This window comes from Falco cherrug, unplaced genomic scaffold (assembly GCF_023634085.1).
Source record: "Falco cherrug isolate bFalChe1 unplaced genomic scaffold, bFalChe1.pri scaffold_28, whole genome shotgun sequence".
NCBI lineage: Eukaryota > Metazoa > Chordata > Aves > Falconiformes > Falconidae > Falco > Falco cherrug.
Genome location: NW_026599443.1, coordinates 139,705 through 211,793, shown reverse-complemented (window position 1 = coordinate 211,793; position 72,089 = coordinate 139,705). Strand labels below are relative to the sequence as shown.

At 68.0% G+C, this 72,089-nt stretch overlaps 1 protein-coding gene across 1 annotated transcript; it reads right to left on the bottom strand.

Moving 5' to 3' along the window:
* Positions 1-34,905: 34,905 nt before the first annotated feature.
* Positions 34,906-58,207, bottom strand: LOC129735079 (vigilin-like). The gene is made up of 4 exons (XM_055700446.1): positions 58,076-58,207; positions 57,666-57,770; positions 57,371-57,404; positions 34,906-34,922 (listed from the first exon to the last, which is right to left on the bottom strand). Exons 1-4 carry the CDS (start codon positions 58,205-58,207, stop codon positions 34,906-34,908), a joined length of 288 nt encoding a protein of 95 aa, XP_055556421.1.
* Between the last annotated feature and the right edge of the window lie 13,882 nt (positions 58,208-72,089).

Genomic DNA, 72,089 nt, shown 5'->3' with positions numbered 1-72,089 from the left:
TCCCCGCCCACCACAACCCGTCACCGCCCACCACAGCCCATCCAAGTCGTCCCAGCCCGTCCCAGCCCATCTCAGCCCGTCCCAGCCCACCAGAACTCGTCCCAGCCCACCACAGCTCATCCCAGCCTGTTCCAGCCCACCACAGCCCGTCCCAGCCTGTCCCAGCCCACCACAGCCTGTCCCAGCCCACCACAGCCCGTCCCAGCCCGTCTCATCCCACCACAGCCCACCACAGCCCGTCCCAGCCCACCACAGCCCGTCCCAGCCCACCACAGCCCGTCCCAGCTCGTCCCAGACCACCACAGCCTCTCACAGCACACCACAGCCCGTCCCAGCACACCACAGCCCGTCGCAGCCCGTCCCAACCCACCACAGCCCGTCCCAGCCCACCACAGCCTGCCCCAGCCCACCACGGCCCGTCCCAGCCCACCACGGCCCGTCCAAGCCCACCACGGCCCGTCCCAGCCCACCAGATCCCGTCCCAACCCACCACAGCTTGTCCCAGCCCACCACAGCCCGTCCCAGCCCACCACAGCCCGTTCCAGCCCACCACAGCCCACCAAAGCCCGTCTAAGCTCACCAGAAACCACCACAGCTTGTCACAGACCACCACAGCCCGTCCCAGCCCACCACAGATCACCACAGACCGTCCCAGCCCACCAGAGCCCGTCCCAGCCAAGCACAGCCCACCACAGCACACCACGGCCTGTCCCAGCCCTCCACAGCCCACCACAGCCCGTCCCAGCCCACCACAGCACACCACAGCCCACCACAGTACGTCTCAGCCCAACACAGCCCACCACGGCCCACCACGGCCCGTCCCAGCCCACCACAGCCCAGCACAGCCCAGCACAGCCTACCAGGGCCCACCTCAGCCCACCACAGCCCGTCCCAGCACGTCCCAGCCCGTCCCAGCCAACCACAGCCCGTCCCAGCCCACTGCGACCCGTCCCAGCCCACCACAGCCCGTCTTAGCCCGACCCAGCCCCCCACAGCCCGTCCCAACCCACCACAGTTCACCACGGCCCGTCCCAGCCCACAACGGCCCACCACGGCTCACCACAGCCCGTCCCAGCCCACCACAATTCGTCCCAGTGCAACACAGCGCGTCCCAGCCCACCACAGCACACCAAAGCCCGTCCCCGCTCACCACACTCCATCCCCGCCCACCGCAGCCCATCCCCGCCCACCACAGCCCATCCCCGCCCACCACAGCCCGTCCCAGCCCACCACAGCCCGTCTCAGCCCACCACAGCCCACCACAGCCCGTCCCAGCCCACCACAGACCGTCCCAGCACAACACAGCCCACCAAAGCCCGTCTAAGCTCACCAGAACCCACCACAGCCCACCACAGTCCGTCCCGGCCCACTACAACTCGCCCCAGCCCACCACAGCCCACCACAGCCCGTCCCTGAAGCACCACAGCCCGTCCCAACCCACCACAACCCGTCCCAGCCCACCACAGCCCGTCCCAGCCCACCACAGACCACCACAGACCGTCCCAGCCCACCACGGCCCTTCCCAGCCCACCACAGCCCGTCCCAGCCCACCACGGCCCGTCCCAGCCCACCACTGCCCGTCCCAGCCCGTCCCAGCTCGTCCCAGCCCACCACAGGCCTTCCCAGCCCCTCCCAGACCCCCAGAGCCGGCCCAGCCCATTTCAGCCCCTCCCAGACCGTCTCAGCTCACCACACCCCACCACAGCCCATCCCAGCCCACCACGGCCTGTTCCAGCCCAGCAGAGGCCGTTCCAGTCCACCAGAGCCCCTCCCAACCTACCACAGCTTGTCCCGGCCCACCATAGCCCGTCCCAGCCCACCACAGCCCGTCCCAGCCCACTGTGACCCGTCCCAGCCCACCACAGCCCGTCTTAGCCCGACCCAGCCCCCCACAGCCCGTCCCAACCCACCACAGTTCACCACGGCCCGTCCCAGCCCACAACGGCCCACCACGGCTCACCACAGCCGGTCCCAGCCCACCACAATTCGTCCCAGTGCACCACAGCCCGTCCCAGCCCACCACAGCCCGTCCCGGCACACCACAGCCCATCCCGTCCCACCACAGCCCGTCCCGTCCCACCACAGCCCGTCCCGTCCCACCACAGCCAGTCCCAGCCCACCACAGCCCGTCCCGTCCCACCACAGCCCGTCCCGTCCCACCACAGCCCGTCCCGGCCCACCATAGCCCATCCAGTCCCACCACAGCCCGTCCCGGCCCACCAGAGCCCGTCTCAGCACACCACAGCCCGTCCTGGCTCACCACAGCCCGTCCCAGCCCACCACAGCCCGTCCCAGCCCACCACAGGCCACTACAGCACACCACAGGCTACCGTAGACCACCACAGCCCATCCCAGCCCACCACAGCCTGTCCCGTCCCACCACAGCCCACCGCAGCCCGTCCCAGCCCGCCACAGCCCGTCCCAGCCCACCATAGCCCACCATAGCCCAATACAGCCCACCACAGCCCGTCCCAGCCCGTCCCAGGCAACCACAGCCCTTCCCTGCTCACCACAGCCTGTCCCCGCCCACCACAACTTGTCCCCGCCCACTACAGCCCGGCCCGGCCCACCACGGCCCGTCACGGCCAACCAAGGCCGGTCCCGGCCCACCACGGCCCGTCCCAGCCCACCACAGCTTGTCCCAGCCCACCACGTCTGACCACAGCCCACCACGGCCCACCACAACCCACCACGGCTTACCACAGCCAACCACAGTTCACCACGGCACACCACGGCACGTCATAGCCCACCACAGCCTGTCCCAGCCCACCACGGCCCACCACAGCCCACCACGGCCCACCGCATCCCGTCCCAGCCCACCACAGCCCGTCCCAGACCACCACAGCCCATCCCAGCCCACCACAGCCCGTCCCAGCCCTCCACAGCCCTTTTCAGCCCACCACAGCCCACCACAGCTTGTCCCAGCCCACCAGAGCCCGTCCCAGCCCACCACAGCCCGTCTCAGCCCACCACAGCCCACCACAGCCCGTCCCAGCCCACCACAGTCCGTCCCAGCCCAGCACAGCCCATCCCAGCACACCACATCCCGTCCCAGCCCTTCCCAGCCCGTCCCAGCCCACCACAGGCCGTCCCAGCCCACCACAGCCCGTCTCAGCCCACCACAGCCCACCACAGCCCGTCCCAGCCCACCACAGTCCGTCCCAGCCCAGCACAGCCCATCCCAGCACACCACATCCCGTCCCAGCCCTTCCCAGCCCGTCCCAGCCCACCACAGGCCGTCCCAGCCCACCACAGCCCGTCCCAGCCCACGACAGCCCGTCTCAGCCCACCACAGCCCACCACAGCCCGTCCCAGCCCACCACAGTCCGTCCCAGCCCAGCACAGCCCATCCCAGCACACCACATCCCGTCCCAGCCCTTCCCAGCCCACCACAGGCCGTCCCAGCCCACCACAGCCCGTCCCAGCCCACGACAGCCCGTCCCAGCCCACGACAGCCCATCCCAGCACACCACAGCCTACCACAGCACGTCCCGGCCCACCAGAGCCAGTCCCAGCTCACCACAGCCCATCCCAGCCAACCACAGCCCGTCCCAGCCCACCACAGCCCGTCCCAGCCCTTCCCAGCCCACCACAGCACGTCCCAGCCCACCACAGCGCATCGCAGCCCACCACAGCGCATCCCAGCCCACCACAGCCCGTTTCAGCCCACCACAGCCCTCCACAGCTTGTCCCAGCCCACCACAGACCACCACAGCCCGTCCCAGCCTGCCACAGCCCAATACAGCCCACCACAGCCCGTCTCAGCTCACCACAACCCACCACAGCCCGTCCAAGCCCACCACAGCCCATTACAGCTTACCACAGCCCGTCCAGCCCACCAGACCCCGTTCCAGCCCACCAGAGCCCACCACAGCCCGTCCCAGCCCACCAAAGCCCGTCCCCGCCCACCACAGCCCGTCCCCGCTCAGCACAGCCTGTCCCAGCCCACCACGGCCCGTCCCAGCCCACCACAGCCCGTCCCAGCCCACCACAGCCCGTCCCAGCCCGTCCCAGCCCGTCCCAGCCCACCAAAGCCCGTCCCCGCCCACCACAGCCCGTCCCCGCTCACCACAGCCCGTCCCAGCATGTCCCAGGCCACCACAGCCCTTCCCTGCTCACCACAGCCTGTCCCCGCCCACCACAACTTGTCCCCGCCCACTACAGCCCGGCCCGGCCCACCACAGCTCGTCATGGCCAACCAAGGCCGGTCCTGGACCACCACAGCCCGTCCCAGCCAACAACAGACCATTCCAGACCAGCAGAGCCTGTCCCTGCCCACCAGAGCCTGTCCCCGCCCACCACAGCCCTTTCCCGCCCACCACAGCCCATCCCCGCCCACCACGGCCCGTCCCAGCACACCACAGCCCGTCCCAGCCCACCACAGCCCGTCCCAGCCCATCCCTGCCCACCACAGCCCGTCCCAGCCCACCAAAGCCCGTCCCCGCCCACCACAGCCCGTCCCAGCCAACCACAGCGCACCACAGCCCGTCCCAACCCACCAGAGCCCGTCCCAACTCACCACATCCCGTCCCAGCTTACCACAGCCCATCACAGCCCACCGCGGTCCACCACAGCCCACCACAGCCCGTCCCAGCCCACCACGGCCCATAACAACCCACCATGGCCCGTCCCAGCCCACCACGGCCCGTCCCGGCATACTACGGCACGTCCCAGCCCACCACAGCCTGTCCCAGGCCACCAGAGCCCGTCCCAGCCCACCACGGCCCGTCCCAGCCCGTCCCAGCCCACCGCAGCACGTCCTAGCCCACCGCAGCCCGTCCCAGCCCACCGCAGCCCGTCCCAGCCGTCCCAGCAAATCCCAGCCCACCACAGCCCACCGCAGCCGGTCCCAGCCCACCACACCCCACCGCAGCCCATCGCAGCCCACCACAGCCCGTCCCAGCTCACCACAGCCCGTCCCAGCGCACCACAGCCCGTCCCAGCGCACCACAGCCCGTCCCAGTCCATCCCAGCACGTCCCAGCCCACCACGGCCCGTCCCAGCCCACCACGGCCCACTACGGCCCGTCCCAGCCCGTCCGAGCCCACCACAGCCCGTCCCAGACCACCAGAGCTCGTCCCAGCCCGTCCCAGCCAACCACAGCCCGTCTCAAGCTCACCAGAACCCACCACAGCCCACCATAGGCCGTCTCAGACCACCACGGCCCACCATAGCCCACCACGGGCTCTCCCAGCCCACCACAGCGAACCACGGCCCACCACAGCCCACCACGGCCCGTCCCAGCTCACCACGACCTGTCCCAGCCCACCACAGACCACCACAGCCCACCCCTTCCCATCCCGGCCCACCACGGTTCACCACGGCCCGTCCCCGCCCACCACGGCCCACCACAGCCCGTCCCAGCCCACCACAGCCAGTCCCAGCCCACCACAGCCCGTCCCAGCACACCACAGCCCATCACAGCCCACCACAGCCCGTCCCAGCCCGTCCCAGCCCACCACAGCCCGTCCCAGCCCGTCCCAGCCCACCACAACCCATCTCAAGCTCACAAGAACCCACCAAAGCCCACCACAGCCTGTCCCAGACCACCATGGCCCACCACAGCCCACCACGGCCCGTCCCAGCCAACCACGGCCCACCACAGCCTACCACAGTTCACCACGGGCCGTCTCAGCCCACCATGACCTGTCCCAGCCCAACACAGCCCAACACAGACCATCCCTTCCCATACCGGCCCGAAACGGCCCACGACGGCCCACCACGGCCCGTCCCAGCCCACCACGGCCCACCACAGCCCACCACAGCCCACCACAGCCTGTCCCAGCCCACCACAGCCCGTCCCCGCCCACCACAGCCCATCCCAGCCCGTCCCAGCTCGTCCCCGAACACCACAGCCCGTCCCAGCACACCACAGCCCGTCCCAGCACACCACAGCCCACCACGCCCCGTCCCAACCCACCAGAGCCCGTCCCGTCCCAGCCCACCACAACCCGTCCCGTCCCTTCCCAGCACAGCCCGTCCCAGCCTGTCCCGTCCCGTCCCAGCCCGTCCCGTCCCGTCCCAGCCCACCACAGCCCGTCCCAGCCCACCACGGCCCACCACGGCCCATCCCAGCCCTCCACAGCCCGTCCCAGACCACCACAGCACACCACAGCCCATCCTAGCCCACCACAGCCCGTCCCAGCACATCCCAGCCCACAACAGCCCGTCCCCGCCCACCATAGCCCATCCCAGCCCACCACAGCCCGTCCCCGCCCACCACAGCCCGTCCCAGCCCACCACAGCCCTTCCGAGCCGGTCCCAGCCCACCACAGCCCGTCCCTGCCCATCACAGCCCGTCCCAGCCCACCACAGCCCTTCCGAGCCGGTCCCAGCCCACCACAGCCCGTCCCAGCCCACCACAGCTCGTCCCAGGACACCACAGCCCACCACAGCCCGTGCCAGCCCACCACAGCCCGTCCCTGCCCACCACAGCCCGTCCCAGCCCACCACAGCCCGTCCCAGCCCACCACAGCCCACCACAGCTTGTCCCAGACCACCACAGCTCTTCCCAGCCCACCATAACCAACCACAGCCTATCCCAGCCGATCCCAGCCCACCACAGCCCGTCCCATCACACCACAGCCCACCACAGCCCGTCCCAGCCAACCACGGCCCGTCCCAGCCCACCACAGCCCGTCCCAGCCCACCACGGCCCACCACAGCCCACCAAGGCCCATCCAGGCCCAACAAAGCCCACCAAGGCGCACCACAGCTCATCCCAGCCCATTACAGCCTGTCCCAGACCACCACATCCCATCTCAGCCCACCACAGCCCATCCCAGCCCACCACAACCGTCCCAGCCCATTCCAGCCCACCACAGCCCACCACGGCCGACCACAGCCCACCACGGCCGACCACAGCCCACCACGGCCCATCCAAGCCCACCACGGTCCACCACAGCACGTCCCAGCCCACCACAGAGCACCACAGCCCGTCCCAGCCCGTCCCAGCCCACCACAGTATGTCCCAGCCCACCAGAGCCCGTCCCAGCCCACCACAGCCCACCACGCCCCGTGCCAACCCACCAGAGCCCGTCCCAGCTCACCACAGCCCACCACAGCCCGTCCCAGACCACCAGAGGTCATCCCAGCCAACCACTAACCCACCAAAGCCCGTCCCCGCCCACCACAGCCCGTCCCAGCCAACCACAGCGCACCACAGCCCGTCCCAACCCACCAGAGCCCGTCCCAACTCACCACATCCCGTCCCAGCTTACCACAGCCCATCACAGCCCACCGCGGTCCACCACAGCCCACCACAGCCCGTCCCAGCCCACCACGGCCCATAACAACCCACCATGGCCCGTCCCGGCCCACCACGGCCCGTCCCGGCATACTACGGCACGTCCCAGCCCACCACAGCCTGTCCCAGCCCACCAGAGCCCGTCCCAGCCCACCACGGCCCGTCCCAGCCCGTCCCAGCCCACCGCAGCACGTCCTAGCCCACCGCAGCCCGTCCCAGCCCACCACAGCCCACCACAGCCCGTCCCCGCCCACCACAGCCCGTCCCTGCCCACCACAGCCCGTCCCAGCCCGTTCCAGACCACCAGAACCCGTCCCAGCCCGTCCCAGCCCACCACAGCCCGACTCAAGCTCACCAGAACCCACCACATCCCACCACAGCCCAGCACGGCCCGTCCCAGCCCACCACTGCCCACCACAGCCCACCACAGTTCACCACGGCCCATCCCAGCCCACCACGGCCCGTATCAGCCCACCACGGCCCGTCCCAGCCCACCACAGCCCGTACCAGCCCGTCCCAGCCCACCACAGGCCGTCCCTGCCCATTACAGCCCACCACAGCCCGTCCCAGCCCACCACAGCCCGTCCCAGCCCATCCCAGCCCGTCCCAGCCAGTCCCAGCTCACCACAGCCAGTCCCAGCCCAGCACAGCCAGTCCCAGCACAGCACAGCCAGTCCCAGCCCACCACAGCCATTCCCAGCCCACCACAGCCCGTCCCAGCCCGTCCCAGTTTACCACAGCCCGTCCCAGACCACCACGGCCCACCACAGCCCACAACGGCCCGTCCCAGCACACCACGGCCCACCACAGCCCGCCACAGCCCACCACATCCCGTCCCAGCCCACCACAGCCCATCCTAGGCCACCACGGCCCGTCCCAGGCCACCACGGCCCGTCCCAGCCCACCACAGCCCACCACAACCCACCACAGCCCGTCCCAGCCCACCACGGCCCAGCACACCCCACCATGGTTCACCACAGCCCGTCCCAGCTCTCCAAAGCCCATCCCATCACACCACAGCCCACCAGAGCCCGTCCCAGCCCGTCCCAGCCCACCACAGCCCGTCCCAGTCCACCACGGCCCGTCCCAGCCCACCACGGCCCGTCCCAGCCCACCTTGGCCCGTCCCAGTCCATCAGGACTCTTCCCAGCCCACCACGGCCAACCATAGCCCACCACGGCCTGTCCCCGCCCACCACAGCCCGTCCCAGCCCACCACAGCCCGTCCCAGCCCACAGCAGCCCATTGCAGCACATTCACAGCTCGTTCCAGACCATCAGATCACGTCCCAGCCCGTCCCAGCCCACCACAGCCCATCTCAAGCTCACAAGAACCCACCAAAGCCCACCACAGCCTGTCCAAGACGACCACGGCCCACCACAGCCCACCACGGCCCGTCCCAGCCCACCACGCCCCACCACAGCCCATCCCTGCCCACCACAGCCCATCCCAGCACACCACAGACCATCCCAGTCCACCACACACCGTCCCAGCATGTCCCAGCCTGTCCCAACTCACCACAGCCTGTTCCAGACCACCACAGCCCGTCCCAGCACACCACAGCCCGTCCCTAGCCCAACAGAGCCCGTCCCAGCCCGTGCCAGCCCATCCCAGCCCGTCCCAGCCCACCACAGCCCGTCGCCGCCCGTCCCAGCCCACCAAAGACCAGCACAGCCCGTCCCAGCACACCACAGCCTGTCCCAGCCTGTCCCAGCCCGTCCCAGCCCGTCCCAGCACACCACAGACCGTTCCAGACCACCACAGCCCGTCCCCGCCCACCACAGCCCGTCCCAGCACACCACAGCCCGTCCAAGACCACCACAGCCCGTCCCAGCACACCACAGCCCACCAGAGTTCGTCCCAGCCCGTCCCAGCCCACCACGGCCCGTCCCAGCCGACCACGGCCCACCACAGCCCACCACAGTTCACCACGGGCCATCTCAGGCCACCATGACCTGTCCCAGCCCACCACGGCCCACCACAGCCCATCCCTTCCCATACCGGCTCAAAGCGGCCCTCCACGGCCCACCACAGCCCGCCACGGTTCACCACGGCCCGTCCCAGCCCACCACGCCCCACCACAGCCCATCCCTGCCCACCACAGCCCGTCCCAGCACAACACAGACCATCCCAGTCCACCACACACCGTCCCAGCATGTCCCAGCCTGTCCCAACCCACCACAGCCTGTTCCAGACCACCACAGCCCGTGCCAGCCCGTCCCAGCCCATCCCAGCCCACCACAGCCCGTCCCAGCCCACCACAGACCAGCACAGCCCGTCCCAGCACCCACAGCCCACGACAGCCCGTCCCAGTCCGTCCCAGCCCGCCGCAGCCCGTCCCAGCCCACCACAGCCCGTCCCAGCCCACCACAGCCCGTCCCAGCCCACCACAGCACGTCCCAGGCCACCACAGACCGTCCCAGGCCACCACAGACCGTCCCCACCCACCACAGCCCGTCCCAGCCCACCACAGCCCGTCCCACCCCGTCCCAGCCCACCACAACCCGTCTCCGCCCACCAGAGCCCATCTCCGCCCACCACAGTTCATCCCCGCCCACCACAGCCCGTCCCGGCCCACCGCAGCCCGTCCCAGCCCACCACAGAACGTCCCAGCCCACCACAGACCGTCCCAGGCCACCACAGACCGTCCCAGGCCACCACAGACCGTCCCAGGCCACCACAGTCCGTCCCCGCCCACCACAGCCCATCTCTGCCCACCACAGCCCGTCCCGGACCACGACAGCCCATCCCAGCCCACCACAGCTTGTCCCAGCACACCACAGCCCGTCCCAGCCCACCACAGCCCGTGCCAGCACACCACAGCCCGTCCCCGCCCGTCCCAGCCCACCACAGACCAGCACAGCCCGTCCCAGCACACCACAGCCCGTCCCCGCCCACCACAGCCCATCCCAGCCCACCACAGCCCATCCCAGCCCAGCACAGCCCGTTCCAGCCCAGCACAGCCCGTCCCAGCCCAGCACAGCCCGTCCCAGCCCAGCACAGCCCGTCCCAGCCCAGCACAGCCCGTCCCCGCCCGTCCCAGCCCACCACAGCCCTTCCCAGCGCACCACAGCCCGTCCCAGCACACCACGGCCCGTCCCAGCCCACCACAGCCCGTCCCTGCCCACCACAGCTCATCCCAGCCCACCACAGCCCGTCCCAGCCCACCACAGCCCGTCCCAGCCCGTCCCAGCCCACCAGAGCCCGTCTCAAGCTCACCAGAACCCACCACAGCCCACCACAGCCTGTCCCAGACCACCACGGCCCACCACAGCCCACCACGGCCCATCCCAGCCCAGGACGGCCCACCACAGTTCACCAAGGGCCATCTCAGACAACCATGACCTGTCCCAGCCCACCACTGCCCATCCCTTCCCATACCGGCTCAAAACAGCTCACCACGGCCCACCACAGCCCACCACGATTCACCACGGCCCGTCCCAGCCCACCACGCCCCACCACAGCCCATCCCTGCCCACCACAGCCCGTCCCAGCACACCACAGCCCGTCCCTAGCCCACCACAGCCCGTCCCAGCCCGTGCCAGCCCGTCCCCGCCCGTCCCCGCCCACCACAGACCAGCACAGCCCGTCCCACCCCGTCGCAGCCTGCTGCAGCCCGTCCCAGCCCACCACAGACCGTCCCAGCCCACCACAGACCATTCCAGACCACCACAGCCCGTCCCCACCCACCATAGCCCGTGCCAGCCCACCACAGCCCGTCCCAGCCCACCACAGCCCGTCCCAGCTCGTTCCAGACCACCAGAACTCGTCTCAGCCCGTCCCAGCCTACCACAGCCCGTCTCAAGCTCAGCAGAACCCACCACAGCCCACAACAGCCTGTCCCAGCCCGTCCCAGACCACCACAGCCCACCACAGCCCGACCCAGCACACCACAGCCCGTCCCAGCCCATCCCAGCACACCACAGCCCGTCCCAGCCCACCACAGCCCGTCCCAGCCCACCACAGCCCGTCCCAGCCCACCACAGCCCACCAGAGTTCGTCCCAGCCCGTCCCAGCCCACCACAGCCCGTCCCAGCCCACCACGGCCCACCACAGCCCACCACAGTTCACCACGGGCCATCTCAGGCCACCATGACCTGTCCCAGCCCACCACGGCCCACCACAGCCCATCCCCTCCCATACCGGCTCAAAACGGCCCACCACGGCCCACCACAGCCCACCACGGTTCACCACGGCCCGTCCCAGCCCACCACGCCCCACCACAGCCCATCCCTGCCCACCACAGCCCGTCCCAGCACACCACAGACCATCCCAGTCCACCACACACCGTCCCAGCATGTCCCAGCCTGTCCCAACCCACCACAGCCTGTTCCAGACCACCACAGCCCGTGCCAGCCCGTCCCAGCCCATCACAGCCCACCACAGCCCGTCCCAGCCCACCACAGACCAGCACAGCCTGTCCCAGCCCACCACAGCCCTTCCCAGCCCGTCCCAGTCCGTCCCAGCCCGCCGCAGCCCGTCCCAGCCCACCACAGCCCATCCCAGCCCACCACAGACCGTCCCCGGCCACCACAGACCGTCCCCGGCCACAACAGCCCGTCCCCGCCCACCACAGCCTGTCCCAGCCCACCACAGCCCGTCCCAGCCCACCACAGCCCGTCCCAGCCCACCACAGCCCGTCCCAGCCCACCACAGCCCTTCCCAGCTCACCACAGCCCGTCCCAGCCCACCAGAGCCCATCTCCGCCCACCAGAGCCCATCTCCGCCCACCACAGCCCGTCCCGGCCCACCACAGCCCATCCCAGGCCACCACAGCCCGTCCCAGCCCACCACAGAATGTCCCAGGCCACCACAGCCTGTCTCAGCCTATCCCAGCCTGTCCCAGCCCACCACAGCCCGTCCCAGCCCACCACAGCCCGTCCCAGCCTGTCCCAGCACACCACAGCACGTCCCAGCCCGTCCCAGCCCATCGCAGCCCGTCGCAGCACACCACAGACTGTCCCTGTCCACCACAGCCCACCACAGCCCGTCCCATCCCATCCCAGCCCATCCCAGCCCGTCGCAGCCCACCACAGCCCGTCCCAGCACACCACAGACCGTCCCAGCATGTCCCAGCCCGTCCCAGCCCATCACAGCCCGTTCCAGACCACCACAGCCCGTTCCAGCCCACCACAGCCCACCACAGCCCTTCCCAGCCTGTCCCAGCTCACTACAACCGTCACCGCAAACTACAGCCCTTCCCAACCTCTCCCAGCCCACCACAGCCCGTCACCGCTAGCCACAGCCGTCCCCGCACAACACAGCCCGTCCCAGCCCACCACAGCACGCCCCGGCCCACCACAGCCCATCCCGGCCCACCACAGCCCGTCCTGGCCCACCACAGCCAGTCACAGCCCACCACAGAATGTCCCAGCCCACCACAGAATGTCCCAGCCCACCACAGAATGTCCCAGCCCACCACAGCCCGTCCAAGCCCACCACAACCCGTCTCCGCCCACCACAGCCCATCCCCGCCCACCACAGTTCATCCCCGCCCACCACAGCCTGTCCTGGCCCACCACAGCCCGTTCCAGACCACCAGAGCCCGTCCCAGCCCTTCCTAGCCCACCACAGCCCATCTCAAGCTCACCAGAACCCACCAAAGCCCACCACAGCCTGTCCCAGACCTCCACGGCCCACCACAGACCACCACGGCCCACCACAGTTCACCACGGGCCATCTCAGGCCACCATGACCTGTCCCAGCCTACCACGGCCCACCACAGCCCATCCCTTCCCATACCCGCTCAAAGCGGCCCACCACGGCCCACCACAGCCCGCCACGGTTCACCACGGCCCGTCCCAGCCCACCACGCCCCACCACAGACCATCCCAGTCCACCACACACCGTCCCAGCATGTCCCAGCCTGTCCCAACCCACCACAGCCTGTTCCAGACCACCACAGCCCGTCCCCGCCCACCACAGCCCGTCCCCGTCCACCACAGCCCGTCCCCGTCCACCACAGCCCACCACAGCCCAGCACAGCCCGTCCCAGCCCGTCGCAGCCTGCCGCAGCTTGTCCCAGCCCACCACAGCCCGTCCCAGCTCGTTCCAGACAACCAGAACTCGTCTCAGCCCGTCCCAGCCCACCACAGCCCGTCTCAAGCTCAGCAGAACCCACCACAGCCTGTCCCAGCTTGTCCCAGACCACCACAGCCCACCACAGCCCGTCCCAGCACACCACAGCCCGTCCCAGCACACCACAGCCCGTCCCAGCACACCACAGCCCGTCCCAATTCGTTCCAGACAACCAGAACTCGTCTCAGCCCGTCCCAGCCCACCACAGCTCGTCTCAAGCTCAGCAGAACCCACCACAGCCCACCACAGCCTGTCCCAGCTCGTCCCAGGCCCCCACAGCCCACGACAGCCCGTCCCAGCCCACCACAGCCCGTCCCAGCCCACCACGGCCCGTCCCAGCCCACCACGGCCCGTCCCAGCCCACCACGGCCCGTCCCAGCCCACCACAGCCCGTCCCAGCCCACCACAGCCCGTCCCAGCCCACCACAGCCCGTCCCAGCCCTCCACAGCCCGTCCCCGCCCACCACAGCCCGTCCCCGCCCACCACAGCCCGTCCCAGCCTGTCCCAGCCCACCACAGCCCACCACAGCTGGTCACAGTCCACCACAGCCTGTCCCAGCCCATCCCAGCCCGCCACGGCCCGTCACAGCTTGCCACGGCCCGTCACAGCTTGCAACGGCCCGGCCCGGCCCACCACGGCCCGTCCCGGCCCACCACAGACCACCACAGTTCGTCCCAGCCCGCCACAACCTGTCCCGGCCCACCACGGCCCGTCCCGGCCCACCACAGACCACCACAGTTCGTCCCAGCCCGCCACAACCCGTCCCGGCCCACCACGGCCCGTCCCGGCCCAACAAAACCCCTCCCCGCCCACCACAGCCTGTCCCAGCCCACCACAGTGCGTCCCAGCCCGTCCCAGTTCACCACAGCCCGTCCCAGTTCACCGCAGCCCGTCCCAGCCCACCGCAGCCCGTCCCAGCCCACCGCAGCCCGTCCCAGCCCACCGCAGCCCGTCCCAGCCAACCACAGCCCGTCCCAGCCCACCACATCAAGTACCAGTCCGTCCCAGCCCACCACGGCCCGTCCCAGCCCACCATGGCCCGTCTCCGCTCACCACAGCACATACCAGCCTGTCTGAGCCTACCACAGCCCGCCCCCGCCCACCACAGCCCGTCCCTGCCCACCACAGCCCGTCCAAGGGCAGCGCAGCCCGTCCCAGCCCAGCGCAGCGCGTCCCAGCCCAGCGCAGCGCGTCCCAGCCCACCACAGCCCGTCCCAGCCCGCCACAACCCGTCCCAGCCCACCACGGCCCGTCCCGGCCCACCACGGCCCGTCCCGGCCCACCACAGACCACCACAGTTCGTCCCAGCCCACCACGGCCCGGCCCGGCCCACCACGGCCCGGCCCGGCCCACCACGGCCTGTGTCAGCCCACCACAGCCTGTGTCAGCCCGTCCCAGCTCACCATAACCCACCACAGCCCATCCCAGCTCGTCCCAGACCATCCCAGCACTTCCCAGCCCACTACAGCTCGTCCTGGACCACGACAGCCCGTCCCAGACCTACCAGAACCCATCCCTGACCACCACAGCAGGTCCAAGCCTACCACAGCCCTTCCCAGCCCACCACGGCCCGTCCCAGCCCGCCACGGCCCGTCCCAGCCCGCCACAGACCAACAAGTTCGTCCCAGCCCACCACCGCCCGTCCCAGCCCACCACGGCCCGTCCCAGCCCACCACGGCCCGTCCCAGCCCGTCCCCGCTCGTCCCAGCCCACCACAGCCCACCACAGCTGGTCACAGCCCGTCCCTAGCCCACCGCAGCCCGTCCCAACCCAATGCATCCCGTCCCAGCCCGTGCCAGCCAATACGAGCCCACCGCAACCCATCCGAGCCCACCGCAACCCATCCCAGCCCGTCGCAGCCCATCCCAACCCGTCCCAGCCCACCACGGCCCCGTCCCAGCCCACCACGGCCCCGTCCCAGCCCACCACGGCCCACCACAGCTCGTCCCAGCCAAACACGGCGGACCACAGCCCACCACGGCCCATCCCGGCCCACCACAGCTCGTCCCAACCCACCACAGCCCGTCCTAGCCCAACACGGCCCACCACGGCCCACCACCGCTGACCGCAGTCCGTCCCAGCCCACCACGGCCCACCACAGACCGTCCCAGCCAAACATAGTCCATCCCAGCCCGTCCCAGCCCACCACAACTCGTCCCAGCCCGTCCCAGCCCACCACAGCCCAGCCGAGCCTGTCCCGGCCCGTCGCAGCCCGTCCCAGCCCACCACCGCTGACCGCGGCCCGTCCCAGCCCACCGCGGCTCACCACAGACCGTCCCAGCCAAACATAGCCCATCCCAGCCCGTCCCAGCCCACCACACCCACCACAACTCGTCCCAGCCCGTCCCGGCCCACCACAGCCCAGCCCAGCCTGTCCCGGCCCGTCGCAGCCCGGCCCGGCCCGTCGCAGCCCGGCCCGGCCCACCGCGGCCCGGCCCGGCCCACCGCGGCCCACCACGGCCCGCCACGGTCCGGCCCGGCCCACCTGTGTTAGGAACAGTATCTCACCTTCTTGATTTTGGCACCTCCTTTCGCTATGATGTTCTTGTGGAACTGTTTGCAGATGGGGACAGAAATAGAAAAGCTGTTTTCAACCTAAGGGAGAAAGGAAGGGAGAACTGAAGATTACACTGTCGTGGCAAGGGAGGCCCGACTTCAGGAGCTCTGATAAATGAGCTTTTGAAAACAGGCTTAGACCCAAGGAAGTTCTCTATACGAGGGACTTTTGTAAGACTAAACAAAGGCAAGGACGTTCCCCTATAGCCTTCCCATAACAGGTACTATCCCCCTGCCTCCATTCAGCCAAAACAGCGCCGACAGCTCCCTCCTCTTGAGGTGTTTTAGCTCTACCCAAGCCAGTAGAGCTCTGCTTTGCCCCAGGGTTATCCAGGCACGGAGGAGGGAAGAGCAGGCAGAAGACCTCCTTACCAGGTCTGCCACCATCTTTTGCATGTACTCGGTGCACTTCTCCACCTCGTTTTTGGGACCTCGGAGTTGGACGAGGTCACTCTTGTGTGCAGGGTCTGGGAAGCTGATGATAACCTGCAGGAGCGGTCATTTCTAGTTAGCTCAAGCAAAAGCAAGAACCCTTGTGTCAGACACATGCAAAGGTTGGGGGGATCCTACACATGCCCTTTTCCCATTCAGAAAAGGGGAACCGTGTTAGCGGCCTCTGGCTAAAAGAACTATCTTCTCAGACACTTGCGCTACAGAGCCACTAAAGTTATGACTTCTGTGACGACAGGCCTACTACCCATGTAGGAAAGAACCCCTCTGGATTCCTCCTCTCCTACAAAGCCTTACCTCTGGGAATTGCTCCCGGATTTCCCAGACCCGCTCAGCCTTCTGCCCAGTGATGGTCCGGTGGAATTTCTGCTCAACGATTAGGTCCGCAGCGTGTTCATTTTCCTGATGGGAACAGAGGGCACACTGAGTGTTCAGCCGGAGAGCCATCTACTTTGACTTAGCGGTTTGCTGCCCGACGGTTTACTTGCCAGCACTGTCCCTCTTTTCTCCAGACCAAATTCACTCTGCGTTGACAGAGAAGGGCTACCCGAGGGAACAGGGGAAGACATTTGTGAAGAGGAACTTGCACTTGTCATGAGATCCAAGTGCTCCGTGGGCAAGGGGCACACACTCGCACCAGAAGGTTACAAGGGAACACGAGAGCCCAAACCCTGCAGTCTCCCAAACATCACGTCCTACCCACTCACCATACGGGAAGCGAGTTCCAGCAGCTCTTTCTTGGCCTGTGGGACCCCCTGTGGGTCTCCTTCCATTCTGATCGGGTTGCTCTTCTCGTTGTCCGGGGGAATGCGCACAGACACCTTGTACAGATCCTTCATCCTGTTCACTTCGAGGCAAGGACTGTGGTGACGCCGTCTGCTAGGCAAAGACCTGGAAGCAAGGCACCTGGATTATCACTGCTCAGAGGCTGTTGAAGAAGTAAAGCCGCCTCTGGGAAGGGCTCAGTGGGGTAGGGTTGAGACAGGGGAAATTGCCTCTTCCCCCTGGAGTTCACTGAGAGCAGACCTGTGCCACACGAGAGCCTGTCCAAGTAAATACCGTGGCATCTACAGAGCCCATTGTTCTCTTGTCAGAGCGAGGCGTGTTTCTTCCCCAAACAGTATCACATTTAGAGCAGAGGATAATCGTTCCTTTCTACCCCAAACTCTTGGCTGGGGTCACATTGCAGTGCTATCAAACTAGCAGACCGCAACAAGGCTTTACCGTTGACCATATTCTACTGCCGGTGCTGTAGCGCCTTCCTCCAGAGGCCAGACCACACTGCTCCTCCTCCAGCTGACACCCTCTCCCACAAGCCACAGGGCTATTTAACCCCTTAGCGGGAACCAGCTACACCTGCACGTCGTCCACGTCAATCAACCCACTGCCTCTGAGGCAAGGCCACAGCTGCGTGTTATCAATGCTAATCAACCCACCGCCTTCATTCCTCTACAGGGAGAAGCTCACCAAGCACATTTCCACCACCCACAACTGGCTGCTAAAATGTCATTCGCACAGAGAAGTAATTCCACTACTGTTCAGGCTCCCAAGGTACTTTCACACGTTAAAGCCATCGCAAGGCCTCACGGCCCATTTCTCTCCTTGTACCACCACCACTCCAGGAAAGCAGAGGAAACGTGATGGAGACAGCACACTGGGTGAGCTACAGAGCCCCTGATACCATCTACTAAACACGAAGAGTGTGAGCATGGGAAGGACTAGAAAGGCACTCCACTTACCGTTTAGCTGCGTTCTTGCCAATGAGGGGTCGGTGGAATTGGTGGTCAGCCTTGATTATTGCGTAATCCATCCCGTGGATCTAAAAAGAATTATATTTTTATATCTATATCTATATATGTATGTATGTCCAATATTATATATTATATTATATAGGGCCAGGTAGGACAGGCCACCGCTTCTGTCTCGTGCCCTAAGTAACTGCCTACTGCCAGTATTGGCACTGACTCACCAGCGGTCAGCTACAAGCACTTCTGCTCTTAAGCAGAGCACAAGCATTCCTCTGCTTTGAGAAGAGAGCATTGTGCTCATGAAACATTGAAAAGACTCACTTATATGCCTCTCCAGCTATAACAAAGAGAATCCTTCCTTCTCCGCACCAAAAAAATTAATGCTGACTTTTCAAGGATGCTATGGATGACCAAGGGGTGTCATCCACCTGCCACACAATTTGTCTCCTGCAAGTTCGATTAAGCATGCCAAGACATCCTATGGATGTGACAAACACCTCATCACCTCTGCTCTGTTGCCCCTTCTTCCCCCAGTTTCTTACTGGAACTAGTAACTGCAGCTCACCAGTTCCTTGAGCATGGCTTCAATCTGTTCCTGAGCCACATGCACATCTTCTGTAGGTCCTTCCAAAGTGATGTTATCCTCTCCTCCAGTGAATTTGATGTGAACCTTGAGGTGAAGGACAATGAATCTCTTCAGAATTTGCCAAGATCCAAGCCAGGCCAATGCTTTTGGTCAGGCCTACACCATCGATCCCTGCCACTGAGAGATGTGCTCCTTCCCAAAAAGCCCAGACCAAATCCCCACAATTTTACAAGTCAGAAACTTAACAATTTCGGCCATATGGCAGTGCCTAGAGCCCAAGGCTCTGGTGCCGTCCCGGTTTCTGCAAGGGCTTTGGAGAAGTTTACTCATCTAGCCTTTATCTAGATACCGTCTAACTCCCCAGGGAGAAGCCTTGCTGCACTCGCCATTTCCAGGTATCCTACTACATCAGTTCTCAAAACAGCACCACATAAAGCTTCCTTGGAAGGGCTCAACCCATGACAATAACATAGGAGGAGCAGTGTTTGCAGCAGTAAAAGAGAGGGTTCCCTTGAACAGCAAAGATCTGTGTCATTTCCCCCTGGTTTTACCCACGCTAGAATACACCTCTCTCTTTCGTGACGAGTGATCTGGACTAAACCTTTTTCTACGCCGGGGGTGCTAAGCTAACCAGCTCACCCATACCTTTGGCATCTGCTGAGTTATTTTGGCCAGGTACTGTCCTTTCTTTCTAATAATGAAACGATGAAGCCAAGAGGGGGCAGAGACCGAGGAGACGGTAAAACTGTTGGCCTGAGAGACAGAAAAACAGAGAAGCTGTTTGATGGACAAACCACAGCACACCACAGCAAGTCCCAGCCCACCACAGCCCGTCCCAGCACACCACAGCTCACCAGAGCCCGTCCCGGACCACCACAGCCCGTTCCAGCCCACCACAGCCCGTCCCAGCCCACCACAGCCTGTCCAAGCCCACCACAGCCCGTTCGAAGCCCACCACAGCCCGTTCGAAGCCGTCCCAGCCCACCACGGCCCGGCCCAGCCCACCACGGCCCATCCCAGCCTGTCCCAACCCACCACAGCCCGTCCCAGCCCACCACGGCCCGTCCCAGCCCACCACGGCCCGTCCCAGCCCACCACAGCCCGGCCCAGCCAAACACAGCCCGGCCCAGCCCGTCCCAGGCAACCACAGCCCGTCCCGTCCCAGCCCACCACAACCCGTCCCGTCCCTTCCCAGCACAGCCCGTCCCAGCCTGTCCCGTCCCCTCCCAGCCCGTCCCATCCCGGCCCGTCCCAGCCCACCACAGCCCGTTCCAGCCCACCACGGCCCACCACGGCCCATCCCAGCCCTCCACAGCCCGTCCCAGCACACCACAGCCCGCCTCAACCCGCCCCAGGCACCAAAGTTCACCAGAGCCCGTCCCAGCCCACCACAGCACACCACAGCCCGTCCTAGCCCACCACAGCCCGTCCGAGCCCGTCCCAGCCCACAACAGCCCGTCCCCGCCCACCATAGCCCGTCCCCGCCCACCACAGCCCATCCCCGCCCACTACAGCCCGTCCCAGCCCGTTCCAGACCACCAGAACCCGTCCCAGCCCGTCCCTGCCCACCACAGCCCGACTCAAGCTCACCAGAACCCACCACATCCCACCACAGCCCAACACGGCCCGTCCCAGCCAAGCACAGCACACCACAGCCCACCACAGCACACCACAGTACGTCTCAGCCCACCGCAGCCCGTCCCAGCCCATTGCATCCCGTCCCAGCCCAATACAGCCCATCCCAGCCCGTGCCAGCCAATACGAGCCCACCGCAGCCCGTCCCAGCCTGTCCCAACCCACCACAGCCCGCCACGGCCCGTCCCAGCCCACCACAGCCCGTCCCAGCCCACCACAGCCCGTCCCAGCCCACCACAGCCCGTCCCAGCACTCCACAGACCACCAGGGCCTGTCCCGGCCCAACACGGCCCACCACAGCCCGTCTCAGTTCATCACAGTCCGTCCCAGCCCACCACGGCCCGTCCCAGCCCACCACAGCACACCACAGTCCACCACAGCACGTCCCAGCCCGTGCCAGCCAATACGAGCCCACCGCAGCCCTGCCAGCCCGTCCCAACCCACCACATCCTGTCCCAGCCCACCACAGCCCACCACAGCCCGTCCCAGCCCACCACTGCCCGTCCCACCACAGCCCGTCCCGGCCCACCACAGCCCGTCCCTGCCCACCACAGCCCGTTCGAAGCTGTCCCAGCCCACCACGGCCCGGCCCAGCCCACCACGGCCCAGCCCAGCCCACCACGGCCCATCCCCACCCACCACGGCCCATCCCAGCCTGTCCCAACCCACCACGGCCCGTCCCAGCCCACCACGGCCCGTCCCAGCCCACCGCGGCCCGTCCCAGCCCACCACGGCCCGTCCCAGCCCGTGCCAGCAAATACCAGCCCACCGCAGCCCGTGCAAGCCCGTCCCAGCCCACCACAGCCCGTCCCAACCCACCACAACCTATCCCAGCCCACCACAGCCCACCACAGCCTAACCCAGCCTTTCCCATCCCACCACGGCCCGTCCCAGCCCACCACGGCCCGTCCCAGACAATCCCAGCCCACCACAGCCCGTCTCAGCTCACCACAGCGCGTCCCAGTCCACCACACCCACCACAGCCTGTCCCAGCCCGTCCCAGCTCACCACAACCCACCACAGTCCACCATAGCCCGTCCCAACCCACCACACCCCACCGCAGCCCGTCCCAGCCCACCACAGCCCGTCCCACAACACCAGAGCCCGTCCCAGCCTACCACAGCCCGTCCCAGCCCGTCCCAGCCCACCATAGCCCGTCCCAGCCCATCGCAACCCGTCCCAGCCCACCACAGCCCGTCCCAGCCCACCGCAACCCGTCCCAGCCCGTCCCAGCCCACCACAGCCCGTCCCAGCCCACCACAGCCCGTCCCAGCCCACCACAGCCCGTCCCAGCACTCCACAGCCCACCACAGCCCGTCCCAGCACTCCACAGCCCACCAGGGCCTGTTCCGGCCCAACACGGCCCACCACAGCCCGTCCCAGCCCACCACAGTCCGTCCCAGCCCACCACGGCCTGTCCCAGCCCACGACAGCACACCACAGCCCACCGCAGCCCGTGCCAGCCCGTGCCAGCCAATACGAGCCCACCGCAGCCCGTGCCAGCCCGTCCCAGCCCACCGCAGCCCGTCCCAGCCCACTGCAACCCATCCCAGCCCACCACAGGTCACCACAGCCCACCACAGGTCACCACAGCCCACCACAGCCCGTCCCAGCATGTTTCAGCCCACCACGGCTAACCACGGCCCGTCCCGGCCCACCACAGCCCGTCCCAGCCCACCACAGCCTACCACAACCCTTACCAGCCCACCACGGCCCGTCCCAGCACACCACAGCCCGTCCCAGTCAAATCCAGCACACCACAACCCGTCACAGCTCGTCCCAGCCCACCACAGCCCGTCGCAGCCCACCACAGCTTTTCCCAGCTCGTCCCAGAGCACCACAGCCCGTCACAGCCCGTCCCAGCCCACCACAGCCCGTCGCAGCCCACCACAGCCTGTCCCAGCCCGTCCCAACCCACCACAGCCCGTCCCAGCCCACCACAGCCCGTCCCAGCCCACCACAGCCCGTGCCAGCCCACCACAGCCCACCAAAGCCTGTCTAAGCTCACCAGAACGCACCACAGCCCACCACGGCCCGTCCCAGCCCACCACGGCCTTTCCCAGCCCACCACGGCCCGTCCCAGCACACCACAGACCGTCCCAGCACACCACAGCCCACCAAAGCCCGTCTAAGCTCACCAGAACCCACCACAGCCCACCACAGCCCACCACTGTCCGTCCCGGCCCACTACAACTCGCCCCAGCCCACCACAGCCCACCACAGCCCGTCCCTGAAGCACCACAGCCCGTCCCAACCCACCACAACCCGTCCCAGCCCACCACAGCCCGTCCCAGCCCACCACAGACCACCACAGACCGTCCCAGCCCACCACGGCCCTTCCCAGCCCACCACAGTCCGTCCCAGCCCACCACAGCCCGTCCCAGCCCACCACAGCCCGTCCCAGCCCACCACAGCATGTCCCAGCCCACCACAGCATGTCCCAGGGAACCACTGACCACCACAGCCCCGCCCAGTCTGTTCCAGCCCATCCCAGCCCACCACAGCCCGTCCCAGCCTACAACAGCCCGTCCCAGCCCACCACAGCCCGTTCCAGCCCACCACAGCCCACCACAGCCCGTCCCAGCCCAGCACAGCCTGTTCCAGACCACCAGAGCCCGTCTTAGCGCACCACAGACCGTCCCAGCCCACCAAAGCTCGTCACCGCCCAGCACAGACCATCCACGCCCACCATAGCCGGTCCCCGCCCACCACAGCCAGTCCCAGCTCGTCCCAGCCCTACCCAGCTCACCACAGCCCGTCCCAGCCCACCACAGCCCATCACAGACCGTCCCAGCCCACCAGAGCCCGTCCCAGCTTACCACAGCCCGTGCCAGCCCGTCTCAGCTCACCACAGCCCACCACAGCCCGTCCCGGCCCACCACAGCCCGTCCCAGCCAACCACAGCCCACCACAGCCCGTCCCAGCCCACCACAGCCCTTTCGACACCACCAGAGCCCGTCCCAGCCCACCATAGCTCGTCCCAGCCCACCACAGCCCGTCCAAGCCCACCACAGCCCGTTCCAGCCCACCACAGCCCGTCCCAGCCCGTCCCAGTCCGTGCCAGCTCGTTCCAGCCCGTGCCAGCCCGTCGCAGCCCGTGCCAGCCCGTCCCAGCCCACCACAGCCCGTCCCAGCCCACCACAGCATGTCCCAGCCCACCACAGCATGTCCCAGGCAACCACTGACCACCACAGCCCGTCCCAGTCTGTCCCAGCCTATCCCAGCCCACCACAGCCCGTCCCAGCCTACAACAGCCCGTCCCAGCCTACAACAGCCCGTCACAGCCCACCACAGCCCGTCCCAGCCCGCCACAGCCCGTCCCAGCCAAGCACAGCCCACCACAGCCCGTCCCAGCCCACCACGGCCCGTCTCAGCCCACCACAGCCCGTCCCAGCCCACCACAGCCCGTCCCAGCCAAGCACAGCCCACCACAGCCCGTCCCAGCCCACCACAGCCTGTTCCAGACCACCAGAGCCCATCCCAGCACGTCCCGGCCCACCACAGCCCATCCCAGCTTACCACAGCCAACCACAGCCCGTCTCAGTTCACCACAGCCCACCACAGCCCGTCCCGGCCCACTACAACTCGTCCCAGCCCACCACAGGCCACCACAGCCCGTCCCAGCCCACCACAGCCCGTCACCGCCCAGCACAGCCCATCCCCGCACACCATAGCCTGTCCCAGCCCAGCACAGCCCGTCCCAGCTCATCCCAGCGCTTCCCAGCTCACCACAGCCTGTCCAGGCCCACCACAGCCCATCACAGACCGTCCCAGCCCACCAGAGCCCGTCCCAGCTTACCACAGCCCGTGCCAGCCCGTCTCAGCTCACCAAAGCCCACCACAGCCCGTCGCAGCCCACCACAGCCCGTCCCAGCCAACCACAGCCCACCACAGCCCGCCCAAGCCCACCACAGCCCGTTCCAGCCCGTCCCAGTCCGTGCCAGCTCGTCCCAGTCTGTGCCAGCTCGTTCCAGCCCGTGCCATCTCGTCCCAGCCCGTGCCAGCCCGTCCCAGCCCACCACAGCCCGTCCCAGCCCACCACAGCATGTCCCAGCCCACCAAAGCATGTCCCAGGCAACCACTGACCACCACAGCCCGTCCCAGTCTGTCCTAGCCCATCCCAGCCCACCACAGCCCGTCCCAGCCTACAACAGCCCGTTCCAGCCCACCACAGCCCGTGCCAGCCCGTCCCAGTCCGTGCCAGCTCGTTCCAGCCCGTGCCAGCCCGTCCCAGCCCACCACAGCCCGTCCCAGCCCACCACAGCCCACCACAGCCCGTCCCAGCCCACCACAGCATGTCCCAGCCCACCACAGCATGTCCCAGGCAACCACTGACCACCACAGCCCGTCCCAGTCTGTCCCAGCCCATCCCAGCCCACCACAGCCCGTCCCAGCCTACAATAGCCCGTCCCAGCCAAGCACAGCCCACCACAGCCCGTCCCATCCCACCACGGCCCGTCTCAGCCCACCACGGCCCGTCCCAGCCCACCACAGCCCGTCCCAGCCCACCACAGCCCGTCCCAGCCCACCACAGCCCGTCCCAGCCCACCACAGTCCGTCCCAGCCCACCACGGCCTGTCCCAGCCCACGACAGCACACCACAGCCCACCGCAGCCCGTGCCAGCCCATGCCAGCCAATACGAGCCCACCGCAGCCCGTGCCAGCCCGTCCCAGGCCACCGCAGCCCGTCCCAGCCCACCGCAACCCATCCCAGCCCACAACAGGTCACCACAGCCCACCACAGGTCACCACAGCCCACCACAGCCCGTCCCAGCCTGTTTCAGCCCACCACGGCTAACCACGGCCCGTCCCGGCCCACCACAGCCCGTCCCAGCCCACCACAGCCTACCACAACCCTTACCAGTCCACCACGGCCCGTCCCAGCACACCACAGCCCGTCCCAGTCTAATCCAGCACACCACAACCCGTCACAGCTCGTCCCAGCCCACCACAGCCCGTCGCAGCCCACCACAGCTTTTCCCAGCTCGTCCCAGAGCACCACAGCCCGTCACAGCCCGTCCCAGCCCACCACAGCCCGTCGCAGCCCACCACAGCCTGTCCCAGCCCGTCCCAACCCACCACAGCCCGTCCCGGCCCACCACAGCCCGTCCCAGCCCACAACAGCCTGTTCCAGACCACCAGAGCCCGTCCCAGCACGTCCCGGCCCACCACAGCCCATCCCAGCTTACCACAGCCAACCACAGCCCGTCTCAGTTCACCACAGCCCACCACAGCCCGTCCCGGCCCACTACAACTCGTCCCAGCCCACCACAGGCCACCACAGCCCGTCCCAGCCCACCACAGCCCGTCCCAGCCCACCACAGCCCGTCACAGCCCGTCACAGGCCACCAGAGCTTGTCCCGGCCCACCAGAGTCCGTCCCGAGCCACCATGGCCCGTCCCAGCCCACCACGACTGACCACAGCCCGTCCCAGCCCACCACGGCCTGTAGCAGCCCACCACAGCTCGTCCCAGCCCACCACAGCCCGTCACCGCCCAGCACAGCCCATCCCCGAACACCATAGCCTGTCCCAGCCCACCACAGCCCGTCCTAGCTCATCCCAGCGCTTCCCAGCTCACCACAGCCTGTCCAGGCCCACCACAGCCCATCACAGACTGTCCCAGCCCACCAGAGCCCGTCCCAGCTTACCACAGCCCGTGCCAGCCCGTCTCAGCTCACCAAAGCCCACCACAGCCCGTCCCAGCCCACCACAGCCCGTCCGAGCCAACCACAGCCCACCACAGCCCACCACAGCCCGTCCCAGCCCACCACAGCCCTTTCCCAGCCCACCACAGCCCGTCGCAGCCCACCACAGCCCGTCCCAGCTTACCACAGCCCACCACGGCCCATCACAACCCACCAAAACCCACCACGGCCCACCACAGCCTGTCCCAGCCCACCACAGCCCGTCCCAGCCCACCGCAGCCCGTCCCAGCCCACCGCAGCCTATCCCAGCCCACCACAGCCCGTCTCAACCCACCACAGCCCGTCCCAGCCCACCACAGCCAGTCTCAGCTCACCACGGCCCGTCCCAGATTACCATGGCCCGGCCCGGCCAACCACTGCCAGTCCCGGCCTAGCACGACCCGTCCCGGCCCACCACGGCCCGTGCCAGCCCACCACGGCCCGTGCCAGCGCACTACAACCCGTCCCAGCCCACCATGGCCGATCTCAGCGCACCACAGCCTGTCCAAGCCCACCACAGCCCTTCACAGCTCACCACAGCCTGTCCCAACCCACCACAGCCTGTCTCAGCTCACCACAACCCACCACAGAGCACCAGTGCCCGTCCCAGCCAATCTCAGCTCACCAAAACCCATCACAGCCCATCCCAGCCCAGCACAGCCCACCACAGCCCATTACAGCTTACCACAGCCCGTCCCAGCCTACCAGAGCTTGTTCCAGCCCACCACAGCCCACCAAAGCCCGTCCCCGCTCACCACAGACCGTCCCAGCCCGTCCCAGCCCACCAAAGACCTTCCCTGCTCACCACAGCCCGTCCCCGCCCACCACAGCCCGTCCCCGCCTACCACAGCCCGTCCCCGCCCACCACAACTTGTCCCCGCCCACTACGGCCCGTCCCAGCCCACCACAGCCCGCCACAGCCCGTGCCAGCCCACCACAGCCCGTCCTAGCCCACCACAGCTCACCACAGCCAGTACCAGCCCACCACAGCTCACCACAGCCCACCAGAGCACGTCCCAGCCCACTACAGCCCACCACAGCCCACCACGGCCCGTCCCAGTCCACCACAGCCCACCACAGCCCGTCCCAGCCCACCACAGCACAGCCCACCACGGCTCGTCCCAGCCCACCACAGCACACCACAGCCCAGTACAGCCCAGCACAGCCTACCAGGGCCCACCTCAGCCCACCACAGCCCGTCCCAGCTTGTGCCAACACGTACCAGCCCGTCCCAGCCCACCACAGCCTGTTCCGGACTACCGGAGCCCGTCCCAGCTTACTACAGCCCAGCCCAGCCCACCACAGCCCATCCCAGCTTACCACAGCCCACCACAGTGCGGCCCGGCCCACCGCAGCCCCGCCTGGCCCACCGCAGCCCGTGCCGGCCCACCGCAGCCTGTGCCGGCCCACCGCAGCCAGTGCCGGCCCACCAGAGCCTGTCCCAGCCAACCAGAGCCCTTCCCAGCCCACCAAAGCCCACCAGAGCCCACCACAGCCTGTCCCAGCCCATCCCAAACCACCACAGGCCGTCCCAGCCCAACACAGCCCACCACAGCCCGTCCCAGCCCACCACAGTTCACCATAGCCCATACCATCCCACCACAGACCACCACGGCCCACCAGAGCCCGTCCCAGGACACCACAGCCCGTGCCAGCAGACCACAGCCTGTCCCAGCCCACCACGGCCCAACACAGCCCATCCCAGCCCACCAGAGCCCGTCCCAGCCCACCACAGCCCGTCCCAGCCCGTCCCAGCCCACCACGGCACGTCCCAGCCGACCACAGCCCGTGCCAGCCCACCACAGCCCGTGCCAGCCCACCATAGCCCATCCCAGCCCGTCCCAGCCCATCCCAGCCCGTCCCAGACCACCACAGTACTTCCCAGCCCACCATAGCCAACCACAGCCCGTCCCAGCCCACCACAGCCCGTCCCAGCCCACACCAGCCCGTCCCAGCCCACCACAGTCCGTCCCAGCCCACCACAACCCACCACAGCCTGTCCAAGCCAACCACAGCCCGTCCCAGCCCGTCCCAGCCATTCCCAGCCCACCACAGCCCGTCCCAGCCCGTCACAGCAAGTCCCAGCCCATGCCAACCCGTCGCAGCCCAACACAGCCTGTCCCTACGCACCACAGCCCATCCCAGCTTACCACAGCCCGCCACAGGCCATCCCAGACCACCACAACCCGTCCCAGCCCACCACGGCGTGTCCCAGCCCACCACGGCACGTCCCAGCCCACCACGGCCCGTCCCAGCCCACCACGGCCCGTCCCAGACCACCACGGCCCGTCCCAGACCACCACGGCCCACCACGGCCCGCCACAGCCTGTCCCAGCCTACCACGGCCCGCCAAAGACTGTCCCAGCCTACTAAAGCCCACCACAGCCCACCATAGCCCACCACAGCCCGTCCCAGCCCTCCACAGCCCGTCCCAGCCTGTCCCAGCCCACCACAGCCCGTCCCAGCCCACCACAGCCAGTCCAAGCCCACCACAACCCACCAAAGCCCGTCCCAGCCCACCATGGCCCGTCCCAGCCCACCACGACACACCACAGCCCACCACGGCTCACCACAGCCCGCCACAGCCTGTCCCAGCCTACCAAGGCCCGCTAAAGACTGTCCCAGCCTACGAAAGCCCACCACAGCCCACCATAGCCCACCACAGCGCGTCCCAGCCCACCACAGCCCGTCCCAGCCCACCACAGCCAGTCCCAGCCCACCATAGCCAACCAAAGCCTGTCCCAGCCCATCCCAAACCACAACAGGCCTTCCCAGCCCAACACAGCCCACCACAGCCCGTCCCAGCCCACCACAGCACACCACAGCCCACCACAGTACGTCTCAGCCCACCACAGCACGTCCCGGCCCACCACAGCCCGTTCCACACGATCACAGCCCATCCCAGCCCACCACAGCCTGTCCAAGCCCACCACAGTCCACCACAGCCAGTCCCAGCCCACCACAGCTTGTCCCAGCACACCACAGCCCGTCCCGGCCCACCACAGCTTGTCCCAGCCCACCACGTCCGACCACAGCCCACCACGGCCCACCACAACCCACCACGGCTTACCACAGCCCACCACAGTTCACCACGGCACACCACGGCACGTCATAGCCCACCACAGCCTGTCCCAGCCCACCACGGCCCACCACAGCCCACCACGGTCCACCGCATCCCGTCCCAGCCCACCACAGCCCGTCCCAGCCCACCACAGCCCGTTCCAACCCACCACAGCCCGTCCCAGCCCGTCACAGCTCGTCCCAACCCATCACAGCCCGTCCCAGCCCACCACGGACCGTCCCAGATTACCACGGACCGTCACGGCCCACCACTGCCCGTCCCGGCCCACCACGGCCCATCCCAGCCCACCACGGCCCACCACGACAGATCTCAACCCACCACAGCCTGTCCAAGCCCACCACAGCCCTCCACAGCTCTCCACAGCCCGTCCCAACCCACCACAGACTGTCTCAGCTCATCACAACCCAACAGAGCGCACCAGAGCCCGTCCCAACCCACCACAGCCCGTACCAGCCCACCACAGCCCGTCCCAGCCCACCACAGCGCGTCCCAGCCCACCACAGCGCGTCCCAGCCCACCACAGCCCGTCCCAGCCCGTCCCAGCCCGTCCCAGCCCACCACAGCTCAACACAGACCGTCCCAGTCCGCCAGAGCCCGTCCCAGCTTACCACAGCCCACCACAGCCTGTCCCAGCCCACCACAGCCCTCCACAGCCCACCACAGCCCGTCCCAGCCCACCACAGCCCACCACAGTACGTCTCAGCCCACCACAGCACGTCCCAGCCTGTCCCAGCCCGTTCCACACGACCATAGCCCACCACAGCCCATCCCAGCCCACCACAGCCAGTCCCAGCCCACCACAGCCCGTCCCAGCCCACCACAGCCCGTCCCAGCCCTCCACAGCCCTTTTAAGCCCACCACAGCCCACCACAGCCCGTCCCAGCCCACACCAGCCCGTCCCAGCCCTTCCCAGCCCACCACAGCCCGTCCCAGCCCACCACAGCTCGTCCCAGCCCACCACGGACCGTCCCAGATTACCACGGACCGTCCTGGCCCACCACGGCCCGTCCCGGCCCACCACGGCCCGTCCCAGCCCACCACGGCCCATCCCAGCCCACCACGGCCCATCCCAGCACACCACGGCCCGTCCCAGCCCACCATGGCCCACCACGACAGATCTCAACCCACCACAGCCTGTCCAAGCCCACCACAGCCCTCCACAGCTCTCCACAGCCCGTCCCAACCCACCACAGACTGTCTCAGCTCATCACAACCCAACACAGCGCACCAGAGCCCGTCCCAACCCACCACAGCCCGGCCAGCCCACCACATCCTGTCCCAGCCCACCACAGCCCGTCTCAACTCACCACAGCCTGTCCCAGCCCACCACAACCCACCACAGCCAAACACGGCCCACCACAGCCCGTCCCAGCCCACCACAGGCCACTACAGCACACCACAGCCTACCGCAGACCACCACAGCCCGTCCCAGCCCTCCAAAGCCCTTTTCAGCCCACCAAAGCCCACCACAGCCAATCCCAGCCCACCACAGCCCGTCCCAGCCAACCACAGCCCGTCCCAGCCCTTCCCAGCCCACCACAGCGCGTCCCAGCCCACCACAGCGCGTCCCAGCCCACCACAGCCTGTCCCAGCCCACCACAGCCCGTCCCAGCCCACCACAGCCCGTCCCAGCCCACCACAGCCCGTCCCAGCACACCACAGCCTACAACAGCACGTTCCGGCCCACCAAAGCCCGTCCCAGCCATCTACGGTCTACCACGGCCCGTCCAGGCCCATCACCGCCCATCCCAGCCCACCATGGTCCGTCCCGGCCCACCGCGGCCCACCTCAGCCCACCACAGCCCGTCCCAGCCCACCACTGCCCATCCCAGCCCACCACAGCCCGTCCCAGCCCACCACAGCCCGTCCCAGCCTGTCCCAGCTCGTCCCAGCCCACCACAAGCCTTCCCAGCCCCTCCCAGACCCCCAGAGATGACCCAGCCCGTTTCAGCCCCTCCCAGACCGTCTCAGCCCACCACAGCCCACCACAGCCCATCCCAGCCCACCACGGCCTGTTCCAGCCCACCAGAGCCCGTCCCAGTCCACCAGAGCCTGTCCCAACCTACCACAGCTTGTCCCGGCCCACCACAGCCCGTCCCAGCCCACCACAGCCCGTCCCAGCCCACCACGGCCCGTTCCAACCCACCAGAGCACGTCCCAGCCCACCACAGCCTGACCCAGCCTGTCCCAGCCCACCACAGCACGTCACAGCCTGTCCCAGCTCACCACATCCCAGCACAGCCCGTCCCAGCCCACCACAGCTAGTCTTACCCCGACCCAGACCCCACACCCCGTCCCAGCCCACCACAGTTCACTACGGCCCGTCCCAGCCCACAACAGCCCACCACGGCACACCACAGCCCGTCCCAGCCCACCAAAGCCCGACCCGGATCACGACATCCCGTCCCAGCCCACCACAACTCGTCCCAGTGCACCACAGCCCGTCCCAGCCCACCACAGCCCGACCCGGACCACGACATCCCGTCCCAGCCCACCACAATTCGTCCCAGCGCACCACGGCCCGTCCCAGCCCACCACGGCCCGTCCCAGCCCACCACGGCCCGTCCCAGCCCACCACAGCCCGTCCCAGCCCACCACGGCCCGTCCCAGCCTACCACGGCCCGTCCCAGCCTACCACGGCCCGTGCCAGCCAATACCAGCCCACCCCAGCCCGTGCCAGCCAATACCAGCCCACCACAGCCCACTACGGCCCACCACAGCCCGTCCCAGCCCACCACAGCCCACCACAGCCCGTCCCTGAGCACCACAGCCCGTCTCAGCCCACCACAGCCCGTCTCAGCCCACCACAGCAAACCACAGACCGTCCCAGCCCACCAGAGCCCGTCCCAGCTTACCACAGCCCACCACAGCCCGTCTCAGCCCACCACAGCCCGTCCCGGCCCACTACAACTCGTCCCAGCCCACCACAGGCCACCACAGCCCACCCAGTCCGCCCCAGCCCACCACAGCCCGTCCCAGCCCACCACAGCCCAATACAGCACACCACAGCCCGTCACAGCCCATCAGAGGCCACCAGAGCTTGTGCCGGCCCACCAGAGTCCGTCCCAAGTCACCACGGCCCGTCCCAGCCCACGACAACTGACCACAGGCCGTCCCAGCCCACCACGGCCCGTCCCAGCCCACCACAGCCCGTCCCAGCCCACCACAGACCACCACAGCCCGTCCCAAACCACCACAGCCCGTCCCAGCCCACCACAGCCCGTCCCAGCCCACCACAGCCCGTCCCAGCCCACCACAGCCCGTCCCAGCCCTCCACAGCCCTTTTAAGCCCACCACAGCCCACCACAGCCCGTCCCAGCCAACCACAGCCCGTCCCAGCCCACACCAGCCCGTCCCAGCCCTTCCCAGCCCACCACAGCCCGTCCCAGCCCACCACAGCTCGTCCCAGCCCACCACGGACCGTCCCAGATTACCACGGACCGTCCTGGCCCACCACGGCCCGTCCCGGCCCACCACGGCCCGTCCCAGCCCACCACGGCCCATCCCAGCCCACCACGGCCCATCCCAGCCCACCACGGCCCGTCCCAGCCCACCATGGCCCACCACGACAGATCTCAACCCACCACAGCCTGTCCAAGCCCACCACAGCCCTCCACAGCTCTCCACAGCCCGTCCCAACCCACCACAGACTGTCTCAGCTCATCACAACCCAACACAGCGCACCAGAGCCCGTCCCAACCCACCACAGCCCGGCCAGCCCACCACATCCTGTCCCAGCCCACCACAGCCCGTCTCAACTCACCACAGCCTGTCCCAGCCCACCACAACCCACCACAGCCAAACACGGCCCACCACAGCCCGTCCCAGCCCACCACGGCCCGTCCCAGCCCACCACAGGCCACTACAGCACACCACAGCCTACCGCAGACCACCACAGCCCGTCCCAGCCCTCCAAAGCCCTTTTCAGCCCACCAAAGCACACCACAGCCAATCCCAGCCCACCACAGCCCGTCCCAGCCAACCACAGCCCGTCCCAGCCCTTCCCAGCCCACCACAGCGCGTCCCAGCCCACCACAGCCCGTCCCAGCCCACCACAGCCCGTCCCAGCCCACCACAGCCCGTCCCAGCACACCACAGCCTACAACAGCACGTTCCGGCCCACCAAAGCCCGTCCCAGCCATCTACGGTCTACCACGGCCCGTCCAGGCCCATCACCGCCCGTCCCAGCCCACCATGGTCCGTCCCGGCCCACCGCGGCCCACCTCAGCCCACCACAGCCCGTCCCAGCCCACCACTGCCCATCCCAGCCCACCACAGCCCGTCCCAGCCCACCACAGCCCGTCCCAGCCCACCACAGCCCGTCCCAGCCCACCACAGCCCGTCCCAGCCTGTCCCAGCTCGTCCCAGCCCACCACAAGCCTTCCCAGCCCCTCCCAGACCCCCAGAGATGACCCAGCCCGTTTCAGCCCCTCCCAGACCGTCTCAGCCCACCACAGCCCACCACAGCCCATCCCAGCCCACCACGGCCTGTTCCAGCCCACCAGAGCCCGTCCCAGTCCACCAGAGCCTGTCCCAACCTACCACAGCTTGTCCCGGCCCACCACAGCCCGTCCCAGCCCACCACAGCCCGTCCCAGCCCACCACGGCCCGTTCAAACCCACCAGAGCACGTCCCAGCCCACCACAGCCTGACCCAGCCTGTCCCAGCCCACCACAGCACGTCACAGCCTGTCCCAGCTCACCACATCCCAGCACAGCCCGTCCCAGCCCACCACAGCTAGTCTTACCCCGACCCAGACCCCACACCCTGTCCCAGCCCACCACAGTTCACTACGGCCCGTCCCAGCCCACAACAGCCCACCACGGCCCACCACAGCCCGTCCCAGCCCACCAAAGCCCGACCCGGATCACGACATCCCGTCCCAGCCCACCACAACTCGTCCCAGTGCACCACAGCCCGTCCCAGCCCACCACAGCCCGACCCGGACCACGACATCCCGTCCCAGCCCACCACAATTCGTCCCAGCGCACCACGGCCCGTCCCAGCCCACCACGGCCCGTCCCAGCCCACCACAGCCCGTCCCAGCCCACCACGGCCCGTCCCAGCCTACCACAGCCCACCCCAGCCCGTGCCAGCCAATACCAGCCCACCCCAGCCCGTGCCAGCCAATACCAGCCCACCACAGCCCACTACGGCCCACCACAGCCCGTCCCAGCCCACCACAGCCCACCACAGCCCGTCCCTGAGCACCACAGCCCGTCTCAGCCCACCACAGCCCGTCTCAGCCCACCACAGCAATCCACAGACCGTCCCAGCCCACCAGAGCCCGTCCCAGCTTACCACAGCCCACCACAGCCCGTCTCAGCCCACCACAGCCCGTCCCGGCCCACTACAACTCGTCCCAGCCCACCACAGGCCACCACAGCCCACCCAGTCCGCCCCAGCCCACCACAGCCCGTCCCAGCCCACCACAGCCCAATACAGCACACCACAGCCCGTCACAGCCCATCAGAGGCCACCAGAGCTTGTCCCGGCCCACCAGAGTCCGTCCCAAGTCACCACGGCCCGTCCCAGCCCACGACAACTGACCACAGGCCGTCCCAGCCCACCACGGCCCGTCCCAGCCCACCACAGCCCGTCCCAGCCCACCACAGACCACCACAGCCCGTCCCAAACCACCACAGCCCGTCCCAGCCCACCACAGCCCGTCCCAGCCCACCACAGCCCGTCCCAGCCCACCACAGCCAGTCCAAGCCCACCACAACCCACCAAAGCCCGTCCCAGCCCACCATGGCCCGTCCCAGCCCACCACGACACACCACAGCCCACCACGGCTCACCACAGCCCGCCACAGCCTGTCCCAGCCTACCAAGGCCCGCTAAAGACTGTCCCAGCCTACGAAAGCCCACCACAGCGCGTCCCAGCCCACCACAGCCCGTCCCAGCCCACCACAGCCAGTCCCAGCCCACCATAGCCAACCAAAGCCTGTCCCAGCCCATCCCAAACCACAACAGGCCTTCCCAGCCCAACACAGCCCACCACAGCCCGTCCCAGCCCACCACAGCACACCACAGCCCACCACAGTACGTCTCAGCCCACCACAGCACGTCCCGGCCCACCACAGCCCGTTCCACACGATCACAGCCCATCCCAGCCCACCACAGCCTGTCCAAGCCCACCACAGTCCACCACAGCCAGTCCCAGCCCACCACAGCTTGTCCCAGCACACCACAGCCCGTCCCGGCCCACCACAGCTTGTCCCAGCCCACCACGTCTGACCACAGCCCACCACGGCCCACCACAACCCACCACGGCTTACCACAGCCCACCACAGTTCACCACGGCACACCACGGCACGTCATAGCCCACCACAGCCTGTCCCAGCCCACCACGGCCCACCACAGCCCACCACGGTCCACCGCATCCCGTCCCAGCCCACCACAGCCCGTCCCAGCCCACCACAGCCCGTTCCAACCCACCACAGCCCGTCCCAGCCCGTCACAGCTCGTCCCAACCCATCACAGCCCGTCCCAGCCCACCACGGACCGTCCCAGATTACCACGGACCGTCACGGCCCACCACTGCCCGTCCCGGCCCACCACGGCCCATCCCAGCCCACCACGGCCCACCACGACAGATCTCAACCCACCACAGCCTGTCCAAGCCCACCACAGCCCTCCACAGCTCTCCACAGCCCGTCCCAACCCACCACAGACTGTCTCAGCTCATCACAACCCAACAGAGCGCACCAGAGCCCGTCCCAACCCACCACAGCCCGTACCAGCCCACCACAGCCCGTCCCAGCCCACCACAGCGCGTCCCAGCCCACCACAGCGCGTCCCAGCCCACCACAGCCCGTCCCAGCCCGTCCCAGCCCGTCCCAGCCCACCACAGCTCAACACAGACCGTCCCAGTCCGCCAGAGCCCGTCCCAGCTTACCACAGCCCACCACAGCCTGTCCCAGCCTGTCCCAGCCCTCCACAGCCCACCACAGCCCGTCCCAGCCCACCACAGCCCACCACAGTACGTCTCAGCCCACCACAGCACGTCCCAGCCTGTCCCAGCCCGTTCCACACGACCATAGCCCACCACAGCCCATCCCAGCCCACCACAGCCAGTCCCAGCCCACCACAGCCCGTCCCAGCCCACCACAGCCCGTCCCAGCCCTCCACAGCCCTTTTAAGCCCACGACAGCCCACCACAGCCCGTCCCAGCCCACACCAGCCCGTCCCAGCCCTTCCCAGCCCACCACAGCCCGTCCCAGCCCACCACAGCTCGTCCCAGCCCACCACGGACCGTCCCAGATTACCACGGACCGTCCTGGCCCACCACGGCCCGTCCCGGCCCACCACGGCCCGTCCCAGCCCACCACGGCCCATCCCAGCCCACCACGGCCCATCCCAGCACACCACGGCCCGTCCCAGCCCACCATGGCCCACCACGACAGATCTCAACCCACCACAGCCTGTCCAAGCCCACCACAGCCCTCCACAGCTCTCCACAGCCCGTCCCAACCCACCACAGACTGTCTCAGCTCATCACAACCCAACACAGCGCACCAGAGCCCGTCCCAACCCACCACAGCCCGGCCAGCCCACCACATCCTGTCCCAGCCCACCACAGCCCGTCTCAACTCACCACAGCCTGTCCCAGCCCACCACAACCCACCACAGCCAAACACGGCCCACCACAGCCCGTCCCAGCCCACCACAGCCCGTCCCAGCCCACCACAGGCCACTACAGCACACCACAGCCTACCGCAGACCACCACAGCCCGTCCCAGCCCTCCAAAGCCCTTTTCAGCCCACCAAAGCCCACCACAGCCAATCCCAGCCCACCACAGCCCGTCCCAGCCAACCACAGCCCGTCCCAGCCCTTCCCAGCCCACCACAGCGCGTCCCAGCCCACCACAGCGCGTCCCAGCCCACCACAGCCCGTCCCAGCCCACCACAGCCCGTCCCAACCCACCACAGCCCGTCCCAGCACACCACAGCCTACAACAGCACGTTCCGGCCCACCAAAGCCCGTCCCAGCCATCTACGGTCTACCACGGCCCGTCCAGGCCCATCACCGCCCGTCCCAGCCCACCATGGTCCGTCCCGGCCCACCGCGGCCCACCTCAGCCCACCACAGCCCGTCCCAGCCCACCACTGCCCATCCCAGCCCACCACAGCCCGTCCCAGCCCACCACAGCCCGTCCCAGCCTGTCCCAGCTCGTCCCAGCCCACCACAAGCCTTCCCAGCCCCTCCCAGACCCCCAGAGATGACCCAGCCCGTTTCAGCCCCTCCCAGACCGTCTCAGCCCACCACAGCCCACCACAGCCCATCCCAGCCCACCACGGCCTGTTCCAGCCCACCAGAGCCCGTCCCAGTCCACCAGAGCCTGTCCCAACCTACCACAGCTTGTCCCGGCCCACCACAGCCCGTCCCAGCCCACCACAGCCCGTCCCAGCCCACCACGGCCCGTTCAAACCCACCAGAGCACGTCCCAGCCCACCACAGCCTGACCCAGCCTGTCCCAGCCCACCACAGCACGTCACAGCCTGTCCCAGCTCACCACATCCCAGCACAGCCCGTCCCAGCCCACCACAGCTAGTCTTACCCCGACCCAGACCCCACACCCCGTCCCAGCCCACCACAGTTCACTACGGCCCGTCCCAGCCCACAACAGCCCACCACGGCACACCACAGCCCGTCCCAGCCCACCAAAGCCCGACCCGGATCACGACATCCAGTCCCAGCCCACCACAACTCGTCCCAGTGCACCACAGCCCGTCCCAGCCCACCACAGCCCGACCCGGACCACGACATCCCGTCCCAGCCCACCACAATTCGTCCCAGCGCACCACGGCCCGTCCCAGCCCACCACGGCCCGTCCCAGCCCACCACGGCCCGTCCCAGCCCACCACAGCCCGTCCCAGCCCACCACGGCCCGTCCCAGCCTACCACAGCCCACCCCAGCCCGTGCCAGCCAATACCAGCCCACCCCAGCCCGTGCCAGCCAATACCAGCCCACCACAGCCCACTACGGCCCACCACAGCCCGTCCCAGCCCACCACAGCCCACCACAGCCCGTCCCTGAGCACCACAGCCCGTCTCAGCCCACCACAGCCCGTCTCAGCCCACCACAGCAAACCACAGCCCGTCCCAGCCCACCAGAGCCCGTCCCAGCTTACCACAGCCCACCACAGCCCGTCTCAGCCCACCACAGCCCGTCCCGGCCCACTACAACTCGTCCCAGCCCACCACAGGCCACCACAGCCCACCCAGTCCGCCCCAGCCCACCACAGCCCGTCCCAGCCCACCACAGCCCAATACAGCACACCACAGCCCGTCACAGCCCATCAGAGGCCACCAGAGCTTGTGCCGGCCCACCAGAGTCCGTCCCAAGTCACCACGGCCCGTCCCAGCCCACGACAACTGACCACAGGCCGTCCCAGCCCACCACGGCCCGTCCCAGCCCACCACAGCCCGTCCCAGCCCACCACAGACCACCACAGCCCGTCCCAAACCACCACAGCCCGTCCCAGCCCACCACAGCCCGTCCCAGCCCACCACAGCCCGTCCCAGCCCACCACAGCCCGTCCCAGCACACCACAGCCCGTCCCAGCACACCACAGCCCGTCCCAGCCCTCCACAGCCCTTTTAAGCCCACCACAGCCCACCACAGCCCGTCCCAGCCAACCACAGCCCGTCCCAGCCCACACCAGCCCGTCCCAGCCCTTCCCAGCCCACCACAGCCCGTCCCAGCCCACCACAGCTCGTCCCAGCCCACCACGGACCGTCCCAGATTACCACGGACCGTCCTGGCCCACCACGGCCCGTCCCGGCCCACCACGGCCCGTCCCAGCCCACCACGGCCCATCCCAGCCCACCACGGCCCATCCCAGCCCACCACGGCCCGTCCCAGCCCACCATGGCCCACCACGACAGATCTCAACCCACCACAGCCTGTCCAAGCCCACCACAGCCCTCCACAGCTCTCCACAGCCCGTCCCAACCCACCACAGACTGTCTCAGCTCATCACAACCCAACACAGCGCACCAGAGCCCGTCCCAACCCACCACAGCCCGGCCAGCCCACCACATCCTGTCCCAGCCCACCACAGCCCGTCTCAACTCACCACAGCCTGTCCCAGCCCACCACAACCCACCACAGCCAAACACGGCCCACCACAGCCCGTCCCAGCCCACCACGGCCCGTCCCAGCCCACCACAGGCCACTACAGCACACCACAGCCTACCGCAGACCACCACAGCCCGTCCCAGCCCTCCAAAGCCCTTTTCAGCCCACCAAAGCACACCACAGCCAATCCCAGCCCACCACAGCCCGTCCCAGCCAACCACAGCCCGTCCCAGCCCTTCCCAGCCCACCACAGCGCGTCCCAGCCCACCACAGCGCGTCCCAGCCCACCACAGCCCGTCCCAGCCCACCACAGCCCGTCCCAGCCCACCACAGCCCGTCCCAGCCCACCACAGCCCGTCCCAGCACACCACAGCCTACAACAGCACGTTCCGGCCCACCAAAGCCCGTCCCAGCCATCTACGGTCTACCACGGCCCGTCCAGGCCCATCACCGCCCGTCCCAGCCCACCATGGTCCGTCCCGGCCCACCGCGGCCCACCTCAGCCCACCACAGCCCGTCCCAGCCCACCACTGCCCATCCCAGCCCACCACAGCCCGTCCCAGCCCACCACAGCCCGTCCCAGCCCACCACAGCCCGTCCCAGCCCACCACAGCCTGTCCCAGCTCGTCCCAGCCCACCACAAGCCTTCCCAGCCCCTCCCAGACCCCCAGAGATGACCCAGCCCGTTTCAGCCCCTCCCAGACCGTCTCAGCCCACCACAGCCCACCACAGCCCATCCCAGCCCACCACGGCCTGTTCCAGCCCACCAGAGCCCGTCCCAGTCCACCAGAGCCTGTCCCAACCTACCACAGCTTGTCCCGGCCCACCACAGCCCGTCCCAGCCCACCACGGCCCGTTCAAACCCACCAGAGCACGTCCCAGCCCACCACAGCCTGACCCAGCCTGTCCCAGCCCACCACAGCACGTCACAGCCTGTCCCAGCTCACCACATCCCAGCACAGCCCGTCCCAGCCCACCACAGCTAGTCTTACCCCGACCCAGACCCCACACCCTGTCCCAGCCCACCACAGTTCACTACGGCCCGTCCCAGCCCACAACAGCCCACCACGGCCCACCACAGCCCGTCCCAGCCCACCAAAGCCCGACCCGGATCACGACATCCCGTCCCAGCCCACCACAACTCGTCCCAGTGCACCACAGCCCGTCCCAGCCCACCACAGCCCGACCCGGACCACGACATCCCGTCCCAGCCCACCACAATTCGTCCCAGCGCACCACGGCCCGTCCCAGCCCACCACGGCCCGTCCCAGCCCACCACGGCCCGTCCCAGCCTACCACAGCCCACCCCAGCCCGTGCCAGCCAATACCAGCCCACCCCAGCCCGTGCCAGCCAATACCAGCCCACCACAGCCCACTACGGCCCACCACAGCCCGTCCCAGCCCACCACAGCCCACCACAGCCCGTCCCTGAGCACCACAGCCCGTCTCAGCCCACCACAGCCCGTCTCAGCCCACCACAGCAAACCACAGACCGTCCCAGCCCACCAGAGCCCGTCCCAGCTTACCACAGCCCACCACAGCCCGTCTCAGCCCACCACAGCCCGTCCCGGCCCACTACAACTCGTCCCAGCCCACCACAGGCCACCACAGCCCACCCAGTCCGCCCCAGCCCACCACAGCCCGTCCCAGCCCACCACAGCCCAATACAGCACACCACAGCCCGTCACAGCCCATCAGAGGCCACCAGAGCTTGTGCCGGCCCACCAGAGTCCGTCCCAAGTCACCACGGCCCGTCCCAGCCCACGACAACTGACCACAGTCTGTCCCAGCCCACCACAGCCCGTCCCAGCCCACCACAGCCCGTCCCAGCCCACCACAGGCCACTACAGCACACCACAGCCTACCGCAGACCACCACAGCCCGTCCCAGCCCTCCAAAGCCCTTTTCAGCCCACCAAAGCCCACCACAGCCAATCCCAGCCCACCACAGCCCGTCCCAGCCAACCACAGCCCGTCCCAGCCCTTCCCAGCCCACCACAGCGCGTCCCAGCCCACCACAGCCCGTCCCAGCCCACCACAGCCCGTCCCAGCCCACCACAGCCCGTCCCAGCCCACCACAGCCCGTCCCAGCCCACCACAGCCCGTCCCAGCCCACCACAGCCCGTCCCAGCACACCACAGCCTACAACAGCACGTTCCGGCCCACCAAAGCCCGTCCCAGCCATCTACGGTCTACCACGGCCCGTCCAGGCCCATCACCGCACGTCCCAGCCCACCACGGCCCACCCCAGCCCGTCCCAGCCTACCACAGCCCACCCCAGCCCGTGCCAGCCAATACCAGCCCACCCCAGCCCGTGCCAGCCAATACCAGCCCACCACAGCCCGTCCCAGCCCACCACAGCCCACCACAGCCCGTCCCTGAGCACCACAGCCCGTCTCAGCCCACCACAGCCCGTCTCAGCCCACCACAGCAAACCACAGACCGTCCCAGCCCACCAGAGCCCGTCCCAGCTTACCACAGCCCACCACAGCCCGTCTCAGCCCACCACAGCCCGTCCCGGCCCACTACAACTCGTCCCAGCCCACCACAGGCCACCACAGCCCACCCAGTCCGCCCCAGCCCACCACAGCCCGTCCCAGCCCACCACAGCCCAATACAGCACACCACAGCCCGTCACAGCCCATCAGAGGCCACCAGAGCTTGTGCCGGCCCACCAGAGTCCGTCCCAAGTCACCACGGCCCGTCCCAGCCCACGACAACTGACCACAGGCCGTCCCAGCCCACCACGGCCCGTCCCAGCCCACCACAGCCCGTCCCAGCCCACCACAGACCACCACAGCCCGTCCCAAACCACCACAGCCCGTCCCAGCCCACCACAGCCCGTCCCAGCCCACCACAGCCCGTCCCAGCCCACCACAGCCCGTCCCAGCACACCACAGCCTACAACAGCACGTTCCGGCCCACCAAAGCCCGTCCCAGCCATCTACGGTCTACCACGGCCCGTCCAGGCCCATCACCGCCCGTCCCAGCCCACCATGGTCCGTCCCGGCCCACCGCGGCCCACCTCAGCCCACCACAGCCCGTCCCAGCCCACCACAGCCCGTCCCAGCCCACCACAGCCCGTCCCAGCCCACCACAGCCCGTCCCAGCCCACCACAGCCCGTCCCAGCCCACCACAGCCCGTCCCAGCCTGTCCCAGCTCGTCCCAGCCCACCACAAGCCTTCCCAGCCCCTCCCAGACCCCCAGAGATGACCCAGCCCGTTTCAGCCCCTCCCAGACCGTCTCAGCCCACCACAGCCCACCACAGCCCATCCCAGCCCACCACGGCCTGTTCCAGCCCACCAGAGCCCGTCCCAGTCCACCAGAGCCTGTCCCAACCTACCACAGCTTGTCCCGGCCCACCACAGCCCGTCCCAGCCCACCACAGCCCGTCCCAGCCCACCACGGCCCGTTCCAACCCACCAGAGCACGTCCCAGCCCACCACAGCCTGACCCAGCCTGTCCCAGCCCACCACAGCACGTCACAGCCTGTCCCAGCTCACCACATCCCAGCACAGCCCGTCCCAGCCCACCACAGCCCGTCTTACCCCGACCCAGACCCCACACCCCGTCCCAGCCCACCACAGTTCACTACGGCCCGTCCCAGCCCACAACAGCCCACCACGGCCCACCACAGCCCGTCCCAGCCCACCAAAGCCCGACCCGGATCACGACATCCCGTCCCAGCCCACCACAACTCGTCCCAGTGCACCACAGCCCGTCCCAGCCCACCACAGCCCGACCCGGACCACGACATCCCGTCCCAGCCCACCACAATTCGTCCCAGCGCACCACGGCCCGTCCCAGCCCACCACGGCCCGTCCCAGCCCACCACGGCCCGTCCCAGCCCACCACGGCCCGTCCCAGCCCACCACGGCCCGTCCCAGCCTACCACAGCCCACCCCAGCCCGTGCCAGCCAATACCAGCCCACCCCAGCCCGTGCCAGCCAATACCAGCCCACCACAGCCCACTACGGCCCACCACAGCCCGTCCCAGCCCACCACAGCCCACCACAGCCCGTCCCTGAGCACCACAGCCCGTCTCAGCCCACCACAGCCCGTCTCAGCCCACCACAGCAAACCACAGACCGTCCCAGCCCACCAGAGCCCGTCCCAGCTTACCACAGCCCACCACAGCCCGTCTCAGCCCACCACAGCCCGTCCCGGCCCACTACAACTCGTCCCAGCCCACCACAGGCCACCACAGCCCACCCAGTCCGCCCCAGCCCACCACAGCCCGTCCCAGCCCACCACAGCCCAATACAGCACACCACAGCCCGTCACAGCCCATCAGAGGCCACCAGAGCTTGTCCCGGCCCACCAGAGTCCGTCCCAAGTCACCACGGCCCGTCCCAGCCCACGACAACTGACCACAGGCCGTCCCAGCCCACCACGGCCCGTCCCAGCCCACCACAGCCCGTCCCAGCCCACCACAGACCACCACAGCCCGTCCCAAACCACGACAGCCCTTCCCAACCCACCACAGCACACCACAGTCTGTCCCAGCCCAGTACAACTCGTCCCAGCCCACCACAGCCCACCACAGCCCATCCCAGCCCACCACAGCCCGTCCCAGCCCACCACAGCCCGTCGCAGCCCACCACAGCCCGTTGCAGCCCACCATAGCCCACCTCACCCCACCACGGCCCTTCCCAGCCCACCACAGCCCATCCCAGCCCACCACAGCCCACCACAGCCCGTCCCAGCCCACCACAGCCCGTCCCAGCACACCACAGCCCACCACAGCCTGTCCCAGCCCACCAGAACCCGCCTCAACCCAAAACAGCTCTTCCCAGGCCACCACAGCCCGTCCCAGGCCACCACAGCCCGTCCCAGCCCACCACAGCCCGTCCCAGCCAGTGTCAGACCGTACCAGCCCACCACAGCCCGTGCCAGCCCGTCCCAGCTCGTCCCAGCCCAGCACAGCCCGTCCCAGCTCGTCCCAGCCCACCACAGCCCGTCCCAGCTCGTCCCAGCCCACCACAGCCCGTCCCAGCCCGTCCCAGCTCACCACAGCCAGTCCCCGTCGACCACAGCCCGTCCCAGCCCACCACGGCCCGTCTCAGCCCACAACGGCCCGTCCCAGCCCACCACAGCCCGTCCCAGCCCACAACAGCCAGTCCCAGCTCGTCCCAGCCCACCACAGCCCGTACCAGCCCACCACATCAAGTACCAGTCCGTCCTAGCCCACCAAGGCCCGTCTCTGCTCACCACAGCACGTACCAGCCTGTCTCAGCCTACCACACCCCGTCCCAGCATGTCCCAGCCCAGCGCAGCTCGTCCCAGCCCAGCGCAGCCCGTCCCAGCCCAGCGCAGCCCGTCCCAGCCCAGCGCAGCCCGTCCCAGCCCAGCGCAGCCCATCCCAGCCCAGCGCAGCCCACCACAGCCCGTCCCGGCTCACCACAGCTCGTCCCGGCCCAACACGGCCGAGCACAGCCCACTACGGCCCACCACAGCCTGTCCCAGCCCACCACGGCCCGTCCCAGCCCACCACGGCCCGTCCCAGCCCACCACGGCCCGTCCCAGCCCACCATGGCCCGTCCCAGCCCACCACGGCCCGTCTTAGCCCAACATGGCCCATCACAGCCCACCACAGTTCACCACAGCCCGTCCTAGCCCAGCACGGCCCGTCCCAGCCCACCACGGACCACCACGGCCCATCTCAGCCCACCACAGCCTGTCCAAGCCCAGCACAGCCCTCCACAAGTCTCCACAGCCCATCCCAGCCCACCACAGCCCGTCCCAGCCCACCACAGCCCGTCCCAGCCCACCACAGCCCGTCCCAGCCCACCTCAGCCCACCACAGCCCGTCCCAATTCACCACGGCCTGTCCCAGCCCACCACGGCCTGTCCCAGCGAACCACAGCCCGTCCCAGCCCACCACAACCCACCATAGCCAGTCCCAGCCCACCACAGCCCGTCCAAGCCCACCACAGCTCGTGCCTGTCCATCCCAGCCCACAACAGCCCACCACAGCCCGTCCCAGCCAACCAGAAGCAGTCCCAGCCCACCACAACCCGTCCAAGCCCACCACAGGTCATACCTATCCATCCCAGCCCACCACAGCCCACCACAGCCCGTCCCAGCCAACCAGAGCCAGTCCCAGCCCACCACAACATGTCCAAGCCCACCACAGGTCGTACCTGTCCATCCCAGCCCACCACAGCCCGTGTCAGCCTGTCCCAGACCGTCCCAGCTCACCACAACCCACCACAGCCCGTCCCCGCCCAGCAGAGCCCGTCCCCGCCCAGCAGAGCCCGTCCCCGCCCAGCACAGCTCGTCCCAGTCTGTCCCAGGCCTTCCCAGCCCACCACAGCCCGTCCCGGCCCACCACAGCCCTGTCCGGCCCACCACGGCGCACCACAACCCACCACAACTTGTCCCAGCACACCACAGCCCGTCCTAGCCCACCACAGCCCGTCACAGCCCGTCCCAGCCCGTGCCAACCCGTCCCAGCCCGTCCCAGCCCACCACAGCCCGTGCCTACCCACCACAGCCCGTCCTAGCCCACCACAGCCCGTCCCAGCCCACCACAGCCCGTCCCAGCCCACCACAGCCCGTCCCAGCCCACCACAGCCCACCACAGCCCGTTCCAGCCCACCACAGCCCACCACAGCCCGTCTCCGCCCACCACAGCCTGTCTCCGCCCAGCAAAATCTCTCCCCTCCCACCAAAGCCAATCCCAGCCCACCACAGCTCACCACAAACCACCACAGCCCACTACAGCCCGTCCCACACCATCCCAGCCCATCCCAGCCCACGACAGCCCGTCACAGCCCGTCCCAGCCCACCACAGCCCGTCCCAGCCCACAACAGCCAGTCCCAGCTTGTCCCAGACCACCACAGCCCGTCCCAGCCCACCACAGCCCGTACCAGCCCACCACATCAAGTACCAGTCCGTCCTAGCCCACCACGGCCCGTCCAAGCCCACCACGGCCCGTTTCCGCTCACCACAGCACGTACCAGCCTGTCTCAGCCTACCACAGCCCGTCCCAGCATGTCCCAGCGCACCGCAGCTCGTCCCAGCCCGTGCCAGCCCGTCCCAGCCCAGCACAGCCCTTCCCAGCCCAGCGCAGCCCGTCCCAGACCACCGCAACCCGTCCCAGCCCGTCCCAGCCCACCAGAGCCCGTCCCGGCTCACCACAGCTCGTCCTGGCTCACCACAGCTCGTCCCGGCCCAACACGGCCGACCACAGCCCACTACGGCCCACCACAGCCTGCCCCAGCCCACCACAGCCCACCACAGCCCACCACGGCCCGTCCCAGCCCGCCACGGCCCGTCCCAGCCCGCCACGGCCCGTCCCAGCCCGCCACGGCCCGTCCCAGCTCGCCACGGCCCGTCCCAGCCCACCGCAGCCAATCCCAGCCCGTCCCAGCCCGTCCCAGCCCACCGCAGACCGTCCCAGCCCACCGCAGCCCGTCCCAGCCCACCGCAGCCCCTTCCAGCCGTCCCAGCAAATCCCAGCCCACCACAGCCCGTCTCAGCTCACCACAGCGCGTCCCAGGCCACCACACCCACCACAGCCCGTCCCAGCCCATTCCAGCCCACCACAGCCCACCGCAGCCGGTCCCAGCCCACCACAGCCCACCACAGCCAGTCCCAACCCACCACAGCCCACCACAGCCCGTCCCGGCCCACCAGAGCCCATCCCGGCTTACCACAGCCCGTCCCGGCCCACCACGGCCCGTCCCGGCCCACCACGGCCCACCACATCTCGTCCCAGCCCACCACAGCCCGTCCCCGCCCACCACAGCCCGTTCCAGCCCGTCCCAGCTCGTCCCAGAAAACCACAGCCCGTCCCAGCCCAACACAGCCCGTCCCAGCACACCACAGCCCATCACAGCCCACCACAACCCGTCCTAGCCCGTCCCAGTCCACCACAGCTTGTCGCAGCCCACCACAGCCCACCACAGCCCGTTCCAGACCAGCAGAGCCCACCACAGCCCGTCCCAGCCCACCATAGGCCACCACAGCACACCAGAGATCACCACAGCCCCCCAGAACACGTCCCAGCCCATCACAGCCTGTCCCAGACCGTCCCAGCCCACCACAGCCCGTCCCAGCCCATCACAGCCCGTCCCAGCTCATCCCAGCCAGACATAGCCCGTTCCAGCCCACCACAGCATGTCCCAGACCGTCCCAATCCTTCCCAGCCCGTCCTAGCCCACCACAGCCTGTCCCAGCCCTCCACAGCCCGTACGAGCCCACCACAGCCCGTACCAGCCAACCACAGCCCACCACAGCCCGTCCCAGCCCACCACAGCCCGTCCCAGCCCACCACAGCCCATCCCAGCCCACAACACCTTATCCCAGCCCACCACAGCCGGTCCCAGCCCACAACACCTTATCCCAGCCCACCACAGCCCATCCCTGCCCGTCCCAGGCCACCACAGCCTGTCGCAGCTCACCAAAGCCCGTCCCAGCTCACCACAGCCCGTCCCAGCCCACCACAGCCCACCACGGCCCACTACGGCCCACCACGGCCAGCCACGGCCCATTACAGGCCACCACGGGCCGTCGCGGCACACAACGGCCCACCACTGCCCTCCACGGCCCAACACGGCCCACCACGGCCCGTCCCAGCCCACCACAGACTCTCCCAGCCCGCCAAAGCCCGTCCCAGCCCACCACAGCCCAAAAGAGCACAGCACAGCCCGTCCCAGCCCACCACACCTTATCCCAGCCCACCACAGCCCGCCACGGCCCACCACGGCCCGTCCCAGCCCGCCACAGAGTGTCCCAACCCGCCAAACCACATCCCAGCCCACCACAGCCCACCACAGCCCGTCCCAGCCCACCACAGCCCGTCCCAGCCCTCCACAGCCCGTCCCAGCCCACCACGGCCCACCACAGCCCACCACTGCTTGGCCCGGCCCGCCACGGCCCACCACGGCCCACCACAGCCTGTCCCAGGCCGCTACAGACTGTCCCAGTCCGCCACAGCCCCTCCCAGCCCACCACAGCCTGTCCCAGCCTACCACAACCCACCACAGCCCACCACAGCCCATCCCAGCCCACCACAGCCCGTCCCAGCCTACCACTGCCCACCACAGCCCGTCCCAGCCCACCACAGCCCACAACAGCCCACCACTGCCCACAACAGCCCACCACAGCCGGTCCCAGCCCGACACAGCCCACCACGGCCCATCTCGGCTAGCCACGGAGCACCACGGCCCGCCACAACCCACTACGGCCCTCCACAGCCCACCACGGCCCGCCATGGCCCATTACGGGCCTCCACGGGCCGTCGCGACAAGCCACGGCCAACCACTGCCCGCCACGGTACAACAAGGCCTGTCACGGCCCACCACGGCCCACCACAGCCGATCCAAGTCTACCACAGCCCATCCCAGACATCACGGCCCATCTCGGCCTCCCACGGCCCACCACAGGCCACCACAGCCCACCACGGCCCACCACTGCCCGTCCCGGCCCGCCAGAGCCCACCCCGGCCCGTCAATGCCCGTCCCAGCCCGCCACAGGCCATCCTGGCCCGCCCCAGCCCGTCCCAGCTTACCACAGCTTATCCCAGCAGACCACAGCCCACCGAAGCCCATAACAGCCCGTCACAGCCCACCACAGCTAGTCCCAGCCCACCACAGCCCGTCACAACCCACCACAGCTTGTCCCAGCTCACCACAGCCCGTCCCAGCCCACCACAGGCCACCACAGCCCATCCCAGCCCATCGCAGACGGTCCCAGCCAACCACCACCCGTCCCAGCCAACCACAACCAGTCCCAGCCCACCACAGACGGTCCCAGCCCACCACAGCCCGTCCCAGCCCACCACAGCCCGTCCCAGCCCACCACAGCCCGTCCCAGCCCACCACAGTTTACCACAGGCCACCACAGCCCATCCCAGCCCATCTCAGACGGTCCCAGACAACCACAGCCCGTCCCAACCCACCACAGCCCGTCCCCGCCCACCACAGACCATCCAAGCCCAGCACAGCCCGTCCCAGCCTGCCACAGCTAGTCCCAGCCGACCACAGCCCACCACAGCCCACCACAGCCCGCCACAGCCCGCCACGGCCCACCACGGCCTACCACGGCCCACCACGGCCCGTACCTGCCCGCCACGGCCCACCACGGCCCGCCACAACCAACCATGGTCCACCAGATGCCACCACAGCCCGTCACAGGCCGTCACAGCCCGTCTTGGCACGCCACAGCCCATCAAAGACCGCCACAGCCCGTCCCAGCCCACCACAGCCCGTCCCAACCCACCACAGCCCGTCCCAGCCCGACCCAGGCCACCACAGGCTGTCGCAGCTCACCAAAGCACGTCCCAGCTCACCACAGCCTTTCCCAGCCCACCAAAGCCCGTCCCAGCCGACCACAGCCCGTCCCAGCCCACCACAGCCCGTCCCAGGCCACCACAGCCCACCACAGCTCTTCCCAGCCCACCACAGATTATCCCAGGCCACCACAGCCCGTACCAGGCCACCATAGTCCTTCCCAGCTCAACGAAGCCTGTCCCAGCCCACCACAGCCCACAACAGCCCACCACAGCCGGTCCCAGCCTGACACAGAACACCACGGCCAGTCGCGGCCTGCCACAGAGCACCACGGCCCGCCACAACCCACTACGGCCCCCAACCGCCCACCACGGCCCATTTCGGGCCACAACAGGCCATTGCGACAAGCCATGGCCCTTACTGCCCGCCACGCCCCAACAAGGCCTGTCATGGCCGGTCACGGCCCACCACGGCCCGCCACAGGCCACCACAGCCTGTCTATGTCTACCACAGCCCGTCCCAGCCCACCACAGCCCGTCCCGGCCCACCACAGCCCGTCCCGGCCCACCACGGCACACCACAGCCCGCCACAGCCCACCCCGGCCCGTCACAGCCCGTCCCGGCCCGCCAAAGCCCGTCCCAGCACACCACAGCTTGTCCCAGCAGACCACAGCCCACCGAAGCCCACCACAGCCCGTCACAGCCCACCACAGCTAGTCCCAGCCCACCACAGCCCGTCCCAGCCCACCACAGCCCGTCCCAGCCCACCACAGCCCGTCCCAGCCCATCACAGACGGTCCCAGCCAACCACAGCCCGTCCCAGCCCACCACAGCCTGTCCCCGCCCACCACAGCCCGTCCCAGCCCACCACAGCCCGTCCCAGCCCACCACACATTATCCCAGCCCACCGCAGCCCGTCCCAGCCCACCACAGCCCGTTGCAGCACATCACAGCTCGTTCCAGACCACCAGAGCCAGTCCCAGCCCGTCCCAGCTCATCACAGCCCATCTCAAGCTCACCAGAACCCACCACAGCCCACCACAGCCCGTCCCAGCCCACCACATCCCGTCCCAGCCCGTACCAGACCACCGCAGTCCGTTCCAGCACACCGCTGCCCGTCCCAGTCCACCACAGACCGTCCCAGCATGTCCCAGCCCTCCACAGCCTGTCCCCGCCCACCACAGTCCATCCCAGCCCACCACAGCCCGTCCCAGCCCACCACAGCCCGTCCCAGCCCACCACAGCCCACGACAGCCCGTCCCAGCCCACCACAGCCCGTCCCAGCCCACCACAGCCCGTCCCAGCCCGTCCCAGCCCACCACAGCCCGTCCCAGCCCACCACAGCCCGTCCCAGCCCGTCCCATTCCACCACGGCCCGTCCCAGCCCACCACAGCCCGTCCCAGCACGTCCCCGCCCACCACAGGCCGTCCCCGCCCACCACAGCCCATCCCCGCCCACCACAGCCCATCCCCGCCCACCACAGCCCATCCCTGCCCACCACAGCTCATCCCAGCCCGTCCCAGCACACCACAGCTCGTCCCAGCACACCATAGCCCGTCCCAGTCCACCACAGCCCATCCCAGCCCACCACAGCCTGTCCCAGCCCACCACGGCCCACCACAGCCCACCACGGCCCACCGCATCCCGTCCCAGCCCACCACAGCCCGTCCCAGCCCACCACAGCCCGTCCCAGCCCACCACAGCCCGTCCCAGCCCACCACTGCCCGTCCCAGCCCACCACAGACCGTCCCAGCCCACCACAGCCCATCCCCGCCCACCACAGCTCGTCCCAGCCCGTCCCAGCACACCACAGCTTGTCCCAGCACACCACAGCCCGTCCCAGCCCACCACAGCCCATCCCAGCCCGTCCCAGCCCACCACAGCCCGTCCCAGCCCACCACAGCCCATCCCAGCCCACCACAGCCCGTCCCAGCCCACCACAGCCCGTCCCAGCCCACCACAGCCCATCCCAGCCCGTCCCATTCCACCACGGCCCGTCCCAGCCCACCACAGCCCTTCCCAGCACGTCCCCGCCCACCACAGGCCGTCCCCGCCCACCACAGCCCATCCCCGCCCACCACAGCCCATCCCCGCCCACCACAGCCCGTTCCAACCCACCACAGCCCGTCACAGCCCGTCACAGCTCGTCCCAGCCCATCACAGCCCGTCCCAGCCCACCACGGCCCGTCCCAGATTACCACGGACCGTCACGGCCCACCACGACTCGTCCCAGCCCACCACGACTCGTCCCAGCCCTCCACGGCCCTCCAAAGCCCACCCCTTCCCATCCCGGCCCAAAACGACCCACCACGATCCACCACAGTCCACCACGGCCCACCACAATTCACCACGGCCCACCACAATTCACCACGGCCCGTCCCAGCCCACCACGGGCCACCACAGCTCGTCCCAGCACACCACAGCCTGTCCCAGCCCACCACAGCCCGTCCCAGCCCGTCCCAGGCCGTCCCAGCCCACCACAGCCCGTCCCAGCCCACCACAGCCCATTGCAGCACATCACAGCTCGTTCCTGACTACCACAGCTCGTCCCAGCCTGTCCCAGCCCACCACAGCCCGTCCCAGCACACCACAGCCCGTCCCAGCCCACCACAGCCCGTCCCAGCCCACCACAGCCCGTCCCAGCCCACCACAGCCCATTGCAGCACATCACAGCTCGTTCCTGACCACCACAGCTCGTCCCAGCCCACCACAGCCCACCAAAGCCCGTCCCAGCCCACCACAGCCCGTCCCAGCCCACCACAGCCCGTCCCAGCCCACCACAGCCCGTCCCAGCCCACCACAGCCCGTCCCAGCCCACCACAGCCCATTACAGCACATCACAGCTCGTTCCTGACCACCACAGCCCGTCCTAGCCCACCTCAAGCTAACCAGAACCCACCACAGCCCACCACAGCCTGTCCCAGACCACCACGGCCCACCACAGCCCGTCCCAGCCCACCCCGGCCCGTCCCAGCCCACCACGGCCCACCACGGCCTGTCCCAGCACACCACAGCCCGTCCCAACACACCACAGCCCGTCCCAGCACACCACAGCCCGTCCCAGCCCGTACCAGACCACCACAGCCCGTGCCAGCCCACCACAGCCCACCACAGCTTGTCCCAGCCCACCACATCTTATACCCGCCTACCACAGCCCGTCCCAGGCCACCACAGCTTGTCGCAGCTCACCAAAGCCCGTCCCAGCTCACCAGAGCCCGTCCCAGCCCACCATGGCCCATCCCAGGCCACCACAGCCCGTTCCAGCTCAACAAAGCCTGTCCCAGCCCACCACAATTTGTCCCAGCTCACTACAGCCCACCACAGCCCGTCCCAGACCGACACAGCTCATCCCAGCCCACCAAGGCCTGTCCCCGCCTGCCACGGCCCACCAGAGCCCACCACAGCCCGTCCCAGCCCGTCCCAGCCTGCCACGGCCCATCCAAGCCCATCCCAGCCCGTCCCAGCCCACCACAGCCCGTCCCAGCCCGCCACAGTTAGTCCCAGCCCGCAACACCGCACCACAGCCCGTTCCAGCCCGCCACAGCCCACCACAGCCCATCCCAGCCCACCACAGCCCGTCCCACCTCACCAAAGGCGACCACAGCCCACCACAGCCCGTCCCAGACCACCACAACCCGTCCCAGCCCACCACGGCCCGCCTCAGACCGTCCCAGCCCGCCTCAGACCGTCCCAGCCCTCCACAGCCCGTCCGAGATTACCACAGCCTGTCCCAGCCCACTACACCTTATCCCAGCCCACCACAGCCCGTCCCAGCCCACCACTGCCCACCACAGCTCACCACGGCCCGTCCCCACCCCCCACAGCCCACCGCAGCCCATCCCAGCCCGTCCCAGCCCACAACAGCCCACCACAGCCTGTCCCAGCCCACCACAGCCCACCACAGCCCGTCCCACCCCTTCATAGCCCGTCCCAGACCACCACAGCCCACCACGGCCCGCCACAGCCCGCTGCGGCCCACCACGGCCCGCCACAACCCACCACGGCTCGTCAGACTTCACCACAGCCCGTCACAGGCCATCCCAGACCGCCACAGCCCATCTTGGCACGCCACAGCCCATCCAAGACCGCCACAGCCCGTCACAGCTCGTCCCAGCCCGTCCCAGCACACCACAGCTTGTCCCAGCACACCACAGCCTGCCCCAGCCCACCACAGCCCATCCCAGCCCGTCCCAGCCCACCACAGCCCGTCCCAGCCCACCACAGCCCGTCCCAGACCGACACAGCTCATCCCAGCCCACCAAGGCCTGTCCCCGCCTGCCACGCCCCGCCACGGCCCACCAGAGCCCACCACAGCCCGTCCCAGCCCGTCCCAGCCTGCCACGGCCCGTCCCAGCCCGTCCCAGCCCGCCACAGCCCACCACAGCCCATCCCAGCCCACCACAGCCCGTCCCACCTCACCAAAGGCGACCACAGTCCACCACAGCCCGTCCCAGACCACCACAACCCGTCCCAGCCCACCACGGCCCGTCCCAGCCCACCACGGCCCGTCCCAGCCCACCACGGCCCGCCTCAGACCGTCCCAGCCCGCCTCAGACCGTCCCAGCCCGCCTCAGACCGTCCCAGCCCTCCACAGCCCGTCCGAGATTACCACAGCCTGTCCCAGCCCACTACACCTTATCCCAGCCCACCACAGCCCGTCCCAGCCCACCACTGCCCACCACAGCCCACCACGGCCCGTCCCCACCCCCCACAGCCCACCGCAGCCCATCCCAGCCCGTCCCAGCCCACAACAGCCCACCACAGCCTGTCCCAGCCCACCACAGCCCACCACAGCCCGTCCCACCCCTTCATAGCCCGTCCCAGACCACCACAGCCCACCACGGCCCGCCACGGCCCGCCACAACCCACCACGGCTCGCCAGACTTCACCACAGCCCGTCACAGGCCATCCCAGACCGCCACAGCCCGTCTTGGCACGCCACAGCCCATCCAAGACCGCCACAGCCCGTCACAGCTCGTCCCAGCCCATCCCAGCCCGTTACAGCACACCACAGCTCGTCCCAGCACACCACAGCCCGTCCCAGCACACCACAGCCCGTCCCAGCACACCACAGCCCGTCCCAGCCCACCACAGCCCGTCCCAGCCCACCACAGCCCGTCCCAGCCCACCACAGCCCGTTGCAGCACATCACAGCTCGTTCCAGACCACCAGAGCCAGTCCCAGCCCGTCCCAGCTCATCACAGCCCATCTCAAGCTCACCAGAAGCCACCACAGCCCACCACAGCCCGTTCCAGCCCGTACCAGACCACCGCAGTCCGTTCCAGCACACCGTTGCCCGTCCCAGCCCACCACAGCCCGTCCCAGCCCACCAAAGCCCACGACAGCCCGTCCCAGCCCACCACAGCCCGTCCCAGCCCGTCCCAGCCCACCACAGCCCGTCCCAGCCCACCACAGTCCGTCCCAGCCCGTCCCAGCCCGTCCCAGCCCACCACAGCCCGTCCCAGCCCGTCCCATTCCACCATGGCCCGTCCCAGCCCACCACAGCCCGTCCAAGCACGTCCCCGCCCACCACAGGCCGTCCCCGCCCACCACAGCCCATCCCCGCCCACCACAGCCCATCCCCGCCCACCACAGCCCATCCCCGCCCACCACAGCTCGTCCCAGCCCGTCCCAGCACACCACAGCTTGTCCCAGCACACCACAGCCCGTCCCAGCTCACCACAGCCCATCCCAGCCCGTCCCAGCCCACCACAGCCCGTCCCAGCCCACCACAGCCCGTCCCAGCCCGTCCCAGCCCACCACAGCCCCTACCAGCCCACCACAGCCCGTCCCAGCTCACCAATGGCGACCACAGCCCACCACAGCCCGTCCCTGACCACCACAACCCGTCCCAGCCCACCACGGCCCGTCCCAGCCCACCACGGCCCGTCCCAGCCCACCACGGCCCATCCCAGCCCACCACGGCCCGCCTCAGACCGTCCCAGCCCACCACAGCCCATCCCAGCTTACAACAGCCCACCACGGCCCGGCCCGGCCCGCCACGGCCCGTCCGAGCCCACCACGGCCCGTCCCAGCCCGCCGCGGCCCGTCCGAGCCCACCACGGCCTGTCCCAGCCCACCGTGGCCCGTCCCAGCCCGTCCCGGCCCGGCCCAGCCCGTCCCGGCCCACCACAGCCCGTCCCGGCCCACCACGGCCCGTCCTGGCCCACCACGGCCCGGCCCGGCCCACCTGTGTTAGGAACAATATCTCACCTTCTTGGTGTTGGCACCTCCTTTCCCTACGATGTTCTTGTGGAACTGTTTGCAGATGGGGACAGAAATAGAAAAGCTGTTTTCAACCTAAGGGAGAAAGGAAGGGAGTGCTGAAGATTACACTGTCGTGGCAAGGGAGGCCCGACTTCAGGAGCTCTGATAAACGAGCTTTTGAAAACAGGCTTAGACCCAGGGAAGTTCTCTATACGAGGGACTTTTGTAAGACTAAACAAAGGCAAGGACATTCCCCTATAGCCTTCACATAACAGGTACTACCCCCTGCCTCCATTCAGCCAAAACAGCGTCGACAGCTCCCTCCTCTTGAGGTGTTTTAGCTCTACCCAAGCCAGTAGAGCTCTGCTTTGCCCCAGGGTTATCCAGGCACGTAGGAGGGAAGAGCAGGCAGAAGACCTCCTTACCAGGTCTGCCACCATCTTTTTCATCGCAGCCCACCACAGCCCGTCTCAGCTCACCACAGCCCTTCCCAGCCCACCACACCCACCACAGCCCGTCCCAGCCCGTTCCAGCCCACCACAGCCCGTCCCACCCCACCACGGCCTGTCCCGGCCCAGCCCGGCCCGTCCCGGCCCACAAGAGCCAGGCCCGGCCCAGCCCGGCCCGGCCCGTCACAGACCACCAGAGCCCGGCCCGGCCCAGACCACCAGAGCCTGTCCCGGCCCGGCACAGCCCACCACGGCCCAGCCCAGCCCGTCCCGAACCAGCCCACCACAGCCCGGCCCGGCCCGGCCCACCACAGCCCGTCCCATCCCAGCCCACCACAGCCCGTCCCAGCCCACCACAGCCCGTCCCATCCCAGCCCACCACAGCCCGTCCCAGCCCACCAAAGCTTGTACCAGCCTGACACAGACCACCACAGCTCGTCACAGCCCACTACAGCCCGTCCCAGCCCACTACAGCCCACCACACTTTATTTCAGCCCACCACAGCCCGTTCCAGCCTGTCCAAAACCCACCACAGCCCGTCCCAGCTCAAAAAAGGCCGTCCCAGCCCACCACAACCCGTCCCAGCCCACCACTACCTTATCCCAGCCCAACACAGCCCGTCCTAGCCCACCACTACCTTATCCCAGCCCAACACAGCCCGTCCTAGCCCGTCCCAGGCCACCACTACCTTATCCCAGCCCAACACAGCCCGTCCTAGCCCGTCCCAGGCCACCACTACCTTATCCCAGCCCACCACAGCCCGGCCCGGGCCGGGGCCCGGCCCACCCCGGCCCGGCCCACCTGTGTTAGGAACAATATCTCACCTTCTTGGTGTTGGCACCTCCTTTCCCTACGATGTTCTTGTGGAACTGTTTGCAGATGGGGACAGAAATAGAAAAGCTGTTTTCAACCTAAGGGAGAAAGGAAGGGAGAACTGAAGATTACACTGTCGTGGCAAGGGAGGCCCGACTTCAGGAGCTCTGATAAATGAGCTTTTGAAAACAGGCTTAGACCCAAGGAAGTTCTCTATACGAGGGACTTGTAAGACTAAACAAAGGCAAGGACGTTCCCCTATAGCCTTCCCATAACAGGTACTACCCCCTGCCTCCATTCAGCCAAAACAGAGCCGACAGCTCCCTCCTCTTGAGGTGTTTTAGCTCTACCCAAGCCAGTAGAGCTCTGCTTTTCCCCAGGGTTATCCAGGCACGTAGGAGGGAAGAGCAGGCAGAAGACCTCCTTACCAGGTCTGCCACCATCTTTTGCATGTACTCGGTGCACTTCTCCACCTCGTTTTTGGGACCTCGGAGTTGGACGATGTCACTCTTGTGTGCAGGGTCTGGGAAGCTGATGATAACCTGCAGGAGCGGTCATTTCTAGTTAGCTCAAGCAAAAGCAAGAACCCTTGTGTCAGACACATGCAAAGGTTGGGGGGATCCTACACATGCCCTTTCCCCATTCAGAAACGGGGAACCGTGTTAGCAGCCTCTGGCTAAAAGAACTATCTTCTCAGACACTTGCGCTACAGAGCCACTAAAGTTACGACTTCTGTGACGACAGGCCTACTACCCATGTAGGAAATATCCCCTCTGGATTCCTCCTCTCCTACAAAGCCTTACCTCTGGGAATTGCTCCCGGATTTCCCAGACCCGCTCAGCCTTCTGCCCAATGATGGTCCGGTGGAATTTCTGCTCGACGATTAGGTCCGCAGCGTGTTCATTTTCCTGATGGGAACAGAGGGCACACTGAGTGTTCAGCCGGAGAGCCATCTACTTTGACTTAGCGGTTTGCTGCCCGACGGTTTACTTGCCAGCACTGTCCCTCTTTTCTCCAGACCAAATTCACTCTGCGTTGACAGAGAAAGGCTACCCGAGGGAACAGGGGAAGACATTTGTGAAGAGGAACTTGCACTTGTCATGAGATCCAAGTGCTCGGTGGGCAAGGGGCACACACTCCCACCAGAAGGTTACAAGGGAACACGAGAGCCCAAACCCTGCAGTCTCCCAAACATCACGTCCTACCCACTCACCATACGGGAAGCGAGTTCCAGCAGCTCTTTCTTGGCCTGTGGGACCCCCTGTGGGTCTCCTTCAATTCTGATCGGGTTGCTCTTCTCGTTGTCCGGGGGAATGCGCACAGACACCTTGTACAGATCCTTCATCCTGTTCACTTCGAGGCAAGGACTGTGGTGACGCCGTCTGCTAGGCAAAGACCTGGAAGCAAGGCACCTGGATTATCACTGCTCAGAGGCTGTTGAAGAAGTAAAGCCGCCTCTGGGAAGGGCTCAGTGGGGTAGGGTTGAGACAGGGGAAATTGCCTCTTCCCCCTGGAGTTCACTGAGAGCAGACCTGTGCCACACGAGAGCCTGTCCAAGTAAATACCGTGGCATCTACAGAGCCCATTGTTCCCTTGTCAGAGCGAGGCGTGTTTCTTCCCCAAACAGTATCACATTTAGAGCAGAGGATAATCGTTCCTTTCTACCCCAAACTCTTGGCTGGGGACACGTTGCAGTGCTATCAAACTAGCAGACCGCAACAAGGCTTTAGCGTTGGCCATATTCTACTGCCGGTGCTGTAGCACCTTCCTCCAGAGGCCAGACCACACTGCTCCACCTCCAGCTGACACCCTCTCCCACAAGCCACAGGGCTATTTAACCACTTAGTGGGAACCAGCTACACCTGCACATCGTCCACGTCAATCAACCCACTGCCTCTGAGGCAAGGCCACAGCTGCGTGTTATCAATGCTAATCAACCCACCGCCTTGATTCCTTTACAAGGAGAAGCTCACCAAGCACATTTCCACCACCCACAACTGGCTGCTAAAGTGTCATTCGCACAGAGCAACGTGTGGAAAAAAAAAAAAAAAAAAATTCCTCCAGGACACATCAAAGTAATTCCACTACTGTTCAGGCTCCCAAGGTACTTTCACCCGTTAAAGCCATCGCAAGGCCTCACGGCCCATTTCTCTCCTTGTACCACCACCACTCCAGGAAAGCAGAGGAAACGTGATGGAGACAGCACACTGGGTGAGCTACAGAGCCCCTGATATGATCTACTAAACACGAAGAGTGTGAGCATGGGAAGGACTAGAAAGGCACTCCACTTACCGTTTAGCTGCGTTCTTGCCAATGAGGTGTCGGTGGAATTGGTGGTCAGCCTTGATTATTGCGTAATCCGTCCCGTGGATCTAAAAAGAATTATATTTTTATATCTATATCTATATATGTATGTATGTCCACTATTATATATTATATTATATAGGGCCAGGTAGGACAGGCCACCGCTTCTGTCTCGTGCCCTAAGTAACTGCCTACTGCCAGTATTGGCACTGACTCACCAGCGGTCAGCTACAAGCACTTCTGCTCTTAAGCAGAGCACAAGCATTCCTCTGCTTTGAGAAGAGAGCATTGTGCTCATGAAACATTGAAAAGACTCACTTCTATGCCTCTCCAGCTATAACCAAGAGAATCCTTCCTTCTCCGCACCAAAAAAATTAATGCTGACTTTTCAAGGATGCTATGGATGAGTTTCATAACCAAGGGGTGTCATCCACCTGCCACACAATTTGTCTCCTGCAAGTTCGATTAAGCATGCCAAGACATCCTATGGATGTGACAAACACCTCATCACCTCTGCTCTGTTGCCCCTTCTTCCCCCAGTTTCTTACTGGAACTAGTAACTGCAGCTCACCAGTTCCTTGAGCATGGCTTCAATCTGTTCCTGAGCCACATGCACATCTTCTGTAGGTCCTTCCAAAGTGATGTTATCCTCTCCTCCAGTGAATTTGATGTGAACCTTGAGGTGAAGGACAATGAATCTCTTCAGAATTTGCCAAGATCCAAGCCAGGCCAATGCTTTTGGTCAGGCCTACACCATCGATCCCTGCCACTGAGAGATGTGCTCCTTCCCAAAAAGCCCAGACCAAATCCCCACAATTTTACAAGTCAGAAACTTAACAATTTCGGCCATATGGCAGTGCCTAGAGCCCAAGGCTCTGGTGCCGTCCCGGTTTCTGCAAGGGCTTTGGAGAAGTTTACTCATCTAGCCTTTATCTAGATACCGTCTAACTCCCCAGGGAGAAGCCTTGCTGCACTCGCCATTTCCAGGTATCCTACTACATCAGTTCTCAAAACAGCACCACATAAAGCTTCCTTGGAAGGGCTCAACCCATGACAATAACATAGGAGGAGCAGTGTTTGCAGCAGTAAAAGAGAGGGTTCCCTTGAACAGCAAAGATCTGTGTCATTTCCCCCTGGTTTTACCCACGCTAGAATACACCTCTCTCTTTCGTGACGAGTGATCTGGACTAAACCTTTTTCTACGCTGGGGGTGCTAAGCTAACCAGCTCACCCATACCTTTGGCATCTGCTGAGTTATTTTGGCCAGGTTCTGTCCTTTCTTTCTAATAATGAAACGATGAAGCCAAGAGGGGGCAGAGACCGAGGAGACGGTAAAACTGTTGGCCTGAGAGACAGAAAAACAGAGAAGCTGTTTGATGGACAAACCACAGCACACCACAGCAAGTCCCAGCCCACCACAGCCCGTCCCAGCCACCCACAGCCCGTCCCAGCCCGTCCCAGCTCACCACAGCCCATCCCAGCCCACCACAGCCCACCAGAGCCCGTCCAGGACCACCACAGTCCGTTCCAGCCCACCACAGCCCGTCCCCGCCCAACACAGCCCGTCCCAGACCACCACAGCCCGTCCCAGCCCCTCCCAGCCCACCACAGCCCGTCCCAGCCAACCACAGCCCGTCCCAGCCCGTCCCAGCTCACCACAGCCCGTCCCAGGCCACCACAGCCCGTCCCAGCCCACCACAGCCCGTCCCCGCCCATTACAGCCCATCCCAGCCCGTCCCAGCCCACCACAGCCCGTCTCAAGCTCACCAGAACCCACCACAGCCCACCACAGCCCGTCCCAGCTCACCACAGCCCGTTCCAGCCCACCACAGCCCATCCCCGCCCACCACAGCTCGTCCCCGCCCGTCCCCGTCGACCACAGCCCGTCCCAGTCCACCACAGCCCGTCCCCGCCCACTGCAGCACGTCTCCGCCCACCACAGCTCGTCCCAGCCCGTCTCAGCCCGTCCAAGCCCGTACCAGCACACCACAGCCCGTCCAAGCACACCACGGCCCACCACAGCCCATCCCTTCCCATACCGGCCCAAAACGGCCCGTCCCAGCCCACCACGGTTCACCACAGCCCACCACGGCACGTCCCAGCCCACCACGACCTGTCCCAGCCCACCACGGCCCACCACAGCCCACCCCTTCCAATCCCGGCCCAAAACGGCCCACCACGGTTCACCACGCCCCACCACAACCCATCCCAGCCCACCACAGCCCGTCCCAGCCCGTCCCAGCCCACCACAGCCCGTCCCAGCCCACCACAGCCAGTCCCAGCCCGTCCCAGCTCACCACAGCCCGCCCCAGCCCACCACGGCCCGTCCCAGCCCACCACGGCCCGTCCCAGCCCACCACGGCCCACCACAGCCGGTTACAGCTTATCACAGCCTTTCCCAGCCCAACACAGGCCGTCTCCGCTCACCACCAGAGCCCGTCCCAGCCCACCACGGCCCGTCCCAGCCCACCACGGCCCGTCCCGGCTCACCACAGCCCGTCCCGGCTCACCACGGCCCGTCCCGGCACACCACGGCCCGTCCCGGCACACCACGGCCCGTCCCGGCACACCACGGCCCGTCCCGGCACACCACGGCCCGTCCCGGCCCACCACGGCCGGTTACAGCTTATCACAGCCCGTCCCAGCCCAACACAGGCCGTCTCCGCTAACCACCAGAGCCCGTCCCAGCCCACCACAGCCCGTCCCAGCCAACCACGGCCCGTCCCAGCCCACCACGGCCCGTCCCGGCCCACCACAGCTCTCCACAGCTCTCCATAGCCCGTCCCAATCCTCCACAGCCCGTCCCAGCCCAACACAGCTTATCCCAGCCCACCACAGCCTGTCCCCACCCACCACAGCTCGACCCAGCCCACCACAGCCCATCCCAGCCCACTACAGCCCGTCCCAGCCCACCACAGCCCCACCCAGCCCATCACAGGCCACTACAGCACACCACAGCCTACCGCAGACCACCACAGCCCGTCCCACCCCGTCACAGCTCGTACCAGCCCGACACAGCCCACCACAGCCCGTCCCAGCTCACCACAGCCTGTCCCAGCCCACCACGGCCCACCACAGCCCGTCCCAGCCAAACACAGTCCGTCCCAGCCTGTCCCAGCCCACCACACTCACCACAACTCGTCCCAGATTGTTCCAGCACAGCACAGCCCCTCCCAGCCCTACACAGGCCGTCCCAGCCCGTCCCATCCCACCACAGTGCGTCCAAGTCCGTCCCATCCCACCAGAGCCCGTCCCAGCCCTCCACAGCCCACCAGAGCCTTCCCCGGCCCACCACGGCCCATCACAGCCCGTCTCAGCTCATCACAGCCCGTCTCAGCTCATCACAGCTCGTCCCAGCCCACCACAGCCCGTCCCAGCACACCACAGCCCGTCCCAGCCCACCACAGCCCGTCCCCGTCCCACCACAGCCCACCACAGCCCGTGTCAGCCCGTCCCAGCTCACCACAACCCACCACAGCCTGCTCCAGCCGGCCACAGCCCGTCCCAGCCCAACACAGCCCGTCCCCGCCCACCACAGCCCGTCCCAGACCACTGCAGCCCGTCCCAGCCCACCGCAGCCCGTCCCAGCCCACCGCAGCCCGTCCCAGCCCACCGCAGCCCGTCCCAGCACACCACGGCCCGTCCCAGCCCACCACGGCCCACCACGACAGATCTCAACCCACCACAGCCTGTCCAAGCCCACCACAGCCCTCCACAGCTCTCCACAGCCCGTCCCAACCCACCACAGACTGTCTCAGCTCATCACAACCCAACACAGCGCACCAGAGCCCGTCCCAACCCACCACAGCCCGGCCCAGCCCACCACATCCTGTCCCAGCCCACCACAGCCCGTCTCAACTCACCACAGCCTGTCCCAGCCCACCACAACCCACCACAGCCAAACACGGCCCACCACAGCCCGTCGCAGCCCACCACAGGCCACTACAGCACACCACAGCCTACCGCAGACCACCACAGCCCGTCCCAGCCCACCACAGCCCGTCCCAGCCCTCCACAGCCCACCTCAGCCCACCACAGCCCGTGCCAGCCCACCACAGCCCATCCCAGCCCACCACAGCCCGTCCCAGCCCACCACAGCCCGTCCCAGCCCACCACAGCCCATCCCAGCCCACCACAGCCCTTCCCAGCCCACGACAGCCCATCCCAGCACACCACAGCCTACCACAGCACGTACCGGCCCACCAGAGCCTGTCCCAGCCCACCACAGCCCATCCCAGCCCACCACAGCCCATCCCAGCCCACCACAGCCCGTCGCAGCACACCACAGCCTACAACAGCACGTCCCGGCCCACCAAAGCCCGTCCCAGCCCACTACGGTCCACCACGGCCCGTCCAGGCCCATCACTGCCCGTCGCGGCCCACCGCGGCCCACCCCAGCCCACCACAGCCCATCCCAGGCCACCACAGCCCTTCCCTGCTCACCACAACCTGTCCCCGCCCACCACAACTTGTCCCCGCCCATTACGGCCCGGCCCGGCCCACCACGGCCCGTCACGGCCAACCAAGGCCGGTCCTGGCCCACCACGGCCCGTCCCAGCCCACCACAGCCCGTCCCAGCCTGTCCCAGCCCACCACAGCCCATCCCAGCCCACCACAGCCCGTCCCAGCCCACCACTGCCCGTCCCAGCCCGTCCCAGCTCGTCCCAGCCCACCACAGGCCTTCCCAGCCCCTCCCAGACCCCCAGAGCCGGCCCAGCCTGTTTCAGCCCCTCCCAGACCGTCTCAGCTCACCACACCCCACCACAGCCCATCCCAGCCCACCACGGCCTGTTCCAGCCCTGCAGAGGCCGTTCCAGTCCACCAGAGCCCCTCCCAACCTACCACAGCTTGTCCCGGCCCACCATAGCCCGTCCCAGCCCACCACAGCCCGTCCCAGCCCACTGCGACCCGTCCCAGCCCACCACAGCCCGTCTTAGCCCGACCCAGCCCCCCATAGCCCGTCCCAACCCACCACAGTTCACCACGGCCCGTCCCAGCCCACAACGGCCCACCACGGCTCACCACAGCCCGTCCCAGCCCACCACAATTCATCCCAGTGCACCACAGCGCGTCCCAGCCCACCACAGCCCGTCCCGGCACACCACAGCCCATCCCGTCCCACCACAGCCTGTCCCGTCCCACCACAGCCCGTCCCGTCCCACCACAGCCCGTCCCGGCCCACCAGAGCCCGTCTCAGCACACCACAGCCCGTCCTGGCTCACCACAGCCCGTCCTGTCCCACCACAGCCCACCACAGCCCGTCCCAGCCTGCCACAGCCCGTCCCAGCCCGCCACAGCCCAATACAGCCCACCACAGCCCAATACAGCCCACCACAGCCCGTCTCAGCTCACCACAACCCACCACAGCCTGTCCAAGCCCACCACAGCCCATTACAGCTTACCACAGCCCGTCCCAGCCCACCAGACCCCGTTCCAGCCCACCACAGCCCACCACAGCCCTTCCCTGCTCACCACAGCCTGTCCCCGCCCACCACAACTTGTCCCCGCCCACTACAGCCCGGCCCGGCCCACCACGGCCCGTCATGGCCAACCAAGGCCGGTCCTGGCCCACCACAGCCCGTCCCAGCCCTTCCCAGCCCACCGCAGCGCGTCCCAGCCCACCACAGCCCGTCCCAACCCACCACAGTCCGTCCCAGCCCACCACAGCACGTCCCAGCCCACCACAGCCCGTCCCAGCCCACCACAGCCCGTCCCAGCCAACAGCAGACCATTCCAGACCAGCAGAGCCTGTCCCTGCCCACCAGAGCCTGTCCCCGCCCACCACAGCCCTTTCCCGCCCACCACAGCCCATCCCCGCCCACCACGGCCTGTCCCAGCCCACCACAGCCCGTCCCAGCCCATCCCTGCCCACCACAGCCCGTCCCAGCCCACCACAGCCCGTCCCAGCACACCACAGCCTACAACAGCACGTCCCGGCCCACCAAAGCCCGTCCCAGCCCACTACGGTCCACCACGGCCCGTGCAGGCCCATCACCGCCCGTCCCGGCCCACCATGCTCCGTCCCGGCCCACCGCGGCCCACCTCAGCCCACCACTGCTCGTCCCAGCCCACCACTGCCCATCCCAGCCCACCACTGCCCGTCCCAGCCCACCACTGCCCGTCCCAGCCCGTCCCAGCTCGTCCCAGCCCACCACAGGCCTTCCCAGCCCCTCCCAGACCCCCAGAGCCGGCCCAGCCCGTTTCAGCCCCTCCCAGACCGTCTCAGCTCACCACACCCCACCACAGCCCATCCCAGCCCACCACGGCCTGTTCCAGCGACCAGAGCCCGTCCCAGTCCACCAGAGCCCGTCCCAACCTACCACAGCTTGTCCCGGCCCACCATACCCCATCCCGTCCCACCACAGCCCGTCCCGGCCCACCAGAGCCCGTCTCAGCACACCACAGCCCGTCCTGGCTCACCACAGCCCGTCCCGTCCAACCACAGCCCACCACAGCCCGTCCCAGCCCACCACAGCCCGTCCCAGCCCACCACAGGCCACTACAGCACACCACAGGCTACCGTAGACCACCACAGCCCGACCAGCCCACCACAGCCTGTCCCGTCCCACCACAGCCCACCACAGCCCGTCCCAGCCCGCCACAGCCCGTCCCAGCCCACCACAGCCCACCATAGCCCAATACAGCCCACCACAGCCCGTCCCAGCCCATCTCAGCTCACCACAACCCACCAAAGCCCGTCCAAGCCCACCACAGCCCATTACAGCTTACCACAGCCTGTCCCAGCCCACCAGAGCCCATTCCAGCCCACCACAGCTTATCCCATCCCACCACAACCTGTCCCAGCCCGTCCCAGCCCACAACAGCCCACCACGGCCCAATACAGCCCGCCACGGCCCACCACAGCCCGTCCCAGCCCACCACTGCCCATCACAGCCCACCACAGCCCGTCCCCGCCCACCACAGCCCGTCCCAGCCCACCACGGCCCATCCCCGCCCACCACAGCCCGTCTCCGCCCACCACAGCCCGTCCCAGCCCGTCCCAGCACACCACAGCCCGTCCCAGCCCACCACAGCCCGTCCCAGCCCACCACAGCCCTTCCAGGCCCACCATTAGCCCGCCCCAGCACACCACAGCTCATCCCAGCCCGTCCCAGCCCAACACAGCCCGTCCCAGCCCACCACAGCCCGTCCCAGCCCACCACAGCCCATTTCAGCCCACCACAGCCCGTCCCACCACGGCCCAGCCCACCACAGCCCGTCCCAGCACACCACAGCCCGTCCCAGCCCACCACAGCCCGTCCCAGCCCACCACAGCCCGTCCCAGCCCACCACAGCTCGTCCCAGCCCACCACAGCCCGTCCCAGCCCACCACAGCCCGTCCCAGCCTACCACAGCCCACCAGAGCCCGTCTCAGCTCACCACCGCCTGTCCCAGCCCACCACAACGTACCACAGCCAAACATGGCCCACCACAGTCCGTCCCAGCCCACCACAGGCCACTACAGCACACCAAAGCCTACCGCAGACCGCCACAGCCTGTCCCAGCCCACCAAAGCCCGTCCCAGCCCACTACAGCCCATCCCAGCCCAACACGGCCCACCACGGCGGATCTCAATCCACCACAGCCTGTCCAAGCCCACCACAGCCCTCCACAGCTCTCCACAGCCCGTCCCAACCCCCCACAGACTGTCTCAGCTCACCACAACCCAACACAGCGCACCAGAGCCCGTCCCAACCCACCACAGCCCGTCCCAGCCCGTGCCAGCCAGTCCCAGCCCATCCCAGCCCACCACAGCCCGTCCCCGCCCGTCCCAGCCCACCACAGACCAGCACAGCCTGTCCCAGCACACCACAGCCCGTCGCAGCCCATCCCAGTCTGTCTCAGCCCGTCGCAGCCCGCCGCAGCCCGTCCCAGCCCACCACAGACCGTCCCAGCCCACCACAGACCGTCCCAGGCCACCACAGACCGTTCCAGACCACCACAGTCCGTCCCCGCCCACCACAGCCCGTCCCAGCCCACCATAGCCCATGCCAGCCCAGCACAGCCCGTCCCAGCCCACCGCAGACCGTTCCAGACCACCGCAGACCGTCCCCGCCCACCGCAGCCCGTCCCCGCCCACCAGAGCCCGTCCCAGCACACTACAGCTTGTCCCAGCCCGTCCCAGCCCGTCCCAGCCCACCACAGTTCGTCCCAGCACACCACAGCCTGTCCCAACACACCACAGCCCGTCCCATCACACCACAGCCCACCAGAGCCCATCCCAGCCCATCCCTGCCCACCACAGCCCGTCCCAGCCCACCACAGCCCGTCCCAGCCCACCACAGAATGTCCCAGCCCACCACAGCCCGCCCCGGCCCACCACAGCCCGTCCTGGCCCACCACAGACCGTCACAGCCCGTCCCAGCCCACCACAGAATGTCCCAGCCCTCCACAGAATGTCCCAGCCCACCACAGCCCGTCCCAGCCCACCACAGCCCGTCCCAGCCCACCACAACCCGTCTCCGCCCACCACAGCCCATCCCGGCCCACCACAGCCCGTCCCGGCCCACCACAGCCCGTTCCAGACCACCAGAGCCCGTCCCAGCCCACCATAGAATGTCCCAGGCCACCACAGCCTGTCTCAGCCTATCCCAGCCTGTCCCAGCCCACCACAGCCCGTCCCAGCCCACCACAGCCCACCACAGCCCGTCCCAGCCCGTCCCAGCACAACACAGCACGTCCCAGCCCGTCCCAGCCCATCGCAGCCTGTCGCAGCCCACCACAGCCCGTCCCAGCACACCACAGACCGTCCCTGTCCACCACAGCCCACCACAGCCCGTCCCAGCTCGTCCCAGCCCACCACAGCCCATCCCAGCCCGTCCCAGCACACCACAGACCGTCCCAGTCCACCACAGACCATCCCAGCATGTCCCAGCCCATCACAGCCCATCACAGCCCGTTCCAGACCACCACAGCCCGTTCCAGCCCACCACAGCCCACCACAGCCCTTCCCAGCCTGTCCCAGCTCACTACAACCGTCACCGCACACCACAGCCCTTCCCAGCCTCTCCCAGCCCACCACAGCCCGTCACCGCGAGCCACAGCCCGTCCCCGCACAAGACAGCCCGTCCCAGCCCACCACAGCCCGCTCCAGCCCGTCCCAGCCCGTCCCAGCCCACCACGGCCCACCACAGGCCACCACGGTTCACCACGGCCCGTCCCAGCCCACCACGCCCCACCACAGACCATCCCAGTCCACCACACACCGTCCCAGCATGTCCCAGCCTGTCCCAACCCACCACAGCCCGTCTCAAGCTCAGCAGAACCCACCACAGCCCACCACAGCCTGTCCCAGCTCGTCCCAGACCACCACAGCCCACCACAGCCCGTCCCAGCCCACCACAGCCCGTCCCCGCCCACCACAGCCCGTCCCCGCCCATCACAGCCCACCACAGCCCGTCCCAGCCCACCACTAGCCCGTCCCAGCACACCACAGCCCGTCCCAGCACACCACAGCCCGTCCCAGCCCACCACAGCCCGTCCCAGCCCACCACAGCCCATCCCAGCACACCACAGCCCGTGCCAGCCCATCCCAGCCCACCACAGCCCGTCCCAGCCCGTCCCAGCCTGTTCCAGACCACCAGAGCCCATCCCAGCCCGTCCCAGCCCACCACAGCCCGTCTCAAGCTCACCAGAACCCACCACAGCCCACCACAGCCTGTCCCAGACCACCACGGCCCACCACAGCCCACCATGGCCTGTCCCAGCCCACCACGGCCGACCACAGCGAACCACGGCCCACCAAAGCTCACCACAGCCCGTCCCAGCCCACCACAGCCCGTCCCCACCCGTCCCTGTCGACCACAGCCCGTCCCAGTCCACCGCAGCCCGTCCCAGCTTGCCACAGCCCGTTCCAGCCCGCCACAGCCCACCACAGCCCGTCCCCGCCCGTCCCCGTCGACCACAGCCCGTCCCAGCACACGACAGCTCGTCCCAGCACACCACAGCCTGTCCCAGCACACCACAGCCCGTCCCAGCCCACCACAGCCTGTCCCAGCACACCACAGCCCGTCCCAGCCCACCACGGCCCGTCCCAGCCCACCACGGCCCACCACAGCCCACCACGACCTGTCCCAGCCCACCACGGCCCACCACAGCCCACCCCTTCCCATCCCGGCTCAAAACGGCCCACCACGGCGCACCACAATTCACCACGGCCCGTCCCCGCCCACCACAGCCCACCACAGCCCGTCCCAGCCCACCACAGCCCTTCCCAGCCCGTCCCAGCCAATCCCAGCTCATCCCAGCCCGTCCCAGCTAACCACAGCCAGTCCCAGCCCAACACAGACCGTTACAGCTTACCACAGCCCGTCCCAGATCACCACAGCCCGTCCCAGATCACCACAGCTTGTCCCAGATCACCACAGCCCGTTCCAGCCCACCACAGCCCACCACAGCCCGTCCCCGCCCGTCCCCGTCGACCACAGCCCGTCCCAGTCCACCACAGCCAGTCTCCGCCCACCAGAGCTCGTCCCAGCCCGTCCCCGCCCACCACAGTCCGTCCCTGCCCACCACAGCCCATCCCCGCCCACCACAGCCCGTTACAACTTACCAAAGCCCGTCCCAGCCCACCACAGCCCGTCCCAGCCCACCACAGCCCACCACAGCCCACCACGGCCCGTCCCAGTCCACCACAGCCCACCACAGCCCGTCCCAGCCCACCACAGCACAGCCCACCACGGTTCGTCCCAGCCCACCACAGCACACCACAGCCCAGTACAGCCCAGCACAGCCTACCAGGGCCACCTCAGCCCACCACAGCCCGTCCCAGCACGTCCCAGCTTGTGCCAGCACGTACCAGCCCGTCCCAGCCCACCACAGCCTGTTCCGGACTACCGGAGCCCGTCCCAGCTTACCACAGCCCATCCCAGCCCACCACAGCCCGTCCCAGCTTACCACAGCCCATCCCAGCCCACCACAGCCCGTCCCAGCTTACCACAGCCAACCACAGCGCGGCCCGGCCCACCGCAGCCCCGCCTGGCCCACCGCAGCCCGTGCCGGCCCACCGCAGCCTGTGCCGGCCCACCGCAGCCAGTGCCGGCCCACCAGAGCCTGTCCCAGCCAACCAGAGCCCTTCCCAGCCCACCAGAGCCCACCAGAGCCCACCACAGCCTGTCCCAGCCCATCCCAAACCACCACAGGCCGTCCCAGCCCAACACAGCCCACCACAGCCCGTCCCAGCCCACCACAGTTCACCATAGCCCATACCATCCCACCACAGACCACCACGGCCCACCAGAGCCCGTCCCAGGACACCACAGCCCGTGCCAGCAGACCACAGCCTGTCCCAGCCCACCACGGCCCAACACAGCCCATCCCAGCCCACCACAACCCGTCCCAGCCCACCACAGCCTGTCCCAGCCCACCACGGCACGTCCCAGCCCGTACCAGCCCACCACGGCACGTCCCAGCCGACCACAGCCCGTGCCAGCCCACCACAGCCCGTCCCAGCCCACCATAGCCCATCCCAGCCTGTCCCAGCCCATCCCAGCCCGTCCCAGACCACCACAGTACTTCCCAGCCCACCATAGCCAACCACAGCCCGTCCCAGCCCACCACAGCCCGTCCCAGCCAACCACAGCCCGTCCCAGCCCACCACAGCCCGTCCCAGCCCACCACAACCCACCACAGCCTGTCCAAGCCAACCACAGCCCGTCCCAGCCCGTCCCAGCCATTCCCAGCCCACCACAGCCCGTCCCAGCCCGTCACAGCAATCCCAGCCCATGCCAACCCGTCGCAGCCCAACACAGCCTGTCCCTACGCACCACAGCCCATCCCAGCTTACCACAGCCCGCCACGGCCCACCACGGCTCGTCCCAGCCCACCACGGCCCACCACAGGCCATCCCAGACCACCACAGCCCGTCCCAGCCCACCACGGCGCGTCCCAGCCCACCACGGCCCGTCCCAGCCCACCATGGCCCGGCCCAGACCACCACGGCCCACCACGGCCCGCCACAGCCTGTCCCAGCCTACCACGGCCCGCCAAAGACTGTCCCAGCCTACTAAAGCCCACCACAGCCCACCATAGCCCACCACAGCCCGTCCCAGCCCACCACAGCCCGTCCCAGCCTGTCCCAGCCCACCACAGCCCGTTTCAGCCCACCACAGCTAGTCCAAGCCCACCACAACCCACCAAAGCCCGTCCCAGCCCACCATGGCCCGTCCCAGCCCACCACGGCCCACCACGACACACCACAGCCCACCACGGCTCACCACGGCCCGCCACAGCCTGTCCCAGCCTACCACGGCCCGCCAAAGACTGTCCCAGCCTACGAAAGCCCACCACAGCCCACCATAGCCCACCACAGCGCGTCCCAGCCTGCCACAGCCCGTCCCAGCCCGTCCCAGCCCACCACAGCCAGTCCCAGCCCACCACAGCCCGTCCCAGCCCGTCCCAGCTCGTCCCAGCCCACCAAAAGCCTTCCCAGCCCCTCCCAGAACCCCAGAGCCAACCCAGCCCGTTTCAGCCCCTCCCAGACCGTCTCAGCTCACCACAGCCCACCACAGCCCATCTCAGCCCACCACGGCCCGTTCCAGCCCACCAGAGCCTGTCCCAGTCCACCAGAGCCCGTCCCAACCTACCACAGCTTGTCCCGGCCCACCACAGCCCGTCCCAGCCCACCACAGCCAGACCCGGATCACGACATCCCGTCCCAGCCCACCACAATTCGTCCCAGTGCACCACAGCGCGTCCCAGCCCACCACAGCCCGTCCCAGTCCACCAGAGCCCGTCCCAAGCTACCACAGCCTCTCCCGGCCCACCATAGCCCGTCCCAGCCCACCACAGCCCGTCCCAGCCCACCACGGCACGTTCCAACCCACCAGAGCACGTCCCAGCCCACCACAGCCTGACCCAGCCTGTCCCAGCCCACCACAGCCCGTCCCTGCCTGTCCCAGCTCACCACATCCCACCACAGCCCG

Excerpts from the sequence above, each read along its gene's own strand:
- LOC129735079 (XM_055700446.1), bottom strand. The coding sequence starts at position 58,207 with ATGAAGGATCTGTACAAGGTGTCTGTGCGCATTCCCCCGGACAACGAG. Across the intron at positions 57,771-58,075 it reads TGGAACTCGCTTCCCGTATG|GAAAATGAACACGCTGCGGA; the intron begins GTGAGTGGGTAG and ends TGTTCCCATCAG. Across the intron at positions 57,405-57,665 it reads TCCGGGAGCAATTCCCAGAG|GTTATCATCAGCTTCCCAGA; the intron begins GTAAGGCTTTGT and ends CCGCTCCTGCAG.